The sequence below is a fragment of the Macaca nemestrina genome, chromosome 1, assembly GCF_043159975.1.
Source record: "Macaca nemestrina isolate mMacNem1 chromosome 1, mMacNem.hap1, whole genome shotgun sequence".
In the NCBI taxonomy this organism is placed as follows: domain Eukaryota; kingdom Metazoa; phylum Chordata; class Mammalia; order Primates; family Cercopithecidae; genus Macaca; species Macaca nemestrina.
The window spans coordinates 102937872-103004761 of record NC_092125.1 but is presented as its reverse complement, the minus strand read 5'-3'; the positions used below and the strand labels follow the sequence as shown (position 1 = coordinate 103004761).

The following is a 66890-nucleotide window of genomic DNA, read 5'->3' as shown; positions in this document are numbered from 1 at the left end:
AGCAAATGTTTGTCAAGGGACTACATGCTGCCAGCCTGCCCAAGGCCAGGCTAACAGGCCTGGGTCCTTCTTTGTACGCACCCCAAGTGAATATGAAAACAGTCGTGACACCTGTGCCTGTGTCTTGGGTCTCCTTCTACTCAGGCGCGTCCTGGGATGGGCTGGAATGGACTTAGGGGCTGGTTGGGCGGCTGAGGAATCTTCTGGGTCCCCCCTTCCGGCTGCAACCTGCATCAGGCAAGGTGTCTCCTCCTCCCCATGCAGCTCTCGCTGAGACCTGGGTGCCCTGCTCTCAGGCTCCTCCTGAAACCTTAGTTCATAACCCCTCACCTGAGCCTAGAGGGCCCCACACCTGTTCTGGCCTCATCATCTGCAACAGGGAAGGACAGGAGAGAGGCCTAGCGCGGGGGCAGGGGCTTGCCCACTCCAGGATGAGAGGCGGGAATGTAGGCTGTAGGAAAGACTGACATTTCTTTCCACACTGAAGAACCCAGGCCCCTCGCTGGAGAGGAAGAGGGTGCGGAGGGGTCTAGCTGACACCAGTTGGGACCAAGCTGGTTTGTACTGAACCCAAGCAGCCCCTCTTCTGTGACGAATGATTTCCCTGACACCTGGGTGACCCCCAAGCTGGCCGTGCACCTTTGTGGCCCTCCAGTTCGTTTCCTCTAACACAGAGGAGAGGCAGGATCCCTGAGGTCCCTTCCTTCTGGGACTCTGCTCTCTGGTTCTAGAATTCCCAGCTTCTAAGATTCCACCTTGGGGCGGCGGAAGGGAGGACTCCTTGCTGAGGACCGTGCAGCTGTCAGGTTTGAGTCACCAGCTTGAGTCCCTGCCTGGCCTGACACACCCGCTCACCTCAAGCAGCGGGGGTGGGAGCTGAGGCTCAAGTCTAGACTCCTCCAGACGCCCCCAGATCTGCCCTGACGGCTTCCAGAATTGCCCTCCTCTCCGCCTCTGCCATTGGGTCTCCCCACCACCCCCTGCGAGCGGCTGGATGCATGAGGAAGCTGGAGAGGCTGACCAGTGCTGCAGTGGGCCAGGACAGGAACAAGGAGCAGCCCGCTGTTTCTGGGGTGCAGGGCAGGGACAGAGGGCAGCAGACACGTGATGAGGGGGGAGAAGAACAGAGGAGATGACCTTTTAAAATCCCTTCCCGTTGGAGGAGCGGGGGCTGCATCTCTAAAGGATGAAAAAGGGACCAAATGTCATGGGAAATGAATGATGGGCCAAGAGGAGACCTGGTGCTGGGGTTAAGTGGGGTCAACCCTGTCTCACCCGATGCCAGTGACCCTGCCGTTGACTGCGATTGATGAGAGCAGCCGCAGGGAGCCTGTGGGGAGTGGGAGGGGGCTCAGGAAGGGGAAGTAGGGGGAAAGGAGCAGCCTGGCTTCTGGGACACCCAAGGAAAAAGCAGGGAGGGACCCTGACTCCTACAAGGGTGTTTTGAGGAGCTCTTCTGTTTGAGTGTAAATGGGGATGGGCAAGGCGCTCTAGAGAGCCAAGTGTCATGGGAAGAGAAGGAAGTTACACAGGAGAGGAGGGGAGGGTGCTCCTAGGTCCCATCCTTCCATAAAGAGCCATGGGTCTGACCCCGATGCAGGGGAAACCAAGTGCAGGCAGCAAGGATGTGTCCGCAGGGCTGCAGGAAAGTGGCACTGGCCCCTGGGAAAGATGGCGGGAAGGGGCCGCCTGCAGCTGGGGTGGGCCTGCAATGGGGAGATCTGGCCCTGGCTGGGGGCGGGGGTGCTGTCTTCCTGCCAGGTTTCTGCCGCTGCCTGGGAAAAGCCCAGCCCAGAGATTCTTATCCAGGGCAGGAACAGAACTGGTTTCTCGACTGGCAGCGCCAAGGGGGACAGGGCAGGAGGAAGCCAAAAGGTCGGGAGGGCAGTGCCAGGCCCAAAGGAGAGAGGTGGGGCGCCCTGGCCAGGGGACCTCTTATGGTCACTAGAACAACAGCTTTGACCCCCTCTGCTGGGGCCCCATCGACCTGGCCCATCCAACTTATTTGCCTGTGACTGATTCACTTTCTACAAAGACTCAGGGAGCCCCTCCCAGGCCCCCCACAGCCCCTCAGCCCTGTCCCCCTTTTTCCTCAGGTGCGACTGGCCCAGCCTGGAGAAACACCTGGTTGGACTCAGCTCCTCCCCTCCCCACCTCCCACCACACTTGAAGGCTCGGGAGGTCACTGGGGGAGGGGCAGGGGAGCCTCAGCGGTGGGGAGCTCTGAAGACTGTCCTCAGAGCCTGCTGCCTTTCATCCCCCGCCACAAAGGGGCCAGCGGCCACATGCCCATCCATCTTGCGCCTGTGGCTGTCCTTAAGCAGCTTTTTGTTGGGACTTGGGGTCAGAGGTCCTGGCCAGTACGCCCTGTCTCCTGGGACCACCGCCCCTGGGGCCCTTTCTTCCCCCTCCTCCCCTCCTCCCGAGTCTCAGGATCTCCCCACTTTCTCCTGTGTCACCTCTCCAGTCTCCTCCCTTTCCTCTCCTCCCACCCAGTCTCTCTCTCTTTTTTTTTTTTTTTTTTTGCCTCTCTCTTCTCGTATTTTCTCTCTGTGTGTCTCACTCTGTCTGTGTCTCTCATTCTGCCTCTCTTTGTCTCTGTCAGGGCTTCCATCTCTGGTTCTGCGTCCCTCCTTTGGGGACCCCTGTAACTCGGCCCTTCCTGCCACACGTAGGCATGAAGCTGTCCTCTGGTGCTGGGGTCTCAGAGGCCCCACTGGGCCCTGGGCTCCTTCTGGGCTTTGTCCTCTCTGGTCTCAGCTGTGCCCTGAGCATCACTGGGTTTTGACATCACTGGGCCTTTCTCTCAGCTCCATACTCCCGTCTCTTGTGGGGGAAGAAGAGGGATCGGCCCTGCCTCAGTTTCCCTAAGATGTAGGTGCAGACTCTCCCAGTGCCTGTCAAGATCTGCCACGTATGTCAGCCTCCCAACCCCAAGGGGGAGTCATTCTCTTCCTGCACCCTGCTCCCCTCCCCGCTTGCCTTGCCCTTCCACCCTCTCTGGGGCCCCTTGCTCCAGCTGTGGCAGGACTGGAACCATGTTTTGGCCTCTCCTGTGGTTGGGCTCTGAGAAGCTTGGACTTCAGAGGAAAGAAGCCTCTCTGCCCACAAAGCTCTCATAGAATTTGGGGGCACAGGCAGGAGGTGAGAGCCGCTGTGCCTTTTCTCCCAAACGCATTGCTGAGTAACAAAGGCCCAGGTAACGACTGAGGAGCCCAAGAGGGCCTGGGGTGGGAGGGGAAGCTGGAGGGACTTTCTCATGGATGGGGCCAGGCTGGGCCAGCAGGGTGAGGCAGCCCCTCCCTGATCCAATCTCCCAGTCCATAACTGTAACTGTAACTTGTAACTTCCCTGTCATCTCAGGCTGGCAGGCAGGAAAGTAACTGGAGAAGCAGAGCCAGGAAAGGGAGCAGTGCCCGCTCTGCACTCAGGGAGTCTCCTCATCTCAGGGATGAGACACAGCCTCTGCCTTCAGGGAGCCCCCAGTCTGAGGAATGAGCCCCAGCTCCTGCTCTCAGGGATCTCCTGGGAAAAAGAAAGAGGGCCCCTCTCTCTGCCTTTCTCAATAACTTTGTTCTAGAAAGAGACAAACTAGGGAGAGAAATAAGAGCACGTGCTCCAGACAAACAGAAAGACAGAGCTTCAGCCTCCAGAGCCTAAGGACGTGGGGAGTAGGGAGCCAAGCTGGGGTGGGAAGGGGTAGGGGGAGCTGGGTGACCTGGATGTTGATGAGATGGGGCAAGGAATCTGGAAGGAGGTGAGATGGGAGGCGGTGATGCAGAAAGGAGGAGAGGAAACAAACAAACAAACAGGCCGGGGCCCGGTGGCTCACGCCTGGAATCCCAGCACTTTGGGAGGCTGAGGTGGGCAGATCGCTTGAGGCCAGGAATTTACCAGCCTGGCCAACATGGCAAAACCCCCGTCTCTACTAAAAATACAAAAATTAACTGGGCGTGGTGGTGCACGCTTATATTCCCAGCTACTCAGGAGGCTGAGGCAGGAGAATCGCTTGAACCCGGGAGGCGGAGGTTGCAGTGAGCCCAGATAGCGCCCCTGCACTCCAATCTGGGCAACAGAGGGAGATGCTATCTAGCTATCTAACTTTTTCTTTTTTGAAATGGAGTCTTGCTGTGTCTCCCAGCTGCAGTGCAGTGGCGCGATCTTGGCTCACGGCAACCTCCACCTCCACCTCCCAGTTTCAAGCAATTCTGCTACCTCAGCCTCCTGAGTAGCTAGGATTATAGGCGTGCGCCACCACGCCCAGCTTATTTTTTATTTTTTTATTTTTTTGAGATGGAGTCCCACTCTGTTGCCCAGGCTGGAGTGCAATGGTGCGATCTTGGCTCACCACAACCTCCGCCTCCCAGGTTCAAGCAACTCTCCTGCTTCAGCCTCCCAAGTAGCTGGGACTACAGGCACGTGCCAACATGCCCACCTAATCTTTATATTTTTAGTAGAGGCAGAGTTTCACTGTTAGCCAGGCTGATCTCGAACTCCTGACCTCGTGATGCTCCCGCCTTGGCCTCCCAAAGTGCTGGGGTTCCAGGCGTGAGCCACCGCGCCTGGCATTTTTTTGTATTTTTAGTAGAGACAGGGTTTTCCCATGTTGGCCAGGCTGGTCTCGAACTCCTGGCCTCAGGTGATCCGCCCACCTCATCCTCCCAAAGTGCTGAGATTACAGGTGTGAGCCACCATACCCAGCCCACTTTTTTTTTTAGATGGAGTCTCTCTCTGTCTGCCAGGCTGGAGTGCAATGGTGTGATCTCGGCTCACTGAAACCTCCACCTCCCGGGTTCAAACGATTCTCCTGCCTCAGACTCCGAGTAGCTGGGATTACAGGAGTGTGCCACCACACCCGGCTAATTTTTTTTTTTTTCTTTTGAGACGGTGTCTCGCTCTGTCCACCCAGGCTAGAGTGCAATGGCACGATCTTGGCTCATTGCAACCTCTGCCTCCCAGGTAAAGTGAGTCTCCTGCCTCAGCCTCCAGAGTATCTGGGACTACAGGCACCCGCCATCACACCCAGCCCATTTTTTGTATTTTTAGTAGAGATGGGGCTTTACCATGCTAACCAGGATGGTCTCGATCTCTGGACCTCGTGATCCACCCGCCTTGGCCTCACAAGGTGCTGGGATTACGGGCGTGAGCGACCGCACCCGGTCCTTTTTTCATATTTTTAGTAGAGAGGATTTCACCATGTTGTCCAGGCTGGTCTCGAACTCCTGACCTCAAGTGATCCTCCCGTCTTGGCCTCCCAAAGTGCCAGGATTACAGTTGTGAGTGCCCAGCCCGGGAGAGTCTATCTAAAAACAAACAAACACAAACAAACAAACAAAAAGCAGGCATCCAGAAAGACTCTCAGCAGCCAGCCCAGCGGGCTTCATTTTTTCATTTCTGAAAACAGCCCCGCCAGCCACTCAGCGACCAAAACCAGAAGCCGCAGAACCATTCTTCGTACCTCTCTTTCTTTCTCTCATCCTCTCACCTCCCGGCTACACATCACTGTGCCCTGCACCCGACTCTTTCCACCTTCTGCCTGTACACTTCACCAGCCTCCTGCTGGCTCTTCCTTCACCCATTTCTCTGGTCCCTCTCCACCTCGGTGCCAGAGGGAACTCCTAAAAACACACATGCAATGCTACCCCCTTCAAAAATCCTTTGATGGCTTCTCATTGCTCTTAGAATAAATAAGTACTTGGCGTGGCCTTCAGGTTCTGCTGGCCACCCCTCCAGCCTCCCTGCACTCCAGTCAAGCCTCCGATGCTTGGCTGCCTCCAGGCTTTTAGCCTGTGGTTTCTGCTCCCCAGAGCACCTTCCCCTCTACTTTTACTCCTCTACACACCTCCTCTCTTGCCGCCTCTGCCCACACCCGGTCTACCTGAGGTCTGCTTTATTATTCTCTCCCTCGTCCCGCTTTTTCTTATAGCCCTTACCACAATATGCAATTATGTATTTATTGGTACACTTATTTTTAAATTATCTTTCCCGACTAAAGCTCTGTTTTCCCCTACATGCCCCATGAGGGTGGAGAGCTTGTCTGTTTGATTCGTTTCCGTGTTCCTAGTACCTAGCAGGGTGCCCAGCTCCTAGGAGGCTCTCAGGAAACAATATTAGATGAGTACATGAAAAAGCCCCTCACCTCCCCCATCCCACGGTCAGAGTGGGGACTCACTTCCCCAAGGGCTCTGGACACTGTCTCCCTACTCCCTGACCTGGCCGTCTGCCCTCAGCGGTAGTGTGTGGCTTCTCATGGGGCGGGAGTGGGAGGCCCTGGCCCCAGGGCACCCTGGTACTGCAGGGAGAGGAGGCTCCTAGGCTATGAAGCGTGACCACTGACTGTTAGCACTGATGGAGAGAGAGGCTGCTTAGGGCTACACAAGGAGCTAAGCGTTGGAGAAGCGCTGGGTGCCAATGGGCAGAGGACGACAAACCATGCAGTGGGTCCTTCTCAGAGGAGCAGATGTGGCAAGGGGAGGGGCCATGGCTTAAAGAGCCTCCAGTACTGCTTTGGATTTTATTCTGGGCAAAAGAAAGGGCTGCAGTTAAGGTGAGTTTTTATTTGGTTGTTTTTTAAACAGGGCACTGACATAATGCAAGTTTTGTTTTAGAAGAATCCCCTGGCAGAACTGTAGAGGGTGGGTGAGAGACAGGACCATCACCCTCTGAGGGCTTCCTGTGGCTAAGTGCTATGTGCTGAATGTGACTTATTTTACTTAACTCTTGTAACAACCCAGTGAGGTATTACTTAGAATTGCTATGATATGGATTAGAAACCTGAGACTCATGGTGACCCTCTTCACTGGAAAACTGTCCCTTCCCATTCCTTAGGATTGAGGGATTGTCACAGTGCCCCACCTGTCCCAACAGCACCTAGTCCAAAGGATGGTCATGTGACCAAAGCAGAACAGAGTTGAGTCTTGGAATGTAGAAGATAGGGACCTGGGTCTCTCTCTCTTTTTTTTTTTTTTTGGATCTCAAACTGTAACTATGTAAGGCAATTTCCCATGACTCGGAGAAAACCATGTGACAGGATTGAATGTGACTGATACACAAAAGAAACAGATGAGGTCGGGCGCAGTGGCTCACGCGTGTAATCCCAGCACTTTGGGAGGCCGAGGTGGGTGGATCACCTGAGGTCAAGAGTTCAAGACCAGCCTGACCAACATGGTGAAACCTTGTCTCTACTAAAAATACAAAAATTAGTTGGATGTGGTGGTTCGTGCCTGTAATCCCAGCCACTTGGGAGGCTGAGGCAGAAGAATCACTTGAACCTGGGAGGCAGAGGTTGCAGTGAGCCAAGATTGCACCATTGCACTCCAGCCTGGGTGACAGAGTGAGACTCCATTTCAAAAAAAAAAAAAGGCCGGGTGCGGTGGCTCACACCTGTAATCCCAGCACTTTGGGAGACCGAGGCAGGTGGATCACGAGGTCAGGAAATCGAGACCATCCTGGCTAACAAAGTGAAACCCTGTCTCTACTAAAAATACAAAAAGTAGCTGGGTGTGGTGGCGGGCACCTGTAGTCTCAGCTACTCAGGAGGCTGAGTCAGGAGAATGGCGTGAACCTGGGAGGCGGAGCTTGCAGTGAGCCGAGATCCGGCCACTGCACTCCAGCCTGGGCAACAGAGAGAGACTCCGTCTCAAAAAAAAAAAAAAAAAAAGAGAGAGAGAGAGAAACAGATGAGCAGGATGTATGGACAGGGAGAGGTTGATGACCATCATTGAAACTATGGATCCAACCATACCTGAAGCCAGACCCAGCTGGAGCTTCCTAGTACATAAGCCATTAAATTACATTATTTTGTGTTTTAAAAACACAGAACAACTGGCTGAGTACGGTGGCTTGCAATCCAACCATTTTGAGAGGTTGAGGCAGGAGGATCGCTTGAGCCCAGGAGTTTGAGATCTGGTGCAGACCTGAGTGTGGAGGCTCAGGGAGAGGGTTGGAGGAGGATCCAAGGGACCTGGAAGATTTAGAAGCCAGAGGCAGAAGGGCATGTGGGAGATTGAGGCAGGGAGGAAGGATGGTAGCAGAGATGGCTTGTCTCGGACACAAAGGGCTGACAGGCAGGATGAGACCTCTCACCCAGAGGCCCAGGCAGCTGCAAGGCCAGCTTGTGGGTGTTGATGAGCTCATCTGGAACCATGTGGGAGGCCAAGGCCAGGCCTGGGGTCATCTATGGGCTGAAGTTGGAGAGGCAAGCAACAGTTGGAGGAGGCGGCGGAAACTGTCACCATAATGGAAAACATGGGAGAAGGCGGGAGTCAGCTCCTCAGAGCCCAGTGCCCCAGCTGAGAGGTCAGGAGGAGGAGACCCTGGTGACCTTGGAGGCCAGAGCAGGACACCAAGGAGGGACCTTGGAGGAGGGAATGCAGAGGTGAGGCTGGTGGATTCAGCAGCAAATGAAGGGGTGGTGGTTAGCAGGGTGACCAGAAGGACTGTTCCCTCCTGTCGTGTAACTCAGTTCCATGCTGTAGAAACACAAGTCTTTCCCACACTACATTTCAGAGGCAAGGTTGAACTCAGGTGACTTATCTACCCCCTGCCCAATGAGCCAGAGACAAGTTTTATTTTTTTAAAACATTTTAATAAAATTAACAAATAAATATTCTAAACTGTATAGGCTACGGGGACAAAGGGTAGAAGCCAGAGGGCCAGTCTTTCCTGCTCAGGCCCTCAGGTCTCCTTTAGAGAGACCCTGCTCTGGCCTGGTTTGGGGCTAGGACTGCTGACTTGGGGAGGCAGGGAGTGAACCCGGAATGGGTGATCTGGGCTCTTGCAAGCCATTCCTCTTTGTTGGTGTATATGGGAGGAGAGAAGAGGTCAAAGAAAGCAAGACCTTGCAAGAGGCATCCCAGTGACCCCTAGAAGTGACTGGGGTAAGGGGAGCACTATCCTAGAAGAAGGGAGTGGGAGGGAGGGGGCAGTGAAGCAGGGCGGTGAGCCTGGCCAGTGGTGGGCTCTGGCCGCCATTCTACCCGTGGTCACTCACTCTCGGACGTAGACCCTGGTGCACACAACATCATCTGCCGTCATGGTCTGGAAGGACAGAAGTAGTTGTTAGCCTGAGAGGCCCCTGGGGTCCTGTGGCTTTGGAGGGGAGGGTTGAATGGAGGTACTCTGCTTGGCCTCCAGGTCCAAACCTGCTTCTTGGCTCAAGACCAATAGATAGGAGCTGGTCCCAGAATACCCAGGTATCACGGGAGGGAGGACGGCAATAGAGCCCCCGGGGCCTGTCCTCCTCCTCAAGCCAGGAAGATCTCCCTGGAGAACTGCTGGGACGCCCCAGTACATGCCCTTTGCTTTGCATAAAAGGAACAACAACCATTTCTAATTCACACAGGGCACTGTATGGCATAGGGACACTTTAGTTCTGTCCAAGCAGTCCCATCAGGAGGGTGCGGAGTCAAGCCATGGTTGTTCTTGAGTCTCCCGCACCCTGGGGTCTCCCAGAGAATCTCGGAATTTATCTAGGGCTGGGTTTGCTATTAGTGGGGAGGAGCCAGGACTTACCAGGATCAGCTCCCCATCATTGGTCAGTTCTCTGGTCCACGAGGTCTTGGGGCCCTCTCCCTTCAGGAGCTTCTGCTCACAGACCATTTTATTCTCGCTCTCCCATTTCACCAGGCTCTGCAAGAGACAGGTGGCCAAGTAAGCTGGGCCCATAGCAGGCACAATGCAGTGACAGGGATAAGGGAGAGAGAGCCCCTTTCTAGCCCCCACCACTACTTAAGGATTTTCCCTAGTGGGAACAGAGAGAAGCTAGGAGTTAACTGCTAGCCTGGAAAATGGTAGGTTGAGAGGCAGGGCAATGATGCCATGACCCTGGAGCCCCTCTTGGCACTCACCTTACAGGGCCTCCCATCCACAGTCTGCTCCTCAAACTCCTCCCCAACCTTGAAGTTAATCTCTGTGGTGCGCACGGTGGTGGAGGTTTTGATGTAGAAAGTGTCTCCCTCCTGTTTGATCTCCACTGCTGGCTTGGACGCTGCAGCCACAGCAATCTTCCTCAGCATCACATTCACCCCTGTGGGGAGAGTGGAGAGGCTCACCTTCTGGGGGGCTTTGGGCACCTCTCTCACACCCTCCCCATGAGACAGTTGGAGCAGACTGATTTGTGACTTGCTTGGGGTGGGTGTGTTGGGGGGTGCATCTGCCTGGTGCCTGGGTGTCTAGGAAAGTGCCTTGAAGGAGATGGCAGGCAGTGCAGCCCTGAAAGATGAGGGGGTTTAGGGAGGAGAGGGAGAGAGGCAGTGGCCTGCCCCTGGGGGTCCTGTTCCCAGCTGTGGCCCCACCTTATTGAGTTAGCAGGCCTGGATTGGGCTCCCCATGTCTCAGCTCTTCAGTCCTGGAATGTCCAGGGGCAGCTTCTCCCCAGCCCCCTGCCCAAGAAACATCCTGCTACCGGCTCTGGTTGTCTCTGTTTACTTCACTTTTGGCCTTTTGTCTACCCTGTTGACAGCTCATCGGAGTCACTGGGTCTGTACCCCTGGCCAAGCACAGGCCAGGCCCCATCACTCATGTCCTGGGAAGTAGGAGCCATTTCCCTCTCTGCCCTATCTACCCACCCTATCTAGTGCTAGATAGGTCTTCATTTGCCCAATTTCTGCCCCATTCAAAAATGAGGAGCAGAGATTCCCAGCAACGAAAGAGGGCAGGGGCAGCCACTTCCCTCTACAGAATGGTCAGCAGCCTGGGAAGACAGAGGCTTTGGAGTAAGGTCATTAGGCTGTGATTTCCTCCTGGCTCAGCCCCCTTACAGGCTGGGTGACCCTGAGCAAATGGCTTAACCACCCTGAGCCTTAGAGTCCTCAATTGTAAAATGAAAATAACAGCTTCTTAAAAAGCCAATCAAGGTTGGGTACAGTGGCTCACACCTATAATCCCAGCAGTTTTCGAGGCCAAGGCAGGTGGATTGTTTGAGCGTTGTAGTGAACCGAGATCATGCCACTGCACTCCAGCCTGGGAGACAGAGTAAGACTCTGCCTCAAAAACAAAACAAAACAAAACAAAAAATGTCCAGGAGCAGTGGCTCACGCCTGTAACCCCAACACTTTGGGAGGCCGAGGTGGGTGGATCATCTGAGATTGGGAGTTTGAGACCAGCCTAACCAATGTGGAGAAACCCCATCTCTACTAAAAACACAAAATTAGCTGGGCATGGAGGCACATGCCTGTAATCCCAGCTACTCATGAGGCTGAGGCAAGAGAATCACTTGAATCTAGAGGCAGAGGTTGTGGTGAGTCAAGATCGTGCCATTGCACTCCAGCCTGGGCAAAAAGAGCAAAACTCTGTCTCAAAAAAAAAAAAAAAAAAAAAAGCCAATCGGAATGGTATGTGTTTAGGACTCAGCACACACAGTGCCAGGCATATGCTTAAGTTTTCAGGAAACAGTAGCTATTATTGTTGGTATTATTTTTACTGATAAAAGGAAGGCAAAGGGTCAGGTGCCATGGCTCATGCCTGTAATCCCAGCACTTTGGGAGGCCAAGGCAGGAGGATTGCTTAAGCCTAGAAGTTTGAGACCAGACTGAGCAACATAGTGAGATCCCACCACTAAAAAAAAAAAAAAAGGAAAACAAAAAGCTGGGGTTCAGACAAAGCTCCCTTCATTAGGCACCGTGCTCATCTGCCCTTCTGGAAGACTCCCATATCCCTGTCCCCTCAAGGGAACCCCCTCTGCCGTGAGAAGAAGGGATAGAAAAGGAGCCTGCCCTCCCCGCTCTGTGTGATGTGTCCCCTACTTCAGGACCCCCCACTCCCCTCACAGGGTCTGGCTATCTCATTCAGCCTCTGTGAATTCAGACTCTCTGTGCACCTCCATATCCCAGCCCAGATTGGACCCCTTCTCTCTGCTCCCCAGTTATTAACCAAAGTGGGGGAGATAGGAGACAGCACCCCTCTGAAAGGAAGATGTGCAGAGCAGGGGGCCTCTCTGGATGGGCTCCAGGTCTAAGCTCCACACACCCACCTCACCTGGCCTGATCTGCCGCCCTGTCCTGGAGTACAGCCAGGGATGCACTAGGTGGGGGTGAAAGGGCCCTCCGCCAGGCAGCAGGATTTCCCTGCCCCTGATCCGGCCAACTCCCTGGCCCTCCTCCAGACCTGGGTTCCTAGAGAAACAAATCCTCTTTCCCCTCAGCGCCAAAGCATAGCTACCCTACTCCAAACAGAAGAGAGAGGGAGAGAGGAATTCTTGTCCCTGGGGAGCCCAGGACCCCATGGTTGGCTGCTGAACTCTTGGGTCTAGGGAGAAATGACTGAGGTCCCCAAGTCTTATTGAGATGGACCCTTGACTAGAGCTAAGAGGGCTGTGCCAGGACCGAAGTTCCTGCAGAAGTAAGGCTGAGTTCAGAGGAGACATCCCTTCAGCAAGCCCCTGGTGCCTGTGGAGCTGGGGGCCCAGCTCAGCCGGCCTTGACTGGCTCAGGACTGTGTTTGTCTAATGGATCTGTTTTTAATCTCCCCCCTGCAGGGCCTGAGGAGGGCACGTGGCTCAGAGAGACCCTGCAGAGAGGACAAACAGACTGAAGACAGACAGCAGGATTGGGGCCTTGAATCTTACTCTTCAGCTGGGACCTGGGGGTGCGCCAGGCCACCACCTCATCCACTGGGGACAGGAGCCAGAATCCAGAGAAGATGAGGAGGGAGTGGCATGTAGGCTTTCCAAAGAGAAAACTTCTATCTTTTTGTCTTTAAGTTCAGCAAGGACAGAGCGAGAAAGACTGATATGACTCCAAGAAGTATTGTGGTTAGATCGCAGGAAGAACCAACAGCAAGGAATGATGGAGATTCCTGCTCTCTCTGCAACATTCCAGACCCTTCTTAGATCCAGTCTCACTCCAATAGTCCAGGGTGCCCTCCCTCCCTACCCCCTTGCCCAGCCCAGCCCAACTACCCTCTCTCTGTTCAGTGCAGGAATTGAAGGCAGGAGGCCTGTCCTTACGCTCCCAGTGACTGGGGTCCTTAACTATCGTCCATCTCTCCCCCAGAGCCCCAGATGTCTAGCCCAGTTGGCCCAGAGAGCACACAGAAAGTGGGCTGGGAAAGTGGGAAGGGCAGTCTGGATTGACTTTGTTTTCCCCACCTTTGACCAACACACCCAGTTGGGCTGCAGCTGATCTATGGTGTGTGGAGGGAGGTGGGAACCTAGATTTTTGGAAATGTGGGATTGGGGTTTCACACGAAACCATTTGTTGAAATCCAAGAAAGTGATAATTATCCCTAGCGATTTTAGAACTCTGGAGCTGCTCGTTGTAGTAAAATACTTGTCTCATAGATGGGGGGTAGGGAGAGTAGAGTGGAAAGTGCACACGGGAAGGAAAGGGGAGCTCAGGGGGCGCTGGGGCGGCAGATCACCTGGTAGGCAGAGCTGGGCGCCTAGGGGTAATGAGCCTGCTCCGGGGATTGGGTTACAGAGGGGGGCACCGGGAAGGAGATTGGAATGTGTCTGAGCGGCTGGGCAGGTTAGGGAACCGGGCTCCCAGTCTGGATGCAGGGTTCGTGGCTCCACCAGCCTGCAGCTTCTGAACTGCGGACAGCCAGGTGCCTCGGCTCACCGAGTCCGGCCGCTGAGGCCAGCCTCCCCTTCCCCCAGAGGCCAACCTCGCGCTTCTGGTTTCTACGTGATTCACAGGCTGTGAGTCACCGCAGTGCTGGCACCGGTGGGCCCCCGCAGGAGAAAGCGGGATTTAGGCGTCGTGCCCAGCGCCACGGGACCCGGACGCCTGGCACGTTTTTCAGTGATGCAGGCGCCCAGTGTCTCACGCCCTGTGGTCCCGCTTTCTTTTTCATCCCCACCTTCGAGGACTCCAGAGCCCCCCTTGCCCCACCTGGGCCCTCGAACATTTCCTTACCCAGCACTTTGAGCAAATCCTCGAAGTTTTCCGATCGGATGATTTTCCAATTGCCAGAGAAGTTGGGCATGGTGGCGGCGCGGGTGGTGGTCCCCTTAGACCCCTAGGCTGGAGCACTGGACACTGTCTTTTAGTCAAAAGAGACGTCGCCGTCGCCGAGTCGTGAGGTTCAGGAACCAAGATACGACCAGGGACAACCCCAAAGCTGGCCTGGGCTCCCGCGCGGACAGCTTTTATACCCTGTGCGGAACCTCCCCTGCCCAAGATTGAAGTGGCCCCGCCTTCCGCTCCGCCCCCTCCCCCACTTGGGGGGGCCCTGCCACCAACCTCTGGATCTAGCCGGTGTGTGGGTCCAGGCTTCTCTGGGGACCGAGATAGCCTTCTCCTGCTCTAGGGAGTGGATGGGGAAGCGGATGCAAAGCCTGCACTTGAATTGCGCTGTCCGCCTAGGCGCGGGGAGCCAGCTGCGGGCGCAGATGCTCAGGGCTCGTGTATGGCTGTCCCCCACCAGAGTTCCTCACGTCTCGCCTGTTCGCCACCCATCCCCAACCTGACTCGGTGCATTCAACTCCTTGGCGCTGGACACCTGGCGACCCCACCCGCGGGCGGATCCCAGATCTTGAGCCGTAGCTGACCGGGGGAAATGGGCAACTGAGCCCTGGCTCCACTGAAGCCTGAACTGGATCCAGTGGGACCACTTCGAACTCAGAGAGGGGCAGGGGAGCTCCGGGGTTCTGCGGGATTAGGGATCTAAGTGAGGCAACGGCGCCCCCTGCTGGAACAACTCGGAGAGGCTGGGCGGGGGTGGCACGGTCCCCCCACCCCTCTATCCTGCTTCGGGCTCACGTAGTGCCTGGGGACTCTGGAAGTAGTCGCCAGGCGACTCGCTCCCCTTAATGGGCTGGGCGGACACTGAAGGGTTAAGCAGGAGCCCAGGGCGCGAGGCTGGGAGGGCAGAGGTCACAGCCAATCACTTGACGCGAGGTCTTTATTAAAGCGCTTTCTCTGTCGCTTCACTCCCCAGACCCCGAGGGGGTCTCCGTAGGCGGAAGGGAGGGAGGCGGGGACCGAAGCGCGGAGCCCTGGCGAGCTGCGCCGCCACCAAGATAGAAGGGAGGATGGGTGCCCGGGGAGAAGGCGGAGCAGGGTCTCAGGTGTCACCATCCTGAGCTGTAAAACGGGCGGAAGGAGCTACCTCCCCTCCCTTGGCGAGCGGCTTTGAAACGGGAGATCAAAGAGGGTGGGAGGAGGGCAAGGCTTCCTGCAGAGACCCGAGTGGGAGTGGGCGAGACCCCAGTGGAGATGGCAGGGAGACGGAGAAACAGAAACTGAGGTCAGGCAGGGAGCCTCGGAGACAGGCCTGGGACCTGAGGCCGGAAACCGCAGAGGAGCGGAGCCTGGCGGGATGCAGTGATTGGAGCCAAAGGAACCGTCCCGGCGTGTCCAACGCGGGGGGCCCTTCGGACCGGTGGCCCTGGGCGAACCGACGCTGCATCCCATCCCCCACCCTCCCCGGACTCTCCCTCCCAGCTCCTTCTGAGGCGGGAAGAAAAACCCCACATCTGGTCCCAGCCCTGGGTCCCTGCCCCGGCCCCTCCTCGCCAGCGTGGCCAAGGGTGGAGCAGGCAGTCTCTCTCAGATCTCTGAGCCCTTATGCTTAGAACCTACGAGGGATCTAGGGAGTTGTGGGCTTTGGTGGGAGCTGGGGAGGAGTCCGGAGGAAGATGACCAAAGGAGAGGGGCCAGAGTGACCTCAGCATTGAGAACTGAAGGCTGGAGAATGTACTGGGGGGTCGGGCCTCCGGGTTGCAGAGAGGGAAATCTGCAGAAATGGGTGGGTGAGAAAATAAAGCAGCTGGGCTGACTGGGCAGCAGGAGGGATGGAGATTCCACTGCAGAAAGGACTTCTCTGTGGGGCCCCGCCTGCAGTAGCCAACAGAGATTTGAAGAAGGGAGCTGAATACTTCAGCCTGGGTTTAGGGGTCCAGGTTTGTGTGGGAGAGCTTATTTGGGGGTGTTTGGGGGGCCTGCGCTTCTGGAAGGAAGAGGGCAGCAGGTCAAGGAGCTCTCTGAGGAAGGACAGACAAAAGCAGAGGTGGTGGAAGGAAGTGGGGTTGGGGGGGTCCCTGGGAAGTGCTTAGGGCCTGGGGTTGCAGGCACAGCCTGAGCTCCTCCCCCATCCTCCCTGCTCAGCAATGCTGTAGGTAAAGGAGGGGGATTAGGCTCTGACAGTGAAATCCGGCTCCTGGCCAAAGGGATGAGGAGAGGCTAGAGGAGGGAACGTGGTGGAAACCAGACTCCTGCTGCTCCTCCTTCCCTTCACTGCCCCCTGCCTCCCCCACCCAGGTCATTATGTCCATCTCCACACCACCAGCCCTCTCCAGCCCTCAGCCAGAAGTGCCCAGCCTCCTGCTCAATAGGCATCCCTCCTCCCACACGACAAAAGGACCAGTGCACTGTCCCCCACAGCCTTGTTGGTGACTAAGGATGTTAAAACCTCGCCCAAAAGATGGTCACCAGGATTCAGGAACAGAGTTCATAGGAGGGGGTGATTGGCCCCTCGATGCTAGAGCAGGGGAGCACAGACTGAATGGCTTGGCTGAGGCTGCTGGGGAGGCTAGAGCCAGGGAGTGGGGCTCCCTGGGGTGGGGGCAGGGAGACCTGGGCCCACTCTCCTCTCCTCACTTTCCCACTTCCCCCACCAGCCCACCGGCCATGATTTCCAAAGAGACAGAAGTAAGACAAAGGGAAGTCGGGCTGGGAGAGGAATTCTTTCCAGATGTTAGCATTTGCGGTTTGGCAGCTCTGGGCCTGAGCTCCAGCTCCAGCCCTAGCATCCCAACCCTGGCTGAGGGAGGTGGATAGGGGGTCTAAGCAGGGTACTGAATAGCTGAGGCTGAGGTCTCACCCTCTAGCAGCCCTGTTACCCCAGGGAGCAGCAGGCGCGGAGGGTGCTTAGGAAAGATGCTGGGGAAGGGAACTCGGGGAGGCTGAGGGGTGGGAGATGAGAGAGTGGAGGGGCTTGGGGGAGGGGACTAACCGAGGAGGATGGAGATGCCTAGAGGCAAGGAGCAGGGGCTAGGACCCTGGAAGCAGGCAATGGGGAGGAGCTGCAGCCCTCATCAGCCACTCAGTCACAAACAACTGGCTTTAATTTCCCGCTGGGATCAATAAGGAGAAGGAATTTCCCAGTGCCTCTGGCCTTTTAATTATGACCAAATCTGCTACAGATCTGCCCAGGGTGACCCTTTGCAGGAGCTTTAGTCATAACCCTCTTGGGCCCCCCCCAGGAATTTGGAGACTCAGTGAGGGGAGGGTGCAAAGTTGATGAGAAAAGCTGGGGGTGGGGGCAGAGGTGGGATAGGTAGGGGTGGAGTGAGGAGGAAACAAGCTTAGAGACTTAGGAGAGCAACATTTTGGGGCTTTGTTCCATGGTGGCGTGGCTAAAAGGAAGGTGGCTGGTCTTACACCTGAAGGAATAGAGATGGGCGGGAGAGGGCTCCTGGATGGTGAAGAGTGTGAGTGGGTGTAGATGTGTGTATAACTCAGGGGTCTAGGACTTGGGGAGAGGAGACCCCCCTCCCCTCTCCATTACTTCCTTGAGGCTAGCAGGGAGAAGGAGTGACCACCCAGCCCAGCCGCCGGAGAGGGAAGGGTTGACTGGGGATGGGAAGTGTGGGAGAGTGATTAAGCCCCCACCCTCACCCCCGACCGGGGCCATGAAGATTCTCTAGCCAAATTCAGCATTTGGAGAAGAACCTCACCCTGGGCAGTGTTATTTCATCTGCTGGGTCAGAGAGTTTGTTGGCTGGAACGCATGTAGAAATTAAACCCAGGTGGGGCTAGACACCTGGGTCTCTGCTACTCAGCGTAGGGGCAGCAATGAATTCAGGACTTCTACAGAATGCAGGGAAGTCTGAGAGCAGGAGAGAGGGGCCGGGAGCAGCCGGGGCAAGAGAGTTCTGTCTCCCGGCCACCCCGAGCCCTCAGGATTCCACTTAGCACAGAGCACAGACTTAGGCAGGCTGCCTCCCAGTCTGGCCTGATCCTTGGTACAGAGCAGAGTGCTGCTTTCTGATCTCTCTGGGTTCAGGAGCTCAGCCCTTTTCAAGTCTGAGAAGGCCAGGCTCTGATTTGCCCCAAATGAAATTGTCCTCGCAGCAGGATACATAGGAGTTAGGCCTGAAAAAAGTTTCCAGCAAACTGAAGTGCAAGCAGGGAGAAGGGTCAGAAATCTAGAAAGGAGGCAACTCATTTCCCAGAAACATTTGGATGCAGGAGAGAGATCATGAAAACTAGGGATGGTTAGGGTAGAGAATCCTGAGTGACCTGGGGAAAGGGGTAACTGGACCCAAAGGCAGGGGATGACAGTAACCTCCAGGGCCAGCCCTGAGGCCTGGCAAAGAGAGGCAGATGTGGCCAGGTAGGGTCAGGACCATAGACTGGGAGGAGGGGGCTGACCAGGATTACAGTCTGATAAGGAGAGGGTCTGCGCAGCACCAGGTGGCCAGGTGGTGCCTCTGACTTTGACAAGAGGCATTGTGGGCAGACCAGGGAGGATCTGCACAGCGCCCAGGCGGTGCCTCTGTTGTTCTTGGCTCTGCCACCTCATTCCCAGCTCTAGCTGCCAACGCTCTTCTCAGGGCTGGGCTGGGCTGCTGAGCCGCGGGAAGGGAGAGGGAGGAGGTGGGGATGCACTGGTTGAGGGCTTGTCTAGACTGGGTTTCAGTTCCCTGGATGGAGAAGTCAGTCCGCGCAGTGACTTGACCTGCAGTTAAACTCCTCTTGGCTTTTAAGATCCAGTTTCTAGGGCTGGACCCCTCCACCACTCCCACCCTTCACCCTGCACTGGCCTCTTAACCCCTGGCAGCCCAGGGCAGGAGGCCAAAGGTGTAGCCATGGCAAGTTTGGCAAGCTGAACACATGGGTTCGCGTGGCACCTAGAAGTGGCCAGCCCTAGACAAGGTGCACAACCAGCTTGCAGCCTTTGACCTTGCCAGGGCGCTAGACCTGGGGAACACAGGCCACGTCTCAGATGCCTCCTCTCCTACCCTCTGAGGATGGGAAATAGAAGATCCAGGGTCTGGGCACCTTCACCCTGCCCCCACCCCCTGGCACTGAGATGATCTGGAGTTTCTGGAGGAAGAAGGAAAATGTTGGGTGGGGAGTGTGCTGCAAGCGGGGTGGGCACTGGGCCAGATAACTGGATTCTGGGATTCAAGAGGAAAGAGGCAAGAGGAGAGGAGAAAGGCAAGGTCCCAGAGAAGAGAAGACTGAGAGGGGTGCAGGTCTGGGTTTTGAGGTTCTGTGTGGGGACAGAAAGAGGATATTGGACTCACTGTCCCTAGGAGGCAGGGTAGGAGGAGCTAATGGCTCAGCTTCAGGAAGGTGGTCAGCCAGCTTGTGCAGAACTCCTCTCCAAGGCTCCTTGGGGCTCCCATTTCCCTCCTCTCAAGTCCCCAAATGCAGCTCTTGTCTCCAGACAGTGGGACCCAGCAGCCATCCCCCAGCCTACTTCCCAGGGACCTGTGGAAACCAGCTTTCCTAGGGGTTCCAGGGAGGAGGCTGGGGTCCCAGAAGCTGGGAAATAAGGACCAGCTTCCCCAACCTCTGGGCCCTTCCTGCTGCAGACCAGACCCAGGACTGGCAGCCAGGCAGGCCCTTTCCTTAGGGCCAGTGAGTCAGACTCCCGGGAGATAGTCAGAGGTGTTGGGAGATTTGAGCAGAATAAAGGAGGGCCCCAGGAGCCCAGACTCCTGGTCCCCGCCCCCACCCTCCCATCTTGAACTGGCAGGGAATTAAGAAGGGATACAAGAGTTCAGAGTCTGGCCTCTTAGCCAGGCTAGGGCCTTGTCCTTCCAATGACCCCCCCACCCCCACCCCTCCTTATAGCAGGGCTGAGAGATGGGCGGGCGGGGGAGACCCCAGACTGACCTAGCCCTAATGGTTTTCTCTGGGCAGCATGAACAAAATGGGAAAAAGATGTGTGAGGTGGGAAGCTCTGATTTCCTTTCCCCTGCAGGCGCCAGCTCTGGAAAATGTTAGCTGTCAAAGAAAGAGAGACTGAACAGTCTCCCACCTCCCCCTGCCCAGTACTCCTACCCCATCCCATCCGCCAGGGTCCTGCCTGGATTCCCAAAGGGCACTGAGCTAAGGCCTGTGAATGTCAGAGTTAGCCAGGCTGAGGATGCAAACCCCCCTCAGGAAGCCCCCAACCTCTCCCTGCCTGTGATTCCTCTAACAACCTGGAGCTAGGCATCCAAGTGGGTGCTTTGGAACTTGAGGATCCGCAGGGACACGTCCCTGGGGGATCAAAGGAGCCAGCAGCTCCTGAATTTCACAGCTGCCAAACTCCTGCCACAGTCTCAGCCTCCTAAATCCCAGAGCTCAGGGACTGTCAGTGCCAGGTTTCCAGGTTTCCAGATGATCTGGGTATTTGTTTGTTTGTTTATTTTTTTGAGACAATCTCACTCTGTTGCCCAGGTTGGAATGCAGTGGCACAATCGTAGCTCATTGCAGCCTCGAACTCCTAGGCTCAAGGGATCCTCCCACCTTAGCCTCCTGAGTAGTTGGGACTACAGGCATGCACCACCACGTCCAGCTAACTTAACAATTTTGGTTTTTTGTAGAGATGGGGGTCTCGCTATGTTGCCCAGGCTGGTCTCAAACTCCTGGCCTCAAGCAATCCTCCCACTTCGGCCTCTCAAACCGTTGAGATTACAGGCAGACATGAGCCACTGCACCTGGCCTGATCTGGCTATTTGGTGGATCAGTCTTCCCACTGAGCCCACAGTAACTATCCTAGAGAGGGAGCCCACCAGATCCAGGACACTCACGGGGTGCACCTTTCTCGTTACTTGTGGGCACTTCTGGTCTCTGTGGGCCAAATCTCCTCATAAGCTCTCTGATCCTCAGGTGCTGGTCTCCCAGGAGTCCCAGGGAATTTATTCCAAAGCTGGGAAGGGGCAGTCCCTTCGGTAGAGTGGGGGGGGGGGGGGGGCGGGGGGAGAGAGAGAGAGAGAGAGAGAGAGAGAGAGCATGCTTGTGCACATGTGGCTGAGGAAGCCACCAGAATACTCTGCCCTTACCCCAGTCCTGGCCCCTTCATTCTCACCTGAACTCCACCCTCCTACATTCAGGAAACCTCCCCAAGAACTACCCATTCTGCCAGTCCAACTGGGAGAGCCAGCCACAGCCTTGGGTCTAGAACTGCAGGCTGGATTGTCTGCCTCTGCCTCCCTATCGGCCCTGGTGTGGGCTCCCTCTCCCTCCCCAGCTCCCAGGGCAGGGACAATCAGTTGCCTTCTTCCTCCTTCAGTTATGGTTTGGATCCCTTTCATGAAATCTTTCCAAAGAAGCGACCAAGCAAGATTCCACCGGCTGCAAGGGAGTAAAGGACCTGACTTTTAAGGAAGCTGCCTCTGGCCTCGGGGAACCAGATGATTGATGATTTACATTTCTGGTGCTGCTATGTGCTCTGGCAGGCAGGGTCAGGGTCACAGACTCGGGCCTGGGAAATGAGTGGCACTTACTCTGGGCCCAGCACTGTGCAAGAGTTTCCATGTGGTATCCTGGGTGTGTCTGATTCCAAAGTTTTGCTTTTAAACACTTCAGAATGAATTTTGGTTGAGCCTGGAAGAGGATTAAGGTGTGCTTGTCTTTCCATGCCAAATTCTTAAAAACACCTTCTCTCTCCACACTTCCCCACCTCTCCAAATCCTATGCACTATATGTACCCTTTGAAAGAAAGCATAGAGGCTGCGCACGGTGGCTCACGCCTGTAACCCCAGCACTCTGGGAGGCCGAAGGGGGTGGATCATCTGAGGTCGGGAGTTCGAGACCAGCCTGAGCAACATGGAGAAACCCCGTCTCTACTAAAAAATACAAAATTAGTTGGGCATGGTGGCACATGCCTATAATCCCAGCTACTTGGGAGGCGGAGGCAAGAGAATTGTTTGAACCCAGGAGGTGGAGGTTGCAGTGAGCCCAGATTGCGCCACTGTACTCCAGCCTAGGTGACAGAGTAAAACTCTATCTCAAAATAAATAAATAAGTACCTAAAATAAAATAAAATAAAAATTAAAAGGAGAGGCCGGCTAGGTGCGTTGACTCACGCCTGTAATCCCAGCACTTTGTGAAGCTGAGGTGGGTGAATCACTAGGTCAGGAGTTCAAGACCCGGCTGGCCAACATGGTGAAACCCCGTCTCTACTAAAAATACAAAAATTAGCTGAGTGTGGTGGTGCGTGCCTGTAATTCCAGCAACTCGGGAGGCTGAGGCAGGGGAATCGCTTGAATCTGGGAGGCAGAAGTTGCAGTGAGCCAAGATTGCACCACTGCACTCCAGCCTGGGCAACAAGAGTGAAACTCTGTCTCAAAAAAAAAAAAAAAAAAAAAAAAAAAGCCGTTGTGCGGTAGCTCCCGCCTGTAATCCCAGCACTTTGGGAAGCTGGGGCAGCCCGGCAGATCACCTGAGGTCGGGAGTCTGAGATCAGCCTGGCCAACATAGTGAAACCCTGTCTCTACTAAAAATGCAAAAATTAGCTGGGCGTGGTAGCGGATGCGTGTAATCTCAGCTATTTGGGAGGCTGAAAGCAGAAGAATCACTTGAACCTGGGAGGCTGAGGTTGCAGTGAGCAGAGATCATGCCATTGCACTCTAGCCTGGGCGACAGAGCAAGACTCTGTATCAGAAATAAATAAATAAATACATAAAAAAGAGAGTGACACAGCCCTGGTTGAGGCAATTATCTCTGGCTGGGGGAGCTCAGAACTCTTTAGTCTTCTCAATTCTTCCTATACCTCGGTTGTCCTCTTAGAAATCCCTCCCCAAAATTCCATTTTTTGTTTTTTTTTTGAGATGGAGTCTGACTCTGTTGCCTAGACTGGAGTGTAGTGGTGTGATCTTGGCTCACTGCAACCTCTGCCTCCTGTGGTCAAGCGAATCTCCTGCCTCAACTTCCCAAGTAGCTGAGATCACAGGAGTGTGCCACCATGACCGGCTAATTTTTGTATTTTTAATAGAGACAGGGTTTTGACCTGTTGGCCAGGCTGGTCTCAAACTCCCAACCTCAGGCGATCCACCCGCCTCGGCTTCCTAAAGTTATTGGATTACAGGCAGGAGCCACCAGGCCCGGCCACCTCCCCCAGATTATTTTTTATTTTTTATTTTTTTTGAGATGGAGTCTCACTCCCGTCGCCCAGACTGGAGTACAGTGGCGCGATCTCAGCTCACTGCAACCTCCGCCTCCCAGGTTCAAGCGATTCTCCTGCCTCAGCCTCCCGAGTAGCTGGGATTACAGGCACGCACCACCACACCCAGCTAATTTTTATTTTTATTTTTATTTATTTATTTATTTATTTATTTATTTATTGAGACGGAGTCTCGCTCTGTCGGCCAGGCTGGAGTGCAGTGGCGTGATCTCTGCTCACTGCAAGCTCCACTGCCTCCCGGGTTCACGCCATTCTCCTGCCTCAGCCTCCCAAGAAGCTGGGACTACAGGTGCCCGCCACCATGCCCGGCTAATATTTTTGTATTTTTAGTAGAGATGGGGTTTCACTGTGTTAGCTAGGATGATCTCGATCTCCTGACCTCATGATCTGCCTGCCTCGGCCTCCCAAAGTACTGGGATTACAGGCGTGAGCCACTGTGCCCGGCCTCCCTCAAATTCTTTAAGGGTTATGGCCATGTGCTCATTGTGTCTTCTCCTTTGCTGCATCTGTGCAGCTCAGGTCACTGCGTGTCTACCTCAGCTCCCAATCTTTCTCTGCTTCTAATCCTGCAGCCACCAATGGACCTTCAATGCTTACTCAATATGGATGTCAACTACTTTGTCTCCATCCTGTTTGACGCTGGCCTCTGGACCCACACCCCGTCCTTCCATTATAGCCTACATAGCCCAACCATATAAACTCTCCCTTTCTACATCTGGGCTGCCGAGTGATGCTTAAAAAAAAATCACGATCAACTTGCAGTGCCCCTGCAAATTCAGTTTCTGACAAATCAGGAATTCAATATTGTTCGGCAGCCTTTCCTTAAGTTCTTGGTCAGCTCACTCTCCTGTTCTTGAAGCCCTCTCCAAGCTGTCTTTATTCTTCTCAGTTCATGACCCATTGGCTTTCTCCTCACTCAGCAGACCACTCTGCCTCCAACTGAATGAGGTCAAGGTCACTAGGTGATAATCACTTTATTCCACCACCACCCAGAAATATATTTATCTGCCCTTACCCTTTCCTCTTTCCTTTCTTTCCTAGAAGATAAGGTGTCCTTACTGCTGGCCAAGGCTAAGCCTGGGATCCCTCCTGTCTACCCTTTCAGGATCTACTGTAGTATTCATTCACCTGCCCCTTGCCCAGCCACATTATGATCCACTGGCTCCATCCCTAAGTATCTTCAGGCCTCTGCTCCTATAGCGACCCTCACCTGCTTCCCTCCAGAACCAAGAAAGAGCAGTCCACACCCACTTTTCTCCTTCCCCACTTCCAGTTTATCCTCCAACCCACTGCAATTGACCTTTTGCTACCTTCCCAACTCCCACCCCAGACATTGTACAGAGGAGGGGCTACAACAGACCCCTTTGTTTGTTCTTACCTTACCTTACTGACTTCTCCATGAAGTCTGATCTCCTTCTTCCTGGAAAGTCTCCTTGGTTGTCCTCTTACCTGTCTGCTAGCTCTCTCTTAGGCCTCTCTACCTCCAGAAGCTTGTAAGTCCAGGTGTTCCCCAAAACTCTGATTTTGACCTTCTGCCCTTCTTTTTTTTTTTTTTTTTTTTTTGAGGCGGACGGAGTCTCGCTCTGTCACCCACGCTGGAGTTCAATGGTGCCATCTCGGTTCACTGCAACATCTGCCCCCCGGGTTCAAGTGATCCTTCTGCCTCAGCCTCCTGAATAGCTGGTATTACAGGTGTGCACCACCATGCCCAGCTTATTTGTGTTTTTAGTGGAGACCATGTTAGCCAGGCTGGTCTCGAACTCTTGACTTCAAGTGATCTGCTTGCCTCAGCCTCCCAAAGTGCTGGGATTACAGGTGTAAGCTACTGCACCGGGCCAACCTTCTGGCCTTCTTTATATACCTTTCCTGGAAGTCTTCATCCCAATCCAAGTCTTCCATCCCCCTGCTACCCTGTTGTCTTTGAGCCTTAGTTTCTAGCCCCAGATCTCTTTGCTATGCTAAGCTCCAGTCTAGTTATCCAGCTGCTGACTGGATATCTTCAGACAGCTTAAAGTCAACCTAGTAGAATACCCAACACATCTTCAAAATCTGCAGTTCTCTCCAGCATATTCTCTATGTTGGTGAATGGCACCACTACTGTCTACTCACCCTCATTCAGAACTATCAAGTCAACTTTTTTTTTTTTTTTTTTTTTGAGACGGAGTTGTGCTCTTGTTGCCCAGGCTGGAGTGCAATGATGTGATCTCCACTCACTGCATCCTCCACCTCCCGGATTCAAGTGATTATCCTGCCTCAGCCTCCTGGGTAGCTGAGATTACAGGCATGCGCCACCATGCCCAGCTAATTTTGTATTTTTAGTAGACATGGGGTTTCTCCATGTTGGTCAGGCTGGTCTTGAACTTCCAACCTCAGGTGATCCACCCGCCTTGGTCTCCCAAAGTGCTGGGAGACCATGAGCCACCGTGCTCGGCTCAAGTCAACCTTTTATCTCTTGCCTTGATCTCTGTCTTATTTTTTATTTTTATTTTTTTTTGAGACGGAGTCTCGCTCTGTCACCCAGGCTGGAGTGCAGTGGCGTGATCTTGGCTCACTGGAAGCTCCACCTCCCGGGTTCCCGCCATTCTCCTGCCTCAGTCTCCTGAGTAGCTGGGACTACAGGCGCCCGCCACCACGCCTGGCTAATTTTTTGTAGTTTTTAGTAGAGCCGGGGTTTCACCGTGTTAGCCAGGATGGTCCTGATCTCCTGACCTTGTGATCCACCCGCCTCGGCCTCCGAAAGTGCTGGGATTACAGGTGTGAGCCATCGTGCCCGGCCGATCTCTGTCTTATTGATTCTACCTCCTCAGTGATGCTCAGATGCATCCTCCCGCTTTATTGATTGAGGCCTCCATCATTGCTCATACAAATTATCCCAACAGAATTCATCTCCCGGGCCTTCCTCAATCCAGCTTCCATTTGGTTGCCAGCATCATCTTCCAAAAAAAAAAAACACAGATCTGATCAGATCACTGCCCTGCTTGAAATCCTTCAAAGACTTGGGATGGCACTTGCCACACTGCACTGAAAATAGTTTACTGGTTTCTCTTCTTCAGGTTGCTGTAAGCAACTCAGGGGCAAAGACAATGCCCATTTCCCTAGTGCCTAGCACAATGCCTAACACATAGCAGGTGCTTAATAAATATTTCAGTGGCAAGATTCCAAGTCTTGTGTTAACAGAAGAGCAGGGCAGTGGTTAAGAACAGAGACTTCAGATTGGCAGACCTGGGAAGTCTGAGTGCCAGCATTGCCAACCTCCAGCTATTTGGCCTGGGAAAGATTTCTTATCTTTTGTCAACCTGTTTCCTCAAATGTTAAATTACAATACCACCTACTTTACGGAGACTGAGATAATGCATCTTTTTATTTATTTTATTATTTTTTTTTGAGACAGTCTTGCTCTGTCGCCCAGGCTGGAGTACAGTGGCGTGATCTCGGCTCACTGAGCCTTCACCTCCCGGGTTCAAGTGATTCTCGTGTCTCAGCCTCTCAAGTAGCTGGGTTACAGCATGCATCACCACACCTGACTAATTTTTTTGTATTTTTAGTAGAGATGGGTTTCTCCATGTTGGCCAGGCTGGTCTTGAACTCCTGGTCTCAACCATCCACCTGTCTTGGCCTCTCAAAGTGCTGGGATTACATGTGTGAGCCACCGCACTGGACCGAGATATTGTATCTAAAGGGGTTGGCACAGTGGCTGGCACAGAGAAGCACTCAATAAATGGTTGCCATTATTATTATTATTGATGATAGCAACCATCAGTTAAATAACAAGGTTAGAAAAAAATCCCAGGATTTTGGCACTAGAACCATTAAGACTCCAAAAATCAAAGTGACTTACTCATGTCACAAATTTACTAAGTGGGCAAAATCAAGTTTGGAACCCATTATCAATGCAAAGTAACTTCTTTAAGCTGTCAGCTCTTTGGTGAAAGTGCTTTGTGATCTACATTACACCCAGACTGTGGATTCAGGATATTCATAGAGGTACCTGGCACATTGCATTCTTAGGTGTTTGTCTCTCTAAACTTGAACTTGGGCTAATGTGCCTTGGGGCAAGTTCATAATTACAGTACTATTGATCTTTCCTATTGTTGTCCACTGTAATTATCTATTAAACTAGTAATCAAATGATTCCTCCTTGGAGCCTTCCCTAGATAACTTTTTCTTTTTTTTGAGATGGAGGTTGCCCAGGGAAGAGTGCAGTGGCACGATCGCGGCTCACTGCAACCTTCGCCTCCTGAGTTCAGGCAATTCTCCTACCTCAGCCTCCCGAGTAGCTGGGATTACAGGCGGGTGCCACCATGCCTGGCTAATTTTTGTATTTTTTAGTAGAGACGGGGTTTCACCACGCTGGCCCGGCTGGTCTTGAACTCCTGACCTTGTGATCCGCCGGCCTCAGCCTCCCAAAGTGCTAGGATTACAGGTGTGAGCCACCGCACCTGGCCTTTTTTTTTTTTTTTTTTTTTTTTTTTTTTTTTTTTTGAGACGGAGTCTCACTCTGTTGCCCAGGCTGGAGTGCAGTGGCTCAATCTTGGGTCACCGAAAGGCAATTCTCCTGCCTCAGCCTCCTGAGTAGCTGGGACTACAGGCGCCTGCCACCACGCCTGGCTAATTTTTTGTTTTTCTAGTAAAGACCGTGTTTCACTATGTTGGCCAGGCTGGTCTCAAACTTGAGACCTTGAGATCCACCTGCCTTGGCCTCCCAAAGTACTGGGACTACAGGCGTGAGCCACTGTGCCTGGCCGATCACTGGTTCTTAAGGGTAGAGAGATGAGTAGTGCTAATGCCTAAAATCTCAAAATAATGCTCCCTTCCCCGTTTGAGAACTGCTTTGTTAAGTGACGTTTTAGACAATCACAAGTATGTTCAGCAGGATATGTTCTTACACTCTTGTCTTTTCCTATTCTTACTTGTAGCAGAGGGTCTTTTAGTATTAGAAAACTTCATTATGCCATGAAAAGAATATTACTAGCAAAAGCTTACATGCTGTCATGCATTTGCTCCACGCTGAAAGACCTTAGATTTGTTTTAATTACTTTTTTTTGAGATGGAGTCCTCACTCTGTCACCCAGGCTGCAGTGGAGTGGAGTTCAGTGGCATGATCTTGGCTCACAGCAACCTCTGCCTCCTGGGTTCAAGCTATCCTCCTGCCTCAGCATCCCGAGTAGCTGGGAATACAGGCATGCGCCCCATGTGCCGGGGATTTTTTTGTAGTTTTGTATTTTTAGTAGAGATGGGGTTTCATGTTGTCCAGTCTGGTCTCAATCTCCTGATCTCAAGTGATCTGCCTGTCTTGGTCTCTCAGCGTTGGGATTAGGGGTGTGAGCCACTGCATCCAACAAGACCTTAGATTTAAGGTAAAACAGGCCTTGCTGACTGGGGTTCAGGCAGCAATCTACAATAGGGTTTGTCCACTATCAACTGAAGTCAGGACAGAGACAGAACAGAAAGGGGATTGAGGTACAGGGGATTCCAGGCACCCTTGCTAGGTAAGCTGGGCTCTGACAAGGAATTGTGGTGAGGGTAGAGTTAAGGAGTTGCCTGCAAGGTCTTCTGGTCTCCCAGGTTTCTCTTGGTGAGCAAAAGTAAGAATGAGTTCTTTTCTTTTTTTTTTTTTTGAGATGGAGTCTCGCTCTGTCGCCCAGGCTGGAGTGCAGTGGCACAATCTCAGCTCACTGCAAGCTCCGCCTCTCAGGGTTGACGCCATTCTCCTGCCTTAGCCTCCCGAGTAGCTGGGAGTACAGGTGCCCACCACCACGCCTGGCTAATTTTTTGTATTTTTTTAGTAGAGACGGGGTTTCACCATGTTAGCCAGGATGGTCTTGATCTCCTGACGTCATGATCTGCCTGCCTCAGCTTCCCAAAGTGCTGGGATTACAGGCGTGAGCCACCGCGCCTGGCAGAATGAGCTCTTTTCAACATTAGACTGAGATCAGGTACTTTTGTTTTGAGGCTGTAGCAGAGTCATGTGCCTTTTTAGACATGGGGTGTGGGGGTAGGTGGATCATAAAAGCCAGTTGCTACTTCACCAAGACACATATAAAGCCAGGTGTTTTTTTTTTTTTGGTAGAGATGGGTCTCACTATGTTGCCCAGGTTGGTCTCAAACTCCTGGGCTCAAGCCGTCCTCCTGCCTCAGCCTCCCCAAAGTGCTGGGATTACAGGTGTGAGCCACCACACCCAGCCTGACAAAGCTAGTTTTGTTTCAGCTAAGAAGTACCCTAATGAGAATATCACAGTTATCTTCATTTACTGATTACAATGTAGTTAAGAATCGCTTCCATGTGTGTATTCCTACCAGTTTCTGTTGTGGCCTCCTTGCACTATTCTCACTTCTTGCTGTGCAAGGGTACCTGGCACCCCTTTGTGAAGTCATGGACATTAAATATGTTGGGCCCCACAGGAACCAATTTGCTCAGAGCATAATGGCTGTCTGTGCAACAGACCCCACAGTGCAGGCCACAACAAAACCATGTCTGGGTCTGGTCTGGTTGCAGGAAATTCCCTTCTATAGGCAGCTGTGACTGTGACTCTGGCCCCTGGAACCAGACCAGCCACTCAAGAATGCAAAAGTCCTGGTGCAGACATGGAGTCTGCATTCTCTCAAGAAAGTACAGATAATGATCCTGGACACAAGGTCAGACTGGCGACTCTTTTCCAATATGAGATGTGTACCACCAAGAGCTGGCAGCAGGACCAGGCTGTCATCACCAAGCACCCTTTCTCCCCTGCTCTGCCCCTCCTTCATGCCCACTCTCTCTACCTCACTCTCCTGGTCACATACCCTGTGTGTGTGGGACCAGGAGTTGCATGGCTTGGGGTGTCATTCTAGGTGTGCTTGTTAATTTTTTTTTTTTTTTGAGACAGAGTCTCGCTCTGTGGCCCAGGCTGGAGTGCAGTGGCCAGATCTCAGCTCACTGCAAGCTCCGCCTCCCGAGTTCATGCCATTCCCTTGCCTCAGCCTCCGAGTAGCTGGGACTACAGGCGCCCACCACCTCGCCCGGCTAGTTTTTTGTATTTTTTAGTAGAGACGGGGTTTCGCCATGTTAGCCAGGATGGTCTCGATCTCCTGACCTCGTGATCCACCCGTTTCGGCCTCCCAAAGTGCTGGGATTACAGGCGTGAGCCACCGCGCCCGGCCCCTAATTTTTTAAAAAATTGAGATGGGGTCTATTTTGCCTAGACTGGATTTAAATTCCTGGGCTCAAGAAATCCTCATGCCTCAGCCTGCAGGGGAGCTGGGATTACAGGCGTGAGCTGCCATGCCCAGCTCTGATGTGTGGTAGGGATGAGGACAAGGCACCGTATGTGTCACGTGTTACGCACAAAGGCTTGGTCAGTTCTTCTCAATGACTTCCAGGAAGGGCCCCAGTTAGTGTCATCCAGTGACCCTGGAAATCCCCTAAGAAAACTACAGCCCCACGATACTTTGTGATAGAGCTATTTAACATAAAGAAGAAACCATACATAATTGCTTTTCCATTATAAAAGTTTATCAAGGGAATAATTTGAGTTTTTAGAGGCTTGGTTTAGCAAGGTAAAAAAGACAACCAAATTATTAAAACACTTTATAAATTATTTTAAAACCTACCAATTGGGGCCTAAATGAAATAAACCCCCATTACCTTAGGAAAGAGACAGCTTTCCTAAATCACAAAAGTTGATTTCCAAGCTACACTCTTACTTTTAGTGCCGTGGAACCCTAAGGAGAACTAAAGCTCACCAGCAATGGCTGCTCTGGAAGTCAAGGTGGGAAGAACAGGCAATATCCTGACACAGGCTAGATACAGACTCTGAGCCAAAAGCAGAGTCTGTGACATGGAAAGGGACCACACAATTTTTTTTTTCAGATGGAGTCTTGCTCTGTGGACCAGGCTGGAGTGCAGCGGCACAATCTCAGCTCACTGCAAGCTCCGCCTCCTGGGTTCACGCCATTTTCCTGCCCCAGCCTCCCGAGTAGCTGCAACTACAGGAGCCTGCCACCACGCCTGGCTAATTTTTTGTATTTTTAGTAGAGACGGGGTTTCACTGTGTTAGCGAGGATGGTCTCGATCTCCTGACCTCGTGATCTGCCCACCTCGGCCTCCCAAAGTGCTGGGATTACAGGTGTGAGCCACCGTGCCCAGCAGGGACCACACAATTTATTAGCCAACCAGGACACTTTTTTGTTTTTCTTCGAGAAAGTCTCACTCTTGTCACCCAGGCTGGAGTGCAGTGACGCGATCTCGGCTCGCTGCAATCTCCACCTCCTGGGCTCAAGCAATTCTGCCTCAGCCTCCTGAGTAGCTAGGATTACAGGCGCCTGCCACCACGCCCCACTAATTTTTTGTATTTTTAGTAGAGAACGGGATTTTGCCATGTTGGCCAGGCTGGGCTTGAACTCCTGACCTCAAGTGATCTGCCTGCCTTGGCCTCCCTAAGTGTTGGGATTACAGGCGTGAGCCACCACGCCTGGCCCCAACCAGAACCCTTCTGAGTGTGGAAGAGGATGCTGTTAATTACTCAAACCAAAAGGCATAAAAGGAGACATATGTCCACCCAAGTGATAAGGCAGTTTGGGAAACTACATTTCCCAGTATGCCCTGCCCCTTGAAAGTTAAAAATCTTAACTGGCACAGAGCACGCTGGGACACCTGTGGTTAGCACCATTTAAGAAGTAAACGGTATAGGGCTGGGTTCTGACGTGAAGGCCTCCCCCTTCCATGGGACACTTAACCAGACATAGGACACAACACCTAAGGTGAAATTTCAATGGGTATTAAGTCTGGGGTAGAGTTTTTCTCTCCCCACAAATCTAGCTTCCAAAGATGTGGAGCTGGTGGAGCTGTCCATTGGTCCGCTGCCCTGTTTCTCCTGGGCGCTGCCTCTGCCTCCCCATATCACCAGCATCCCCACTGTCACTAGTCTTTAGGGGGATTCTGGGCTAGGTGCTCTTCCCACTCGACTTCAACCAACTTGTACAGCTCCATGGTGGCCTGGGCATCTTCCACAGAGGAATGTCCGCTCTTCCCAACCTGAGCAAGCAAGGAAGACAAGAGCATGAAGCAACAAGAAACCATTTCTTCCTTTCCAGTGGACTCTGCACTCCTCTTTCCCCTGCCTCCGCTACACAGTTTCTTCTGCAGTCAGCAGGCTACAAAGACAGAACTCTGGTGGGGCCCTACTCCTTATGTAATTTCAGGGGTTCAACTCCTAGGAAGTCTTTGCCACTGTCTACTTCAGTCCTTTCTGTGGCAGCATGTATAAACCATATTAGGTTCTGTAGAGCCAGAACATACCAGGTCAAAGACAGGTCTTCTGAGTCTTCCACTTTCCCTAGTTCCTTAACTGCTCTATATGTGATCTATGTCCACACCTTCCTGCCAGATGGGCCACCTTTTGCTAAATGATAGCATGTAAAATATGAGCGGTCCTTGCATCCACTACATGGTCTCTTAGACCACCACTGCTACCTGCTTTCTTCCTTACTTAGGGTTTTATATCTACTTATGACTTTTTCCCTTTTCCAAAGCACACTTGGAAACATTCTATGAGGTAGACAACAGGAATTATTATCCTGTGTACAGATGGAGAGACACTACTGGGCCCTTCATCCAAAGCTCTTCCCATCATAGCAGCCCATCTGGAGCTCTACAACTACAGGACTTCTGGGATCAGAGTCTGGCTAGGGGCATCAACGAGAGCCATGTCCAAGATGGGGGAGGGGGATGTGGGGAGATGCTACCTGGATATCCCGGTTTAGCAGCTTCTTGGTGAGATGCTTCAGAGACATGGTGGCGTTCTCCGGGCAGTCAGCCTTCCGGTTGAGGGGGGGGATATGGGAGGTGTCACGGGTGAGGGACTTGGGGTGAAAGTACTGAAGGGCTTTGAAGTCGTTGTGGATGGCATGTCCCACCACTATCTTCCCTGTGAGTATCTTCAAGATCTGGAACAAGTGTGGAAGACAGTGGTGAGAAGCAAGACTGCGGTGGAACCCCTGCATTGTGAAAGCCCAACATGACCATCAAACCCTTCTGGATTCTTTCACCAACTGCCCACCTCTCCATCCTCGAAATGCTCCCTCCCACAAGTTTTCTTTCTTCTGCAATCCACTTCCTCTTCCGCAGGTGATTTCCATGGTGTACCCTGTTTGGACTCATACTGCCAGTGGCTCTTTACCTTCTTATTGATCTCCACCCCATGACATTAATTTGCCTTCAGTCCTAAATGACACTCATGTTTAAGATGTCCATGTATTTAGTTTGGTTCTGGCTTGCTACATGAAGTCCTTTAACTATTACCATTATGCTGGCCTTAGACACATGGCTGGGACCATGGCTCCAGGGAGGCTAACAAAAGCCCAAAATTACATGCAATTAGATGTGTATGGGTACTAGTGGAAGAGAATCTGTGGCTTTCATCAAATTCTCAGAGTCTACAAACTATAAAAAATTAAGAATCACGTATAAACTAAAGTTGCAGAAGGAACCTTATTCACACTACTTTTGGAACCAAGTAAAATAACTTCTTAATATTTCAGGAAACTTTTTTTTTTGAGACAGAGTCTTGCTCTGTTGCCCACGCTGGAGTGTACTGGTGTGACCTTGGCTCACTACAACCTCCGCCTCCCAGGTAGCTGAGACTACTGGCATCTATCATCACGCCCGGCTAATTTTTGTATTTTTAGTAGAGACAGAGTTTCACCATATGGGCCAGGCTGGTCTCGAACTCCTGACCTCAGGTGATGTGCCCGCCTGGGCCTCCCAAAGTGCTGGGATTACAGGTGTGAGCCACCACACCTGGTCTTCAGGAAACTACACGTCACCACACCTAGCCATTTTAGGCTCTTAAAGCAGGAGGACATGCTACCAATGAGGACAACCAAAGAACATGCCACAGGCTCTGAAGATCATTCTCAAAATGAGGTTCCAAACAGGTTTTCAACAAAAGTGACAGTCCTGCATAGCCTCCCAAAGGGACCCCCTTTGAAGGGGCTAGGCTCATCTGGACATACCTTAGTCTCATAACCCCAGCTTGGCACTGGGGAAGTGCTTTATGACGAAAACCAGACGTAGTCCCGTGAACTAGATATTTAGTTACTCCTGACTTCACCTACTTACTGTCCACCACTACCTTCATTTCTTATTAACCTCGACATATAGCTCTCATCAAAGCTGGGCAGATTTGCTGTCTCAGACCCGTCCCATCTTCTGCCTCTCCTGTGCCTTTGCTTGGCTGTGCCCCTTTGTGCCCAGGATGTTCAACTCTTCTTTCTGTCTTTTCTAAAATAGTCAGTCACCTCACCTCTAATGAACCTTCTCCAACTGACCGCACATAAGGCATTATGGGAACAGCGTGTCCAGAGAAGGCAGAGTGTGGCCCTGAAACTGCAAAGACGTGGACCAAGGGCGCCCTCTGGTGGCCCCCTGAGACCAGCAGGTGCCCCTCTTGCTCTCCCTTCATTTCCTCCTTTCACCCCTCCTAGCTCACTCTCCTTTCCTGTTCATGCCTTGCGCTCCCAATAACCAGCACAGGGCTAGAAGTTAGATGACAACCCAAAGTGCTGGCCCTCTGCTGTTTATGCCCTTCACTGGTTACCTGTTCCAGTTGGACAAATATACCCCAGCTCCTCCTGTCAACTTTCTGCCCTCTCTTACCACCACCACTTTCTGCACTTGCCCCACGTTACTTTTTGCTTGGGAAGAGCTCTCCACCTTTCCTGTCTAAAGCTTAGGGTCCAATTCACAAGGTTTTTCCAAATCAAGCCCTTTCTCCTGACACTGATGTCTGTAGCTCTGTCCAGTTACATTACTTACTGTTATTTCTCTATGCAGATTCCTAGTTCCCCAGACCCAATTTGGAACCTAAAATTGTTTGTCTGTCTGAGACAGGGTCTCACTCTGTCGCTCAGGCTGGAGTGCAGTGGCAGTGGTGTGATCTAAGCTCACTGCAGCCTCGACCACCTGAGTAGCTGGCACTACAGGCATGCACCATCACACTTAGCTAACTTTTTTGTAGACGAGTCTCGTTTTGTTACCCAGACAGATCTTGAGTTTCTGGGCTTGAGGGACTCTCCTGCCTCAGCCTCTCAAAGTGCTGGGATTATAGGCAAGTGCCACCACGCCTGGCTAAAATAGGTCTTGACCAATGAAGTTTGTGACACCAGCTAATTGTACCTTCCTGACTTTCACGGCTCCTTCCACCGACAGGGGGCCTTCTTCAATAACTGATAGATTCTCCTCCCTCCCTCCACAAACCTCTGGTGTCTTCCCATAGTGATATCCTTTGCTGAATAATGATTTACACCTCTCTCCATCCACCTCCCTGCCACCATCAAGCCTCATGCTTCTTACCTGGCCTCGAGCAATCTTGAAGGGTGTGGCATTCACCATGTGCTGCTTTCGGATACCACTCCATCTGGTTCGGTAGTCCACAATGTGGCAGGGGGGAAGAATGTACTCATCATAAAGCACATCTCCGTTGTAGTTGACAATGCTACATCGAGCTAAGGAACTAACATGCCCCTTTGGTCCTGTGCCCACCATCTCACAGTCAATTGCCACCATCTTCTGTGGCAACTTCTGGGATATTCTGGAGCATTTATTCTCTGAATGAGCTTGGGGGGAGTTCTGTGGGGCATTCTTCTGAGGATGGTTCTTCTTAGAGGATTTCTTCTGGGAGCCCTTCTTCTGAGAGCGGGTTGGGTGGCTATTGATCTTTGGAAGGGCACTCTGGAATTCCCCCAGCAAATCTACTTTAGCAGCAACAGAATCAGCCTTTTTTGAAGGGGCAGGGGTCAGCCAAGACACTGCAGCTTTCTTGTCCAGGGGCTGTCCTGACCCATTGCTGCAGGCAGCTGTCTTCTTCTTTTTTGGGAAGGAAGGGGTCTTCCAAGTGCCATCCACCATAGGAGTTTCCCCTTTCTTTGGAGGTTCAGAGTGCAACTTAGGCGCCTTGCTAGGGGGTTGGTTCTTTTTACTCAGAAAGCCTCTCCGTTCTAAGAGCCTCCGCTTCTTGACAAAATTTCGGTGCTTGGCATTTCCTTCTAATGCCTTTTTGGGAGGAGGTTCCCCAAAATCCAGATTGAGCAGTAAAGTAGACATAGGGACAATGGGAGGTGGAAGAGCAGTTGGGAAGAGTGGCTTATGGATGAAAAGAGGATGTTGGACTCATTCTCTGCTGAATCCTACTGTCCAACATGTGGAGGTCTGTAGTACACCCTGGGGAAGAAAGTGATCCTGGTGATTGAGCTCCTAGGCCTGGGAGAAAAATGAGGCAAGATCGATCTCCGTAGGACTTATGGAAGGAAAGACATCAGAGCAATCTCTCAGACAGAGAGGAAATGAAAACATAACATGAAATGATGGAGGAAGCAACAGTGTTAGCCAGCAAGCCTGGATTCTAGTGAAGCCCAATTCACCAGCCGTTTGGTCTTAGTAAGGTCATTAACGCGCTCTAGGTTTGAATCTCATTTGTAAAATGAAGGGACTGGAGGGGCCCATAGAGCTCGAACCCTCTATGAGTCTAAGAGGCCAGAACACGTGAGCTCTATACTCCGCCTAGGAAGGGAACATCTAGGTACGCTCGAAAACAGTGAGAAGTATGGCGTAGATAACCTCTGGGCTACCCAGGCATCCGCAGCGTGGCCCACGAATAGAGACACAAATCCAGGCATCCCTTTCCCTTGGCTCCAGGCCGGAATTGGGGACAATCTCCACATGCATCTCACCCAAGTCCTCCCAAGCAAGGACCTTGACACCACCTACCAGCGGGGGGGTGGGATCGAGGCTCGAGGCAGCCCACCTGGATAAGCATACTTCGGTCCCCGCGGTACAGATAGCCCTCTCACACTCACGAACCTACCTCCCAGATGGGTTTAGCTAAGGCCGGAAGCGTCCAGAGCCGGATGCGGAAATCGGTGCGCGCCGACGAAGCCCGGGAAGGCAGGCGCGCGGGTTAGAACGCGCCAGAGGTCGGCGCGCGCGCACCCGCACCGCCCCGACCTCAGGTAGCGAGGCCAGTGATTCGGAGTGTGTGAGGAGCGGCAGTGGCGGCGGAGGAGGGGGCGGTGTGGGTGGGGGCGGGGGCGGGATGCGCTCCCCGGCCCCTCTAGCCCCGTGGTGGTACAACGCGAAGGTGTGGGAAGGCCGCGACAAACCGGAACTACAGCCAGCCGGACACCTCCGGCTTCACTTCCGGCAGAGGAGAGGCGTGTACGGGAAGGGGCGGGAACTGGAACTTGGCCCACCTCGTTGTGAGCTGAGCTCCGCGGCACGCTTTTGTGGCGTCATTGCACTGTTACCCAGCCCTACGTGTCTCCGACGCTGACACCTTCGCACTGTGAAACGTCGCAACCTGTGACCTCTTGGGGGCGCCTCAAATCTTCAACTGCAGCATGGGATCCCGGAAAGGCAGCGTCGGAGACTGGACCCAAAACTCTTCCTGTTCTGCCTGCAGAGCTGAGCCCCGTCCGGGTCCTGGACCCGCGCGGTAGTGACCCTGGATCCCTGTTCACTGCGTTCTCGCTTCCCGCGCTGCCTTCTGGACCGCGGGATGCCGGGTATCTCCGCCCGAGGCCTCTCTCATGAGGGGAGGAGGCAGCTAGCTGTTAACCTTACCCGTGTCCTGGCGCTCTACCGTTCCATCCTGGATGCCTACATCATCGTGAGGCCACAGGGGCGTGGGTGGGGTGTCTCTGGTCGTGTGGTTGGCTAGGTGTCCACGTCAGGGAGAGAATCTGGAGAATTAGCCTCTGATCTCTTTCCTTCTATGAGTTTCAGTCTTTTGTCTGTACAAGGAGGGGTTCAGCTGGCATAAATAATATTTCTTTTTTTTTTTTTTTTTTTTTGAGACAGAGTCTCGTTCTGTCCCCCAGGCTAGAGTGCAGTGGCGTGATCTCGGCTCACTGCATAAATAATATTTCTAATACCTACCTAGATTATTTTTGTAATCTTCCCAGATCCAAGGTAATAAAATGCGTGGACATTGGAACCATGCTGCAACTATGTTGAACTCTTCTTGGATCATGTGAGGTGTTCCAAGAACACACATGTTATTCATCCAGGCTTTGAATAAATTCGTGGTTTTGTGGTATAGTAGACAGGCCTGGCTCTGGAATCAAAAAGGCTTGGTCTGGAATCCTGCCTCCCCTATGATGTTAACTTTAGGCCTCCCTAACCCCCAACTTGTCCTAGCCCAGGTTTCCTCAGCTATACAGTGGATCCCAGTCTGAAGGATCATTGTGAAGAATAAATGAGAGAATGTGTAAATGGTACCACCATCCACTGAATTGTTTAGACCGCAAACCCAGAGGCCATCCTTGATTCAGCGCTGTCCTTCATTGATCCACAATCCAGTCCTTCAACAAGTCCTCTTGGCTCTGTTTTCAGAATAGATCCCAAATTCATCCATTTGTCCCCACCTCCATTGCTGCCACCCTAAGCCAAGCCACCATCACCTCTGTTCTGAACTACTTCCTAACCAATCTCGCTGTGTGCTTACCTCTGCCCTGCCATAACCAATTCTTCACTGAGCAGCTAGATCGATAGCATTCAAACGTAAATCTGATCACGACAATCCCTTGCTTCCTAGATACTTTTATGCAATCCTGATTCCTTACTATTACCAATAAAGCCCATGATCTGACTACTACTGTCTCTTCAACTCTATCCCATTTTATTCTCTCACACATTTCACTGTGCTATACCTCTGCTGGCCTGATTTCTGCTCTGCCAATATGGCAGGCATCTGGACCTTTGCACTCACTGATCTTCCTCCACAGAAAGGCAATCGCAGAACGTTAAGAGCAAGGACTCTAGAGTAAAATTGGTTTCAAATCCCAGCTCAGGCTGGGTGTGATGGCTCATGCCTATAATCCTAGCACTCTGGGAGGCCGAGGCGGGTGGATTGCTTGAGCTCAGAGTTCGAGACCAGCCTGGGCAACACGGTGAAACCCCGTCTCTACTAAAATCCAAGAAAAAAAAAAAAAGAAAAAGCTGGGCTTGGCAGCACACACCTGTAGTCCCAGCTACTCAGGAGGCTGAGGCAGGAGAATTGCTAGAACCAGGGAGGTGGAGGTTGCAGTGAGCTGAGATTGCACCACTGCACTCCCGCCTGGGTGGCAGAGTGAGACTCCATCTCTAAAAATAAATAAATAAATAATCCCAGCTCAGCTATTTGCTAGCTTTTGGACGTGGGCAAGTTACTTAAGTGCTGTGCCTGTTTCTACATCTGTAAAATGGGGGATACAAAATAATACCTACCTCAAAGTGTTGTTTAAAGGATCAAATGCGTTAATACCCGTCAAATGTTTACAACGGTGTCTGCCAGAGAAGGTGTTAAATAAGTGTTTGCTATTACCTGTATTTTTCTTTACGTGCCTAGCACCTATTCATCCTTCCAGTCTCAGCTCAAATGTCAACTCGTCAGACAAGTCTTCCCTCATCATCCTATCTAAAGTAGTCCTTGCCCAAACTCTCCATTACATTACTGTTTCATTAGTGTTTTGTCTGTGACATATGACAAACAAATAAACAAAACTTTGTCTGAAGTTTTGTTTGTTTGTTTTGGTTTGGTTTTTTTGAGGCGGAGTCTTGCTCTGTTGACCAGGCTGGAGTGCAGTGGCATGATCTAGGCTTACTCCACCCTCTGCCTCCCAGGTTCCAGTGATTCTCCTGCCTCAGCCTACTGGGCAGCTGGGATTATAGGCGCACGCCAACATGCCGGCAAATTTTTGTAATTTTAGTAGAGATGGGGTTTCACCATATTGACCAGGCTGGTCTCGAACTCCTGATCTCAGGTGATCTGCCTGCCTTGGTCTCCCAAAGTGCTGGGATTACAGGCGTGAGCCACCATGCCCGGCCGAAGTTATTTTTTTAATGTAAACTCTGCAGGAGCCAGAATCTTGTCTCAGGTTCACTGTTGTATTCCCTGAGCCTACAATAGAGCTTGATGTATAACCAAAACACAGCCCCAGAATTTGTGGTGGACAAATGAATGAATAAAAAGACACCAGTGTCTGGCACGTATAATGGCAGGTTACTAAGTGGTAATGTACTGATACTGTGTGTCAGTCACTGTGGTAAGTGTTAGGGATGCAGATGGAAAGATCCCATCCCATCCCTCCTCTTAAGAAATTCAGTTTAATAGAGAAAACAGACATAAATAAGTGCAGAAATTGCTAAAAGAAGTGTGTCCAGAATGCAATCTGGACTCCAAGGAAACAGAGTTAAGCCACCAGAGTTGGGGAGGCTGGAGCAGACTTCAGAGAAGAACTGACTTGGCTGAGTAGGAGGTACCTGCCGGTTACAGTGGCCCTATGTGGCAGCAGTGCTGGGAAGAGGCAGGCAGTGAGGTGTGGAGTTGAGAGTGAGATGGGAAAGAATGGAAGTGGTAGTAGTTTGCTAATTGCTTCTCCCCTTCTTCTGTAGGAATTTTTCACAGACAACCTATGGGACACACTCCCTTGCTCATGGCAGGAAGCACTGGATGGACTGAACCCACCACAGCTGGCCACAATGCTGCTGGGGATGCCTGGGGAAGGGGAGGTCATCAGGTATGGGCTAGAAGGGCCCTGTGCTGGGGAACTCAAGGCTTTGAGCCCTGCAGTGAGCGTATTGCTCAGAGAGTCTCATAAGGTCTTCCCCGGCCTTGGGTTGTAAACTGGTGCACTCAGATGCGATGGGACTATTCACTGGAGGCCTGGGCTGGACTATCTCAGGTACAGGTCAGTGTGGCCACTCACCCTGCTGGCCCTGAAGTCCACAGCCTGTGCCCTGGCCTTTACCCGGACGCCTGGCTTTCAGACCCCCTCAGAGTTCCTGGAGAACCCCAGCCAGAGCTCCCGACTAACAGCTCCATTCCGGAAACATGTCAGGCCCAAGAAGCAGCATGAGATCCGGAGGCTGGGAGAGGTGAGGAGATGGCTGGAGCATGGGTGGTGTCTGGGAACCCAGGGACTCCTTAAGCGTGGCTTACAAAGATATGTGCCCTTTACTTCACACGCAAGGCCAGAGGCCCTAGACATTCCTTTACCTCAGCAGATATAACTATTATCATATTTTGATGCTGGGGTTCTTTTTCATCCTTTTGTGGGGTTAGTTGGTAGCTAGGTCTGAATCACAGTCTCATTCCTGTTCTCAAATCTCCATAATCCGCTCATGGCTTAACGCAGGGTTCTTGTTCTGTGGGGGAGATTGAATCACTGACCTGTAAGGCAAGGAGAGTGGGCCTGAACCTGGATCAGGTCCACTCTCCTTGCTTCCACCCTCACCCCTATATCTTTCTTTCCAAATCTGTCATCACATCCGGGGTACCCTGTGTCCATCTTTCTTTGTCATCTTTGTCTCCTCCACTCTCACTATGGGTGTTTGCCCCAGGAGTCAAGAACCAGTGGCCAGGAGACCTTTGTTCCCTCCTCTTTCAGTTGGTGAAGAAGCTGAGTGATTTCACAGGCTGCACCCAGGTTGTAGACGTGGGCTCAGGCCAGGTGAGCCAGAGTCTTGCTGTACTGTTTTTTTGAGTCATGGGGAGATAGAACACCTGGAAGGCAGGTTATTGGGCCACAGGCCCAGCGAGGCAGGTGTCAAGAAGCGGTGGAACCAAGCAGGGTAGATTTTTTTCTCTTTGCATAATTTGTTTTAAGCCAGTCAGATTTAAATGGGGGAGTTATATACCAACTTAAGCCACACTGATGTTAGTAAGTTCTGTAGGGTAAAATTTAAGCCTTCTGTCGGGCCTGGGACCCAGGTGTCCAGGTTACCCCTGGGGAGGGTGACAATGGATACGGCACTGAACAGGGCTGTTTCCGTCTTCCTCCTCATGACTCCAGGGCCATCTCTCCCGCTTCATGGCTCTTGGCCTGGGGTTGATGGTGAAGAGCATTGAAGGGGATCAGAGACTGGTGGAGAGAGCCCAGCGGCTGGACCAGGAGCTTCTGCAGGCTCTGGAGAAAGAGGAGAAGAGGAACCCGCAGGTAGGCCACCCCTTCCTGCCACCTGGACTGTGGGAGGAGGGGCTGCTTGGCTGGAATTGAGCACAGAGGCTGGATTCCATCTTTCAAATTTCTCAGCTTGAAGTGGTGTGGTCCCTAATTTCTATTACCTCTTTCCCAAGGTCCCCCCTTCCCCAGTGCCTCCCTTTATCTCAAAGTTATTTTCTATTTACAAAGTGCTTTCCACACCAATGTATACTTCTCACAACCTGTGAAGTGGCCACTCAGGTTTTAGACTCATTACAAATCAGAAAACTGGGTCTCAGAGATGAAAAGATGTACATGGTGAATGATAGGTCCAGGATTTATCCCATCTCCTGACTTGTGGTCCAGCCCTCTCCTGCACCCAGCTTATCTCCCACGTTCCTCCTTGGGGAATAACATGGAGGACAGATCCCTTCCTGTGGCCTGAGGTGGCCTAGGGACAGCAAACAGACTTCCCATCTGCCTTTGTCCTTTCCTGCCTCCACAGGTGGTCCAAACCAGCCCTCGTCACTCCCCACACCATGTGGTTAGGTGGGTAGACCCCACAGCCCTGTGTGAGGAGCTTCTGCTTCCACTGGAGAACCCGTGTCAGGGCAGGGCCCGCTTGCTGCTCACAGGCCTCCACGCCTGTGGGGATCTGAGTGTTGCCTTGCTGAGGCACTTCTCCTGCTGTCCTGAGGTGGTGGCCCTGGCCTCAGTGGGCTGCTGCTACATGAAGCTGAGTGACCCTGGCGGCTACCCACTGAGTCAGTGGGTGGCTGGGCTGCCTGGCTATGAACTGCCCTACAGGCTTCGGGAGGGGGCCTGCCATGCCCTGGAGGAATATGCTGAGCGGCTACAGAAAGCTGGCCCTGGCCTCCGAACTCACTGCTACCGTGCAGCACTGGAGACAGTCATCCGACGGGCCCGGCCCGAGCTCCGTCGGCCAGGCGTGCAGGGTATCCCCAGGGTCCACGAGCTCAAGATTGAAGAGTGAGGTTGGGGTACGGGGGTGGGGGGCAGTGGAGGGGAGATTTCTAACTGGAGATCTTCTGCCCTCACTTTCAGCATAGCCTAAAGAAAATCTAAGTATACCCAGAAGAGTGATTTGGAGTTCTCTGACCAGGGTACCTTCTCAAAATTTCTTTAAGAGAGTTGTCCCTCTTTTATCAGGAGACTAACAAAGAAATTTGAAGTTTTGGCCGGGCGTGGTGGCTCATGCCTGTAATCCCAGCACTTTGGGAGGCTGACGTGGCCAGATCACCTGAGGTCAGGAGTTTGAGACCAGCCTGGCCAACATGGCGAAACCCTGTGTCTACTAAAAATACAAAAATTAGCCAGGCGTGGAGGCATGCGCCTGTAATCCCAGCTACTGGGGAGGCTGAGGCAGAATAGTTTGAACCCAGGAGGTGGAGGTTGCAGTGAACCGAGATTGTGCCACTGCACTCTAGCCTGGGCGACAGAGCAAGACTGTCTCAAAAAAAAAAAAAAAAGGGTTTTTAAATGCTAAAAATATGGCTAGTTGGACAGAACTGGCTGAAAATGTTTAAATCAATTTACTATTGGACAGACAGCTCACAGCCAGAGAAACATTCAAAAATACACAGCCAGGTGTGGTGGCTCATGCCTGTAATCCCAGATCTTTGCAATGCCAAGGCAGGAGGATTGCTTGAGGCTGGGAGTTAGAGGCCAGCTTGGGCTACGTAGAGAGATACCTCTGTACAAAAAAACATAGGCAGGCATGGTAGCTCATACCTGTAGACCTAGCTACTTGGGAGGCTGATGTGGGAGGATTGAGGTGTTTGAGACTACAGTGAGCTATGATTGCACTGCTGCTCTCCAGCCTGGGTGACAGCAAGACCCTGTCTTAAAAAATACATATTTGGGAGGCTGAGGCGGGCGGATCACAAGGTCAGGAGATCGAGACCATCCTGGCTAACATGGTGAAACCCCATCTCTACTAAAAAATACAAAAAATTAGCCGGGCGTGGTGACGGGTGCCTGTAGTCCCAGCTACTGTGGAGGCTGAGGCAGGAGAAGGGCGTGAACATGGACGGCGGAGCTTGCAGTGAGCAGAGATCATGCTACTGCACTCCAGCCTGGGTGACAGTGAGACTCCGTCTCAAAAAAAAAAAAAAAAAAAAAAAATATATATATATATATATATTCGTGAAAACGCATATTAGGGTAGAAAATAAAGCAAAGTTGGAATTAGGAACAAAGTTTAAGTGCGAGGTGACAGTTCTTAAAACCAAACTGAGTGCTGAATGTGACTGATCCCACAGATATGTGCAGCGGGGGCTACAGCGAGTGGGGCTGGACCCCCAGCTGCCACTGAATCTGGCTGCCCTTCAGGCCCACCAGGCCCAGGAGAACCGTGTGGTGGCCTTCTTCAGCCTGGCTCTACTGCTTGCCCCACTGGTGGAGACGCTTATTCTACTGGACCGGCTGCTGTACCTTCAGGAGCAGGGTGAGGGTGGCCTACAGCAGGGACCCAAGGACTATGGTGACTGGGGTTCTGGGACTCCTTCTCCAAGTCCCAGCTCCAATGTCTCCTGGGCCCAGCTAATCACTGTTGTGATCCTTGGACCCCACCTTTGAGTCACTAGTGGGTTGGGAGTAGGGGATTTGTTAAAAAATTAAGAATCCAGGCGGGGTGCAGTAGCTCATGCCTATAATCCCAGCACTTTGGGAGGCCAAGGTGGGTAGATCAATTGAGGTCAGGAGTTCAAGACCAGCCATGGTGAAACCCCATCTCTACTAAAAATACAAAAAGTAGCCGGGTATGGTGGTACACACCTGTACTCTGAGCTGTTCGGGTGGCTGAGGCAAAAAAAATTGCTTGAAGCCAGGAGACAGAGGTTGCAGTGAGCCAATATTGCACCGCTGTATTCCAGCCTGGGTGACAGAGACTCCATCTCGAAAAAAAAAAATTAAGATTCCTACCAAATCAGCCTCTGGTGAACCTCCCTAAGGTGCATGTTAAGCAAGCTTCCCAGGCATCGAGAACCTACAATGCAAGAGGACTGCCTCCCAAGTCAGTGCCTTGGGAACCTGTGTTCCTTATGGACAATGGGGTCTCCTTAGCCCGGCTGGATCCTCCCCCATGGGGAAAAGGGACTGTGCCTGTAGGCCTGGGCAGAAGAGGCTGAGTGAGTTTGGTTCATTCTTCCCCTTATGATTAAGCCCTTTCTTCCAGGTTTCCATGCTGAGCTCCTGCCCATCTTCAGTCCTGAACTGTCTCCCAGAAACCTGGTTCTGGTGGCCACCAAGATGCCCCTGGGTCAGGCTCTTTCTATTCTGGAGACTGAAGACAGCTGATGCAGCCTGAGGACACATCTCAGACCCCATCATCTGAAAGTGCCCAGATAGCACAGTGGCAGAGTACACCTCATACAGAGAAGCAGCATCCTGCATCCTCCTGAGTCGTGGTTCCTTCAGTTTCATCCCCTTTCTCTCCCTCCATGGATTATGTAATACAGTGTAAAGTTTTAATTTATTAAAAATTAGAAATCTTTGTTTCCTTCCCATTTCTGTAGGTAGATAAAAGGAGACGCGCACCCTCCCTGTGGCACTGCTGCAAGGGTGCTACAGTTAGGACTCACACGCCACTCCCCACTGGCCTCCCTAGCAGGTGGTGTAGGTGACAGCTTCTGTTACTCACAGATCTCCATGGAGGGGACTTCTTTACCCCGCTTTGGCCTCCAACTCAGAATCTGCAGGCCCTGCCCCTTGGGAGGGCTGCCTTAAGGCCAGCTAACTTCCATCCAGGTTCTGTCATAAACTCAGGGAAGAAGCTCCTTTCCTTCAGTCCCTGAGAGTGTGCTGGGATTAGGGGTGCCATTCTATCTCACAGCAGCTGTACACGGGACTCATAAACTGCTCTTTATTGGCATCTGAAAAACAGGTGCCTCAGCCTTCAAGGCTGGGACAGAAGTTGGGGAGGAGCTGCTGTCCCTGGGCTCAATACCAATAGACCTTCTTGTATTTCCGAGTCTCCTTGATCCCCATGGCCTCCATCACCTCCTCCTGTAGTGTCTTTAGACGGGGCACGTAGGTTCTTTCTAAAGCATCTTCCACTGATGTGTCTTTGGGGCCATCTGTTAAGCAAAGGAGATGGGTGGGAGGGCTTGCCAACTTTCATTAACATCCCCTACTCTCACTCCTAGCACCCACCCCTGACCTTCCTGCCCCTCACTCACCAATCCATGTTTCAGGGACGATGCCATCAGCTCTGGGAAATTCGGGTTTAGGGATAATTCTCCCCGATCGTGTGGAGACTCGTACCCGCTCTCCTGCTTCAGTAAATCTCCACTCAATCTCAGTGGGTTTCCTGGTGGATAGAAGAGGTGAGCCTGGCCTATGAGCCAGTTTCCTGCCACCCTCCAACCCAAAAGCAGAGTCAAGGGTTCAAAACACCAGGGTTACCACCGCGTTTCTCCACCTCTGTGTTGAGGTTACCCGCAGGGAATCATGTCCATGAGATGGTCCCTCTCAATCTCCAGAGCATCCAACCCATCATTCCCATTGGACAGCACTTTGTGGACCCAGAGGGTGAGAAACCCTCTGCCCAGAGCCCTGTCGCTTGCCTGTCCATAGGATCCACAAGTTTGACCTGGCGGTGGAGCAAGGGGGCTTCACTAGGGATCATGGTTCCTCGGTAATCCACGGTCTTGCCAATGTAGCGGTAATACTGTCCAAGAGAGGGGAGTGTCGGAAAACAAGGGGTGTGAAAGGGGTTTGCCCTTGCTACTCAGCACATTCAGCCCAAGTTGAAAAGCAGAAGGTTCAGTAATGCCACCATCCCCTCAGCCAGTCTCCTGCCACCCTGCGCTGCTTGGAATGGAGAGGGACGGATGAGACGGGCTTCCCAAGCTTCCCCATCCTCTCTCCCCACTTACTGTGTTCAGCCCTCCCACGACCACGCAGTTTTGCTGCCGGATAACTTGAACCACTTTGCCCTGCTTTCCGGCATCCTTGCCTTCTAGGATCTCCACCTGTGGGAAGATACGAAGGTTAGGGAGGGGGATCCTTGCCCAGGAGATTCCCCATCACTCTATGCCCTGTATGAGGCTCTCACCGTGTCCCCACAGAACAGATACCAGTCTTCATCAGAGATGGGTTCCACAACCACTGGGCGCCGCCTGCTCCATGGGGCATTCTTCCTCTTGTCTGCCAAGGAGCCTGAGGGGCTCATCCCATAGCAGTAATTGGGGGGCAGAGTGACCTTGGATGCCAAGGCCAGTAGGGCAGAAAGACGCATGCCTGGAGGCTGTACGAAATCCCTTTGCCAGCAAAATGCTCAGAAATCTTCCTTGTCAGCTCTGGGTAGATGGATAGAAACGGGAGCAAAGAGGCAAGGGAAGGAACATTTTTTAAAGCACTTACTCTGTTGCTCAATGGACCTCATCACATTGAATCTTCACAAGAGGTTATCATCTTTATAGATGAGGAAATAGAAAGGTCAAGTAACTTATTTATGATTACAAAGTTACTACATTGGAGAATCAGCATTCAAACCCACATATATCTGACTTCAAAGTCCAAAAAATTCATTAAGGACAAGGGCCATGTTATCTAAAGTTCATGAATCCAGAGCTTGGCACCTAGTAGGTGCTTAAGAAATACTTATTAAATCAATGTATGAACAGCAGGATAGGAAGAAAACAGAGGATGGAATGCTGGCATACGGCCAAAAGGTAGGCAGTTGTAAGTCAGTGAAATGAACAAATAGGTAGCAGAAATAAAAACTGGGGTTAAAATGTCCCTATCCCACTTACAATTCCTGTCCTAAGACAGGAAATAACCACTCCTCCCTAAGATAGCTCCTTTTCTAAAGGAAAAAGACCCAAGGCCAGACTCTAGAATTACTGAGTCCTAAATTTCCCAACTAAGTATGTGCTCTAGACCACTCAATTCTCAATTAATGAGGTAGTGAATGAACTGAAGACATAAATGGTAAGCGCTTCAGTTTACTGAATACTTGCAACTTCCCAGGTGCAATGCTAGGTGCTTTCCTGTATCTCATTTAAGCCTAAGGACAACCAAATGAAGAAGTCACCATTAACCTCATTTTATAGATAAAAATGAACCTTATCTATAAGGTTCTTCAAAGACAAATAAAGATACTACAATGGCATAAAGAGCCCTGGACAGGGAAGTCAGATCACCTGGGTTCTACTCCCTGCTCTACCATCATCTTACTGTATGACACTAGGCAACTTTACTTATTTATTTTTTGAGACGGAGTCTTGTTCTGTCACCCAGGCTGGAGTGCAGTGGCATGATCTCAGCTCACCGCAACCTCTGCCCCTCGGGTTCAAGTGATTCTCCTGCCTCAGCCTCGTTAATAGCTAGGATTACAGGTATGTGCCATCACGACCCGCTAATTTTTTAAAAAATATTTTTAGTAGAGACAGGGTTTTACCATGTTGGCCAGGCTGGTCTCGAACTCCTGAAATCAGGTGATCCATCTACCTTGGCCTCCCAGAGTGCTGGGATTACAGGCATGAGCCACCACGCCCAGCCGGCAATTTAACTTTTGAACTTCAGTTTCATCATCCACAAAATTTACAGGATTGTGGGTGTCATTTAGATTATTTTAAGTATTTTAACAAAGCAAGGTGCAAAGTAATGTGAGTAGTAGTATCCCTTTGGGGTATATGAATATATATTCCAGCACAGTTACATTTATGGAAAGGAAACAAGAAACCAAAGTACTTGTTTTAGGGGAGAGGAACTGCTTGGGAGGACTGTTAATTCCATTTTGCTTCTTCCCATAATAACGTTTGCATTTTCTAACCATGTGCACTTAAAAATATGTATTAACGGGTTATCTGAACAGTGAGATACTGGGTCATTTTTCTTCTTTATACTTCTCAGTATAAAGCCCTGATGTTATTTTCAGAAAAAAAAAAACAAAAACAAACAAACAAAAACCTGTTATTTTCAATTAATGCTGATTGGCCTAGTGTTCCTGAGTATTCAACAAATGCTTAGAGAGGACTACTATATGACAAACCTAATACTGGGAATTTCATTGCTGGCATTTGGTCTTCACATTGCCCAGTGAGGGAGGTGAGGTTGCCAGATGCATCATAAAGTCCCTTTTATAGACAAGGAAATCAAGGCCTGAAAGCCGGAGTGACTACCCTGGTTTATAAAGTTTGACAGGAGCAGGGCCAATCTTAAGACCCAAGCCTCCTCAAAAAAAAAAAAAAAAAGGCCGGGCGCGGTGGCTCAAGCCTGTAATCCCAGCACTTTGGGAGGCCGAGGCGGGTGGATCACGAGGTCAGGAGATCGAGACTATCCTGGCTAACACGGTGAAACCCCGTCTCTACTAAAAATACAAAAAACTAGCCGGGCGTGGTGGCGGGCGCCTGTAGTCTCAGCTACTTGGGAGGCTGAGGCGGGAGAATGGCGTGAACCCGGGAGGCGGAGCTTGCAGTGAGCCGAGATCACGCCACTGCACTCCAGCCTGGGAGACACAGCGAGACTCCGTCTCAAAAAAAAAAAAAAAAAAAAAAAAGACCCAAGCCTCCCGCGTGATTGCTGCAAGGAGTCCCTTCACCTCAGTCATTCCAGGTCTGAACCACCCCAGCCCAGAGCAGCTTGCATGCCCCCGATATCATTCCCTTCTTTCCCTCCACAATCTGGAGATGCTGCTGGTGAGCGTCCCGCAGTGGGGCTTTCCCTGCATGTTCTGGAGGCGCCGTGCAATATAGCGGGGTCGAAGGTCTGCCCTCTCAGGTCACGGTTCCAAAGGTTTCCCCCACCAGCCTCATCCCAGACAACGTCAAGGCCTAGCTATCTTCAGCACCCACCCGCTCCAAACTTTCGGTGCAAAGAAACCCTGGGGAGGCGACTGAGCCATGGGCAGGGAAAAGGTTAGGCTCTTCCCGCACCTGCCTCTCGGATGAGCACCTCTGGGGCGGGCGTCCCTCACCTCCACTTTCCGCGGCACTTCGGCTGCTCAGCACATGGGCCCTCAGCGTCCCCTCCCCTGCCACGCCCGTCGACTTTGTGGGAGATGTAGTCCAAGTGTAAAACGGCAGCTCAACCACGAATCTGATCTCTCAGCATGCTGGGAGTTGCAGTCCGCCGCTAGAAAGCTGGAAACAGGAAGTTTGGCGGGGTAGGAAATCAAGGAAACCAAAACACACCCTGAAGCATGTTGGGAATCGAAAGGCAAGCTGGTTAGGGCGGCCCGCCTGGCACATTCCCGCGCATGCTCTGCGTGGAGGCCGCTGGGAATTGTAGTTTCTAGAGAAGAAGGCTCCATTTTCTAGGTGGTTCTGGCTTCCTGTTCAAGGCGAAGGGCCGCCCTTACCAGACAGGGCTACAGCCAATGCTCTCCCTGACCTTCGCTGCTGGAGTGGGGGAAGAGCAGATTCAAAAACTGCCTGTAGCCTTTCTAGAGGAAGGGATGAAACGTGGGCCCTTCCAATGCTAGTAGCCGATCTAGTTACAAAATGTCAGATCTGGAAGGAAACAGAAATGATCTAAGCCAGTCATTCCACTTAACTCGGGGAGTACTATCGGGATTTCACCCTACCAACCCCCTCCCCCTACCACCCCATCACCAGCTAAGGGTGGCAGGTAGCATTAGCAAGGAGAAAGGGTTATACTATTATTTGACTTGACCTTTGGGGTCAAAGTTGTTTATACAATCAGCCTCCAAACTCCCACTTCATCTTGGGCTGTGGCGGATACTGGCATCCTCCCACACCCCACTTCTTATGCAAACCCTTTTTAAAAAAATAAAAATAAAAAAAAACTCTTCCAGGTGCGTTAAACAGTGGCTGGGCAGGAAAGGTAGAATGAATGGTGTGGTTTATTCTAAGGCTCTGCCCACAAGAAGTTTGGATTTCCAAATGCCTAAGAATGGAGGAGGCTGACACCCTCTACCTCAATCTGAGATGATCTGGAAATCATTTGCATTCCCTTACCCCACTTTCTGTCTTCAGTTAACCAATATGCCCCAAAGAATCAGTCAGAATCCAATATAGTAATCAACGGGTTTTATTTTCCTAGAACTCAAATCATCTACAGTTCTCAGAGCTACACTTCCAAAGCTACAGTCAGCAATTTTTCATCAGAGCCCAAGGGAGAGGGGCCAGGGTAAAAGAGACGAGACTGTAGAGAGGCATAGAGAGACCAGTAGGAAGAGGGCGGGAGAGGGCACTTATATCTCTCTGTCCTCTCAGTGGGTTACAAATCAGATCTGGTGACAACACTGAGGGGGCCAGGTCAGGGTATGTGGATGAGAAATGACACTGGAAGGAACACCAAAGCCCCAGCTACAAAAAGAAAGTCATCAAGCCCCAAATAGAAGGGGAGCCTCCCAGTGCACCTCAGAAATGGGGGCAACGATGGGGAAGGAAGGAGCAGAATGGGGAGCACACAAAGGGTTAGGGGTCTTTAAAATTTTTTTTTTGTAATTTTCTTTTATTAAAAACATTTCCTAAAAAATGTGTCTTTTCTTTTATGTCTGGGTGATATATATGACTATAAGCTGGCCTTGAGCACTGTGCGGAGAGGGAAAAGGACAGCTAGGGGTCTTCCCAAGCATCCCATTTCTGGCTTCAGAGATCTAAAAGGGAACAGATGCTCAATACTCACACCCAAATGGGTAAAGTCAACCCTTCAGGTCTCAGGTCCTTGGCCCAAACAACTAGGAAGCCCCAAAGTCTTTTGATGATTAACTACAACTCCCAAAACTCTTGGGTCGGCAAAAGGAAAAATGGGTGTTGTTAATCATCAAGGATTTATGGAAAGGAGCCCCTCCCCTACAAGCTGTTCCACTTTCCCTGAATCTAGGCAGCTGGGATAATAGGTGTAGCAGGGGACAGGAGCTCAGGAGGAGGCTGCCCTCCTGTGCTGTCCCTATGCCCCATTTGAGGATTGCCCCTCCCAGGCCCCACAAGCCCACCCTGCTGTTTATGCTCCATCTTTTCCATTCCTACCCCTGATCCAAACCCAGAGTTCCAGAATGCCTAGGAAAGTGGGAGAAGGGTGTCAGGAGGTGGGAACAGTTGTCCCAGGCCCCAGCAGAAGCCTGGAAAATAGCTTCAAGCGGAAGGAACACAATGGCCTCATCTCATTCCAGGGAGAAGACATGGCTCTGACTCAGATCATAGGAGAATGGGGACCTAGAGGTGAGGGCCAGGTAGTCCGCCCCATCCAGGTCAATCTCCATGGGCTGGGCTTGGAGTGGGAAAAGTGAGTGGAAGAGGAGAGCAGGTTGGGGTGGGAAAGGGGTTCCCAGTTTGCAGGCCATGGCCAGTTTCCCCAGTAGCACCCAGACAGCAGCAGGAACAGGGTGGGGGCTCCTCTTCAAACATTGGTGGCTACAGGCTGTGAGGGAGGGTTGGAGGGGAGAAGGGTTAATGGTGTGGCCTTGGCCTGGCCTTGCCCCAGCCAGTGCCAGTCTCCTAGGAGAGCCCACCCCGCCTCCCCAGAGGCTGGCCACTGCAGGCCCTTTTCATCCTCCTCTCCGAGAGTGACCAGCCCCCACTAGTCCAGCTGCCAAGGGGTCAGGGGGCTCACTCACCTCTCATGATCTCTGATGCCTGGGGCCTCAGCATCTTCCTTGGCAGCCTCTTCCTCTTCCTCCTCCTCTTCTTCTTCCTCTTGGGGAAGCCCCCGGCCAGAGCCAGGCTCAGAGGGGGTGCTATTCTTTTCCACCTCCATAAGAAGGGGCCTCTCGCCCTCCAAGGTGGCTGCCTCCTTCTCCTCTCCTTCAGGGTTTTCTGCCTCCTTGGGACGTTTAGGAGAGTCCTAGGCAGGATCGACAGAGGAAGCGGGCTGAGGCTGGAGAGGGAGGCCACCAGCCACCCACTCCTCTCCTCCGGGCCTCCTTCCCAGGCTGACACCCAGTCCTTCCCCAGCCCTACTAGCTGAAATGACTTCTGTGTCCCATCTGATCAGCTGGGGACTCCCCAAGCTAGAGGCTGGATCTACCTCTCAGACTGGGCACCTCTGAGGCAAAGCCCTGCTCTTGTGGGATACCCCATGGGGAATGCTGAGGGGGGCCCAGGCCCTAGGCAGGCAGCAGTTACCTCCAGCAAGTCCCCTGCTCTCCTCTTCAGCGCTCCCTTCTCATTCTTCTCCTTGGCTGGCTCATCAATGACCAGCTTCCCTTCCTCGTCGCTGCTGCCCTCTGCATTCCCCTTCTTATCACCGTCACCCTCTGTGGCTTCGGGCTCGGGTTCAGGCTCTTCCACACAGCTCTTTTTCTGGGAGGACTGCAGCAGAGACAGCACAGGCTGAGTGGCACCAGTCGCTGCCATGCTGGGCCCCCTCCCCAGACCCTCCCTCAGCCACTCACTCCTTCCTTTTCCCGCCTCTCCCCCACCCCCACCCAGGTGCCCAGTCTCACGAGTGATTTGAGACCCACCTCTGTCGGATTAGCCCCGGGGTAAACCCACTGGCCGGGCAGGCAGGGCTCTGTGCAGGAGGGGGGAGGGCTGGAGCAGGAGGCAAAACCTCGGGTCAACTTCTCCCAAAGGGAGCTAGGACCCTTTCCCCGCCAACCCCCGCCCCCCACCCTCCCGCCTCGTCCTGCCCGGCTCACAAGCACCTCCTCCTGGAAGCCTTCGTGGAAAGAGTTAAGGCCGTGTCCTATACTCACACTGGGCCCAACAAAGGCCTGTCCCCACTTACCGCCTCCATCCTGTTCTTGCCCCCCAGACTGCTGCCTCACAGTTGTCCCGAACCACAACTACACCACACAGCCCAACCCTATCTCCTCTTGCAGGAAGCCCCCTTCCCACCACCCCGATGAGCTCCTACCCTGAAAGCCCTGGAGTTTCTGAAGACTAAGCATCATCTGTGGGCCAGGGGCTGCCAGAGCCCATGGCCACATCTGCTTTCCAGGGGGTCTTTGGGGCAGGCGGTGGCTCACCTGATAGCCAGAAGCCTTGACGGTAGGGTTGTTCTCGATCTCCCACAGCCCCTCGCTGAACCCTTTCCTCTTGTTGGGCTTGCCAAACTTCTCCTTGGATTCCTCGTAAGGGAAGAGGTCTTTGGGGCCCAGGAATGCCCTGGTGAGAGATGGGAGACTGTGCTCTCAAGCCCCTCACTGCCCCTGAGCTGCACAGCCCAACATGAAAGGGGTACCAACACCACCTCTCCTTCCCCAAAGTAGTCCGCCCGGGGCTCTCCCGACCGATACCCCTTTGGCCTCCACTCACGTCTCGTGGGTCCCGAAAAAAAAGACTTGGTATTTGTTGGCTGTTGATTTCATGGCAGCCTCGGGCATCTCGTCAATCTGGGGTGAGATGAGGGGGTGAGGTCAGCTAGAGTCCTGAGGTTTTGAGTCTGAGGCAGGGGTGCTGACCTCCAAGGCACATTTATATAAAATCAGACTGAGAGGGACCCAGGATAGTCAGCCAGATGGCTTTTGGACCATTTCTAGCAGACACTTTATTCAAATGTCAGACATGAACGCCCAACAGAAACCCAGGAATCCCTCCCTCTCCTTCACCAGCCAGACAGCACCCATTTTGCCTCCCAACGTGTCTCGCCACAAAGCTCCCTGACTTTGCCATCACCTTGGTCCAACTACTGTCATCTCTTGCCTGGACGAAAACCACTGCCTCTAACTCTTCTCACAATCTCCATTTTCCACAATCTATTCTCCACAATGCAGCCAGAGTGGGCCTTTGGGAATGTTGGTCCAAGGATTTTGTCACCTTGCTTCAAAACCCTTCAATACCTTTTAAGGACTCTAGGGCCCACTTGTTCACCCCTTCTGCACAATGGCAGGATCTGAATCCCAACTCTGCCCCCACTTGTATGACTTTGGGCAACTTACTGAACCTCTCTCTGCCTCAGTTTCCTCATCTGTAAAAGGGAAACAGTCATAGTACTAAAGCTATAGGGCTGTGAGGATGAAATGACCATAACTTGGCACACGGTACATCCTACATGTCATCAGCCTCTCCCAGTACACTGTCCTTTCTGCTCTGACCATGGTTCTTGCAGCCTCTTAATACTCACTCACTCCTGATCATCCTTCCAGCCTCAGCTCCGCCATTACTTCCTCCAGAAAGCTTCCCTATCACTCCTGGCCTGGCTGACTCGTTAGGTAAAATTCTTTCCTGAGACCTCCCCTTTACAGTGCTTTCCCAGTTCTAATTTTACACTGATTCATATTATTATTTAACATCTGTGTGCACTACCTGGACTAGACCAGCCCCAGGGTCAGAGACCAGCTCTGCTTTTATCTGCAGCACGGTGCTTAGCATACAGTAGGTATACAATTATTTACTGAATGAATTTATCAAACAGATAAAAAAAGCAAGCTGCTCTCGCTGAAGTGGAGGGGTGAGGTTAAAGGGCTGCCTATCCAACACCTGCCGAAAGGCTTCTAGGGAACTCTGAAAGGCACACAAACTCTCATTTTACAGATGAGGAAACTGAGCCCAGAAAACAAGTGATTTGCCCAAAATAACACAGCAAGTTGTTGAGGACCAGGTTTCGGACTTAGATCACCTGACTAAATCCCCTGCCCCAGGTGTGGTGAGGAGTGCTGTGGTGAAGGTGAGAGGTGCAGAAGTCTGAGGTCAGGGAATCCAGAGGCAGTGGCCTCACCAGCCTCTCCCAGATCAGGCCTGGAAGCTCAGGCCAAGCTGAGCCGGGGGTGGGTAGGGGGAAGGTGGGGCGGGTGGGGACTACAACTCCCAGCAGCACTTGCAGCAGCCCCAGCAGCCAGGCTTCCCGCCGGACAGAAGCCAGGTGGCCATGATGACTGGGGCCCCAGGCGCAAACAGGAGGGACAGAAAGGCCAAGGCAGTGATTAACACACAGAGACAGGGACAGAGGGCCCAACTGGGGGCCTGGGGAGACAGGGTGGATGGGAATGCGCTGAGACACACCCAGGAGAGGGGGTGGGGGCCTGGGCATGAATCTGAGGGGCATCTTGCCCCAGACTTGGAATCTTCAGACTTTTGGGCACCTCCCCGCTTGCCCCGTGGCCTCTGGGGACAGAGGTCCAGCCCTTCCCCCCAGGAAGGCCCAGCACAAACTGGGCCCTTCCCACAACCAGGAGACACCGGGTGTGAGAGCAGGGGGTGGAAAGGCACGCAGCTCCCCCCACAAACACGATCCCCATCGCCATGACAACCCAACCCCGCCCCTGGGGCCACTCAGCAACCAGGAATGTGACTGCCCCTCCCCCTCCGGGCCTTTTCTCCGGATTGGGGAGGAGGGGACACTAACACACACCCCACCCCCAAGCCTGCAGTCTGGCACCTGGGTCCCCGGCTGTGCTGGAAACCACAGCTAGGGCTGGATTACCGCTGCAGGGGGTGCGGAGAGGAGGCAGGCGTCCTTCTCAGGAAGCCAGACCTGGAGCAGGGGCAGAGGAGCCAGTCCTCAGCCAGGACACCTGGGTCCTGTTACCAGCTAGCTCCCACCCTCCTCTTAACAGGGGGAAGCAAAAAACAAAACGAGCGCCCCCAGGGCTTAGAGATCCCACGAGGCAGGCATAGGACAATAATAGCAAACGCCTTTCCTAGGCCTTTCCTCTGTGGATCTGTGTGCACCCAGAACCAGGGGTGGGGGTGGGGACTGAAGGGTCTAAGACTGGGAGTGCAGCAGGGGACTTAGAGCTCTGCATTTTCAGCGCCCACACCTGAGCCAGGGCATTAAGATGCCCACAGTAAATGTGTGATGGAAGAGGAGAAACTGAGGCTTCGCAAGAGGGGGTGGGTGGGTGAAGGGTCAGAAATAAGGAGAAATGAGGTTCTTTGCAGACGCACAGACTGCAAAGCGGCTACCTGGCCATGGTCTCGTGCCACCCCAGCTTCCCATGGAAAGCAAACTCAGAGGCAGATAGCTGAATGGTGTGGCAGGGGACCCAGGAGGCCACCAGCTGCCTAGCCCCAGCGGTGGGGGAGAAACAAAAGAACCAAAGGGATTAAAAATAGCATAAGGCACACCAAATATGCCAGCCCTGCTGACTTCTAGCTACATAAAGGATGGGTCTAGAGGGAAGAAAGAGGAAGACGGGCCGAGCAGATAGGCACCTCCCCGCAAAGCATCATCCCACCTGGCTCCCTCACCTAGAGTGTAGGCACTTGTGAGGGAAGGGCCAGGGGAGGTGTGCTCTTTTCACTTAATGGAATTCCTAACCCTTCAACCAAAAGGGGAGAAATCCCTTCTACAGTGGCACCTCTATTCCTCAAGCTACAAAGGAAATGTCCTTTCTTACATTTGGAAGTGGAGGGCGGTTCTTCCTAGATGTAGAGGATATGAGGTCTTGGGGGAGCCCCGTACCCCAATACAGACATCTCTCTTCCAGGCGGTGCCTTTATAGCCAGGCTGTGACTCAGAACAAGTGAGTCAAGGCTAACTGCGTCAGGGTGGCGCCAAATAGTGCTGGGGACCCCACTGTACCCCCTCCACTAGCCAGTAATAGGGGAACTCGGCTACCTCTTAACCATTCCAGATGCAGGCAAGTTACTTCTTCTCAGGCCTTGCATTTGCCCATTTCCATCAGACAGGCTTGAGCACATGAAATACCAGCCTCCCAAGCCACAGACACTCTCTGAGGTCCAAAGAGGAATCTGAAGTTTTCAGGTAGAGTGGGGAAAGAGAACTGAACACCTCTCCCCCCGCCTCAAACTAAAAACAGACTCAACACTTAGGAAGGCAGCAGGGAGGGCTAAGCACACACTGCCTGCCAACCAGGGTTCTGACCACCACACCCAGGGCTGAGGCCCAACCTGACCCAGGAACCGGAAAATCTGGGGCAGGAGACAGTTGGGGCCAGGAAAGTGTGGCAAGCCCAAGAGGCAGAAAAGAGAAGGTACAGGGGGAAGGGGCACAGGGAGGAAAGACGGGTGAGGTCCTGGCTGCCCAGGTTTTCTGGGACTGTGAAACAGGAATCAGCCAAAGGAAAAAGGGACCAGGGGGGGAAATCTCTGAAGTATTGGAGGTTAATTGTTAAGTACTTGGAGATCCCCCAGGAAGTTAAGCAGGCGGAAGAGGGAAAGGAGAAGGTTAAGATGGAGTCACACCATCCTTCCAGGCAGGTCCTGCCTATCACATGGCCCCTCTGGCTGGGCTCTCTCTCAAGCACTGGGCCCTTCTAGTTTCACCCAGAATCACCCATCCTCCTCAGCAGCGGGGATTGAAGAAGGAAAATCCACTCACGGGCCTTCTTTATGGCTGAAGATTCGGGCTTCCTATGAGATGGGGGAGTCAGTGAGGTTCCCTCTTACTTCTCATCCATCTCAGCAAGGGCCCCTCAGGCTCTGCCTCTCTAGGGACTAAGACACAGTCCAAGGAATGGTGAGGAGACTTGAGGTCTGTTCTTTTGGAGTACAAGGGGACTGTGTCTGGGAGGTAACAGCCTTGGGTGTAGCCCTCCCTGCAAGTATCACAATCAAGAGCCGGAGACAGGCAAAGTGTGGGGTCCTACCGCTTTGAGATCCAGTCTGATCTCCCTACCCCAGTTCTAACTTTATCTAAAAGGTCCAGGTCTGAACAGAGGAAGAAACGCTGCCTCCCCTGTCCCTCCCTTCTGTCCTGGAGGCCCAAAGTGGAGAGGAAATGGATGGGATCCCTAGTCCCAAGGACTGCCCTTACTCCAAAGGCCACCAGAAACTTGAGGTCTTCCTCACAGGGGCCAGTGTGGGTCCTTCTGTGTCCCTACCCCTTTTCTCTCTTACCGGATGCAGAAGGGGTTCCCTGCAACCCACATTCCAGCTAACACCCCCTCCCCAGGGCTTATCCAGCCTCTGGACTTTGTCCCACCCTCAGGAGGTAGGAACAGTAGAGACCTGGGTTCAGTTCTTGTCCTGCCCACCAGGGCCTTGGCATCTGGGCCAAGAAGCCAGTGGGGTCAAAGGGTGCAGGGTAAAGTACACAAGAGTTCGCACACGGAGAGTCCCACTTCTCTTTGTACTTCTCCCATTAGCAGAAGCTGGTCCTCATTTGATCCATCTGAAAGTTTCAGGGAACCAGGAGCTGAAGGCATGTGGGATTAGGCACACTCCTAAGGAGTGGGTACACAGCGAGGAAGGGTCTCTGAGTTTTCTGAGTGGCCCCAAAGTTGGCCTGATACCCTGAATGAGCCTGGGCCAGACAGACACAGACTTACACTGAGAAGAGCACCCCAAAGCCATGCAGTCCTTCTGCCCTTGGATTTCACTCTACAGCAGTCCTGCACTCTAGGATACTGAGTCATGCCCTCTCCCAAAACCAAAGGCCCCTCTACACCAACTTTAAGTGCCAAATGCACTGCCCCCACCCCCACCCCCCTTCCTTTCCTCCAGCAACTGGCAACCTCCCATCCTCCTTACTTAACCTGTCTCAGTCCTTAGGGGAAACATGATGAGCACACCAGGCTCGGCTGCAGGGCCCCACCCTCCCACCTGGCCAGGTGATGGGGTTGTGGGGGAGCTCATACTGGCGGGCTGAATCAACCACATGGCAGAGACTGCGCCGTTCTGGCGGAAGATCTTCATATCTGAGCCAGGGAAGGAACTTGGGCTCCCCCACCCATACTAAGAGGGAGTCTGGGCTGGATTTCCTAATACCACAAGGGAACCTGTCACCTCAATCCTAAATTTGAGTTAGCAGCATATGGAGGAATATTTCTGTGGAGCTGAGGGCTGATGGGTTCTGACGGATAATTTCCAAGCCAGGTAGATCCCCTTACGCCGCCCCCAACGAGCCTTCGACCTTCCCAACTTTAGACCTCTTACAGATGCCCCAAACCAAAGTTTCCTAGAAGCGAACTCCGCCTTCATCTAGCTCTCTCCGGGTTGGGATCCTTCTTAACCATTTATCCAGGAAGAGAAGAGTTTGAACTGGGGGCGACAATCAACGAACAAACTGGGGGTCTCTAAGGGGGTCTTAAGAGGGGTGGCGGCGGCGCCTGGGGTAGGGGGAAGGAATAACACGACTGGCCCAAAGCCAGACTTCGCGCTCGAAACCTCTGGGAGTATGGGGGCTGGGGGCGGAACTGAGCACGCGGAGCCGGGGGCCGGGAAGTGACCGGCGCCCTCGGATCTCCACGCCGTGCACACGCCACTACGCGCGGACACCGTGCCCACCAGGTGTCTACCCCCACCCCCGCCCGCCTCCACCATTATATAACCGGCGGGTGGGCTTGGAAGCTACAGGGAAAGAGTCGGAGACCCACAACCCCCCTGCCCCCACCTCTGCCCGCGCCGCGCGGAGCGTTCGTGCCCTTCCCGGTGTTATGCAACCCAAACCCGCAGGGGGTTGGGGGCGGCGGGCCGCGCTGCTCACCCGGGCCGGCCAGTGTGGGTAGCCCTTCATCTTGGCAAACACCAGGTCCCCGCATTTGTACTCCTTCTGCCGGTTGGATCGCGACATGGCGGGGCTCCGGGCGCCCCGGGCTCCGCGCCGGGCCGGGAAGCGCGAGCCCAAGTTTGCGCGTGCGGCGGTGGCGGCGCCGCTCCGCTCCGGCCCTCGCGCGGCCCCCGCCTCGATGGTGGCCCCCGGCCCGAGCTCCGGCGCTGCCACGGCGTCTCCGCCCGCGCGCCACACGGACGGGGCGGGCGTGGATCAGGTCAAAGCTCCGGCGCGGTGGGTGCGCGCTCGTGCAGTTGTTTGTGTTTGAAATTCAATTGCTCCCTCCTCTGCGCGAGGCCTCTTCCTCCACCCCCCGCCCGGTCCCCACTCCTCCTCCTCCTCCTCCCTCCTCCCGGGCCCACTCCTCCTCCTCCCCCCGCCCCCCCGCCTCGCGCTCCCTCCCGCGGCGGTTTGATGCGTGCAGCTTCTTGACGCCCAGGGCCTGCCACGGCCCAACGCCCAACCTGGAGCCGCCTGACGGCGCGTGGCGGCACAGGCATAAGGAGCCGATCGCCGAGCTCGCCGAGCAGGCTTTGTGTCCCCGCTGTCGGTGGGTGCCCGCCCGCCCGAGAGGAGCTGGCGCCCGGCTGGACGGAGCGGCCCCCGCCCTTCCCCTGCCTCCGCGGAGTGCTCACCACCGCGGCCCCAGCGCAGTTAAGTGTGGACGTCTATACGCGGTTTCCGCCTGCCTTCTGCTCCATCTCAATCCACGAATATTTACTGGGCACCCGCGGTTCTTGGCAGTGTGCTAGGCGCCCAGGGCGAGAGGAGTGGGCACCGTGCCGCTCCGCGCACTGGGGTCCTCCCTGGACCTCGCCGTGCTTACCGTATGTGGGGTGGCCCTGGAAACGTCGGGGATTTGAGCCCTACGTCCGCCTTTGCTAAGGAGGAAACGCTTGAATTTGGTAGCCAGGAGATGGCCAAGGAGTTGAGGCACAAATTGGCCACCTTCCGGGTGCATTCAATCTCGTTTCTCTACGCTACTGTCTTGCCCAGGAGACTTGGACTCAATGGCTAGTTAACCCCGCAAAGATGAACTCAGTTCTAGTGGGTTACAGTAGAATGCCAATAAACCCAACCCTTTCAGTAAACGGTGAAGACTGAGGGGCCAGGTGCTACCTCTTTTAGAAGGTGGGGAGGGGAGTCTGGGAAGGCTTCACAAAGGTGGTGACTGAACTGGGCATTAAAGAATGAGTAGAATTTTGCCAAATTCTGAGACTACATTTTGGCCTAGGTTACAAGCTAAGAAGTGATAGAACCAAAACTTGAACTCAGATCTCTTCTATTACGCTAAATAAGACTTTATTGTAATTACGTCTTTGATTTGCTGTCCCTGTATTTGCCCACATTCCAGACACCTATGTTCCCTTAGAAATAAGATATTTGGGCCGGGCGCGGTGGCTCACGCCTGTAATCCCAGCACTTTGGGAGGCCGAGGCGGGCGGATCACAAGGTCAGGAGATCGAGACCACGGTGAAACCCCGTCTCTACTAAAAATACAAAAAATTAGCCGGGCGCGGTTGTGGGCGCCTGTAGTCCCAGCTACTCGGGAGGCTGAGGCAGGAGAATGGCGTGAACCCGGGAGGCGGAGCTTGCAGTGAGCCGAGATCGCGCCACTGCACTCCAGCCTGGGCTGGGCGACAGAGCGAGACTCCATCTCAAAAAAAAAAAAAAAAAAGAAATAAGATATTTGGATCTTATGTTACAGCATTTACATGTTCTTAAAATTTAGCAACAAAATATGCTAGGTTTGAATAGGTAAAATATGCATTTTTTCTTCTCACGTTTCCTGATCCTATTTCAAAGCATATGCAAAGTCTCCCTGCAAAGAAGTCCAGGATGTAGCCAAAAGTTCCAAATCCACATCCTACCCTACTGTTCATCAGTCCTGAGAACTTGGACAACCTCCTGGACTCTGAGCCTCAGTTTCCTCTGCTGTAAGATGGGATAACATGACTGCCCTGGTAACTAACATCAGAGGCATAGAATGGCTGCTTGTCATTAGGGGATGCCTGCAGTTGTTCCCAGAGTCCTGCATGACACTTGGCTGTCCTTATGTCCATGGCAATATGTTTCATGACTTTTGCCTTTATAACAGTGTGGCCTCTCAACCATAGTTCCCCTTGTGATAAGAGGCACACCAGGCTGCTGGCACAGGAGGGGCATTCTGGAAGGTCCTATTGCAAGAAAACAGCCAAGCAGGCCCTCAGCCACAAGCTTGTCGATTTGTTTTCATAGCAAATTCAAACTTGTTGCAACAGAGCAACTAGGTTCTAGTTGGTGTTTGCTCTACAATGCATTCCATTTTGAAATGCAGTCAGTGTAATAGTCCAGATTCTATCAGGCTAATCTTTTTGTTAGGAGAGAATCTTGTCACAAGTTCTTGAAGGTGTTTCAAGATTAAGTCCAGCATCAGGACAGGTTTCCTTTAACTGTCTAAGTGATTATTTTATTCTATCTATCTATATATCTATCTATCTAGGACAGAATCTCGCTCCGTTGCCCAGGCTGGAGTGCAGTGGCGCGATCTCGGCTCACTGTAACCTCCGCCTCCCGGGGTTCAAGCAATTCTCCTGCCTCAGCCTCCTGAGTAGCTGGGATTACAGGTGTGTGCCACCACGCCCAGCTAATTTTTGTCGTTTTAGTGGACACCGGGTTTCACCATGTTAGTCAGCCTGGTTTCGAACTCCTGACCTCGTGATCTGCCCACCTGGGCCTCCCAGAATGCTGGGATTACAGGCGTGAGCCACCACACCCGGTCTAGGTCATTATTATAAATATGCACAGTTTCAATGCAACAAACATGGTTTGTTTGTTTGTTTGTTTAATTGTTGTTGTTTTGTGTTGTTGAGACGGAGTCTCGTTCTGTTGCCCAAGCTGGAGTGCAATGGTGCAATCTTGGCTCACTGCAACCTCTGCCTCCCAGGTTCAAGCAATTTTCCTGCCTCAGCCTCCTGAGTAGCTGGGATTACAGGCACGCGTCACCACGCCAGGCTAATTTTTGTATTTTTAGTAGAGATGGGGTTTCACCATGTTAGTCAGGCTGGTCTCAAACTCCTGACCTTTTGATCCACCAGCCTTGGCCTCCCAAAGTGCTAGGATTACAGGCGTGAGCAATTGTTGCGCCCAGCCAACAAACATGCTTTTAAACTATTTTCCAATTTGGTACACTCAATTTAGTAAAAAGCAAGAGCTCTTCCAATTTCTCCACTTTGTTGCATTATAATAGCCAGTTTGGAAGTGGAAATAGGCTTCTAAATTCTTGTTGCAGCAAAATCTCTTGGGCCTCTCATTCAGTCCACCATGCAGATGCTGGTTGCAATAATACAACCAGGGTTCCCTTTGTTGCAGTAATCTCCCAGGCCTTGGTTGCAATTTAATATCCAAGTTCTCCTTACAGTAACATCATCAGCCAACTCGCAGCTGCCCCTAACAACTAAGCCAAGAGCTGCAGAGGGTCAGTTACACAGGAGGGCATAAGCCTGCTTCCCCTGGGATTCACATCTAACCTAGTGCTTTGCAGACGTTAACGTGCAATCAAATCACCTGGAAATCTCTTTTTAAAAGAGTAGATTCTAGCCGGGCGCGGTGGCTCAAGCCTGTAATCCCAGCACTTTGGGAGGCCGAGGCGGGCGGATCACAAGGTCAGGAGATCGAGACCACAGTGAAACCCCGTCTCTACTAAAAATACAAAAAATTAGCCGGGCGCGGTGGCAGGCGCCTGTAGTCCTAGCTACTCAGGAGGCTGAGGCAGGAGAATGGCGTGAACCCAGGAGGCGGAGCTTGCAGTGAGCCGAGATCGCGCCACTGCACTCCAGCCTGGGCAACAGCGTGAGACTCCGTCTCAAAAAAAAAAAAAAAGAGTAGATTCTGTGTCGGGCATGGTGGCTCACGCCTGTAATCCCAGCACTTTGGGAGGCCGAGGCAGGTAGATCACCTGAGGTCAGGAGTTCAAGATCAGCCTGGCCAACATGGTAAAACCCCGTCTCTACTAAAAATACAAAATAAAAATTAGCTGGGTGTGGTGGCAGGAGCCTGTAATCCCAGCTACTTGGGAGGCTGAGGCAGGAGAATCACTTGAACCTGGGAGGCAGAGGTTGCAGTGAGCTGAGATGGCACCATTGCACTCCAGCCTGGGCAACAAGAGTGAACCTCCGTCTCAAAAACAAAACAAAAAGTAGATTCTAATTCAGGAGGTTCGGAGTGTGTGCATTTCTAACGCGCTCCAAGGTGCTGTTGCTGCTGCTTAGAACCATCATTTGAGTAGTAAGCGTCTAAAACAACACAACTCACAAGCCCTCAACCCACCAGCCCACGTTGGAACTAGTTTACAAATGTCTCAGTGAAATGATTCCGTTGATGCTGGTGTGCACTTCTACATTTATGTGGGGAAAGAGGTCAGGACAGAAGTTGAGGGACTTGGGGCCCCAAAGCAGATAAGGTTGTGGGGTGCAGATCTGGCTCTAGGATCCTGAAGCGAGTCTCTGGAGGAGGTCAGGCAAAATGGTGGCAAACTTATTTCTGTACGGATCAGGAAGTTGCTGACAGGAGCAGAGAGGTGGAGTTTACTGTATTGGGGGAAGGGGTGGTCTAGTGGAAAGAAGCTGGTTTGTCATGTCAAGGGACTTGGTTTGAATCCTGCTGGCCGTTTACTTGCTTTAGGGCTTTGGGTAAATTACTTAACTAGAATTTCTAAACAAAATTTTCTTCCACTGTGAAAAATGAGAGTACAAAACCTCACCTGCTCATTCATAGGTTCAAAGGAAATGTCCACTTCCTTCCCTTTAACTCCCAACGGAGTCGAGGGGTTTGGCCCTCAACACTGTATGACCTGCTCATATCACGACTTCTTGGCCCAAGTTACACCCTCTGTAAAATGAAGAAGAGAAGAATGGTTAGATTAGACCAGTGGCTTTGAAAACTGTGCCTCCATTGCCTACTTCCACCCACGCCACCCAAAATAACAGAGCAGCCCTGCCTTTGTGCATTCTATGTGGAGTCAGAGTGGTTGAGAGTATGGGCTGTAGAGATAACAGCCTGAGTACTGCCACCACCACAGACACTTTGTGTGTAACTTTAGGAAAGACACTTTTAACTACCCTGAGCCTCAGTTTCATTTCCAGAAAATGGGTTGTAATTAGGATTGAGTGAATGAATACACTGAAGTTCTTTAGGCCAGGGCGAGGTGGCTCACGCTTGTAATCCCAGCGCTTTGAGAGGCCAAGGTGGGTGGATCACTTGAGGTCAGGAGTTTGAGACCAGCCTGGCCAACATGGGGAAACCCCATCTCTACTAAAAAATACAAAAATTAGCTAGGTGTGGTGGTAGGCCACCTGTAATCCCAGCTACTCAGAAGGCTGAGGGGGGAGAATCGCTTGAACCCAGGAGGCGGAGATTGCAGTGAGCTGAGATCGCGCCACTGCACTCCAGCCTGGATGACAGAGTGAGACTAGGTCTCAACACATAAATAAGTAAATAAATAAATAAATAAATAAATAAAGTTACTTGCACAGAGCCTGGGACGTAATGAGTGCTTAATAAAATTGGTTATCACTGTATTTATTGTTATATTAGATTTTGTGTAATATTTGGTTTGAAAAAAATGGATTCCTTCTCAGTAAGCTTCTGAGGTACTGGCATTATGCCCTGACAAAGCTGGCAGTACCACAGTGGGTGAGGGTGTTTAGGATGGAGTTGGGAGTCAGCTTACTTGGGTTTGAATCCCAGCTATACCACTTGCCAGCTGTGTGACCTACAGCAAGTTACTCAACCGTTCTGTTTCTCAGTTTTCTCATCTGTAAAGGGGGATGTTGCTAAACCAGTTAATATATATGATATATGTAAAATGCCTAGAGCAGTGCCTGGCCCATGGCAGGTACTATTACCATGTGTTAGCTATTAGCTGTTAGTATTATAGTATTAGCTATTTTTCTTTAAAATGCCTATGTTTTCTAACTCCTCTGTATATAGATACAACATAATTAAAAGTTATTTTTTTAAAAAGATGGTCCTTTTTTTTTTTTTTTTTTTTTTTTTGCCTGTTGCCCAGGCTAGAGTGCAGTGGCGCAATCTCATCTCATTGCAACCTCCACCTCCTGTGTTTAAGCAATTCTCCCGCCTCAGCCTCCTGAGTAGCTAGGATTACAGTTGTGCGCCACCACGCCCAGCTAATTTTTGTATTTTTAGTAGAGACAGAGTTTTGCCATGTTGGCCAGGCTGGTCTTGAACTCTTGATCTCAGGTGATCCACCTCCCTCAGCCTCCCAAAGTGCTGGGATTACAGGCGTGAGCCACTGTGCCCAGCCGGATTCTGTTTGTTTGTTTTTTTTTAATTATTATCATTATACTTTAAGTTCTAGGATACATGTGCATAACGTGCAGGTTTGTTACATATGTATACTTGTGCCATGTTGCTGTGCTGCAGCCATCAACTCATCAGCACCCATCAACTCGTCATTTACATCAGGTATAACTCCCAATGCAATCCCTCCCCCCTCCCCCCTCCCCATGATAGGCCCCGGTGTGTGATGTTCCCCTGGATTCTGTTTTTTAGAAAAG

General features: G+C 52.3%; 5 protein-coding genes across 25 annotated transcripts; 1 reads left to right on the top strand and 4 right to left on the bottom strand.

The window, feature by feature from the left end:
• Window positions 1-8565: 8565 nt before the first annotated feature.
• Window positions 8566-14085, bottom strand: LOC105498065 (cellular retinoic acid binding protein 2). Its single transcript, XM_011769865.3, has 4 exons — window positions 13857-14085; window positions 9849-10027; window positions 9514-9630; window positions 8566-9039 (listed from the first exon to the last, which is right to left on the bottom strand). Exons 1-4 carry the CDS (start codon window positions 13924-13926, stop codon window positions 8989-8991), a joined length of 417 nt encoding a protein of 138 aa, XP_011768167.1. The 5' UTR covers window positions 13927-14085; the 3' UTR covers window positions 8566-8988.
• A 17722-nt stretch (window positions 14086-31807) lies between these two features.
• LOC105498070 (interferon stimulated exonuclease gene 20 like 2) lies at window positions 31808-37402 on the bottom strand. 5 transcript variants are annotated; one of them, XM_011769878.3, is made up of 4 exons: window positions 37294-37402; window positions 35399-36265; window positions 32791-32991; window positions 31808-32080 (listed from the first exon to the last, which is right to left on the bottom strand). In XM_011769878.3, the coding sequence occupies exons 2-4, from the start codon at window positions 36146-36148 to the stop codon at window positions 31967-31969; spliced, it is 1065 nt and encodes a 354-aa protein (XP_011768180.1). In that variant the 5' UTR covers window positions 36149-36265; window positions 37294-37402; the 3' UTR covers window positions 31808-31966. The 5 variants fall into 5 exon arrangements, with proteins under 5 accessions (XP_011768180.1, XP_011768175.1, XP_011768177.1 ...); XM_011769873.2 differs by lacking the exon at window positions 37294-37402 and adding an exon at window positions 36909-37048 and having other exon boundaries at window positions 35399-36304; XM_011769875.2 differs by lacking the exon at window positions 37294-37402 and adding an exon at window positions 36909-37048.
• A 67-nt stretch (window positions 37403-37469) lies between these two features.
• On the top strand, window positions 37470-45518 carry METTL25B (methyltransferase like 25B). Of its 6 annotated transcripts, none has more exons than XM_011769870.3 (8): window positions 37470-37605; window positions 40475-40599; window positions 40850-40957; window positions 41470-41532; window positions 41875-42018; window positions 42509-42993; window positions 44286-44470; window positions 45200-45518. In XM_011769870.3, the coding sequence occupies exons 1-8, from the start codon at window positions 37599-37601 to the stop codon at window positions 45319-45321; spliced, it is 1239 nt and encodes a 412-aa protein (XP_011768172.1). In that variant the 5' UTR covers window positions 37470-37598; the 3' UTR covers window positions 45322-45518. The 6 variants fall into 6 exon arrangements, with proteins under 6 accessions (XP_011768172.1, XP_070939526.1, XP_070939540.1 ...); XM_071083425.1 differs by having other exon boundaries at window positions 40805-40957; XM_071083439.1 differs by having other exon boundaries at window positions 40765-40957.
• Window positions 45519-45870: 352 nt separating this feature from the next.
• Window positions 45871-50178, bottom strand: LOC105498067 (mitochondrial ribosomal protein L24). 3 transcript variants are annotated; one of them, XM_011769866.3, is made up of 6 exons: window positions 49905-50178; window positions 47081-47324; window positions 46902-46997; window positions 46590-46693; window positions 46203-46333; window positions 45871-46100 (listed from the first exon to the last, which is right to left on the bottom strand). In XM_011769866.3, exons 2-6 carry the CDS (start codon window positions 47261-47263, stop codon window positions 45964-45966), a joined length of 651 nt encoding a protein of 216 aa, XP_011768168.1. In that variant the 5' UTR covers window positions 47264-47324; window positions 49905-50178; the 3' UTR covers window positions 45871-45963. The 3 variants fall into 3 exon arrangements, with proteins under 3 accessions (XP_011768168.1, XP_011768169.1, XP_070939609.1); XM_011769867.3 differs by having other exon boundaries at window positions 49946-50178; XM_071083508.1 differs by lacking the exon at window positions 49905-50178 and adding an exon at window positions 49824-49842.
• Window positions 50179-51005: 827 nt separating this feature from the next.
• Window positions 51006-65387, bottom strand: LOC105498071 (heparin binding growth factor). Of its 10 annotated transcripts, none has more exons than XM_011769882.3 (6): window positions 65075-65387; window positions 54195-54271; window positions 53906-54044; window positions 53061-53246; window positions 52553-52779; window positions 51006-52356 (listed from the first exon to the last, which is right to left on the bottom strand). In XM_011769882.3, exons 1-6 carry the CDS (start codon window positions 65084-65086, stop codon window positions 52350-52352), a joined length of 648 nt encoding a protein of 215 aa, XP_011768184.1. In that variant the 5' UTR covers window positions 65087-65387; the 3' UTR covers window positions 51006-52349. The 10 variants fall into 10 exon arrangements, with proteins under 10 accessions (XP_011768184.1, XP_011768181.1, XP_024653807.1 ...); XM_011769879.3 differs by lacking the exon at window positions 65075-65387 and adding an exon at window positions 61160-61600; XM_024798039.2 differs by lacking the exon at window positions 65075-65387 and adding an exon at window positions 60969-60988.
• Between the last annotated feature and the right edge of the window lie 1503 nt (window positions 65388-66890).

What these genes read in the sequence shown, in the direction of transcription:
- LOC105498071 (XM_011769883.2), bottom strand. Translation starts at nt 60,354, where the DNA reads ATGTCGCGATCCAACCGGCAGAAGGAGTACAAATGCGGGGACCTGGTG. An exon ending in TCCGCGCGGCGCGGGCAGAG is followed by an intron (nt 54,272 to 60,174) that starts GTGGGGGCAGGG and finishes ATCTCACCCCAG; the next exon opens with ATTGACGAGATGCCCGAGGC. An exon ending in TCAAGGCTTCTGGCTATCAG is followed by an intron (nt 53,247 to 53,905) that starts GTGAGCCACCGC and finishes TCTCTGCTGCAG; the next exon opens with TCCTCCCAGAAAAAGAGCTG.
- LOC105498065 (XM_011769865.3), bottom strand. Translation starts at nt 13,926, where the DNA reads ATGCCCAACTTCTCTGGCAATTGGAAAATCATCCGATCGGAAAACTTC. An exon ending in GGATTTGCTCAAAGTGCTGG is followed by an intron (nt 10,028 to 13,856) that starts GTAAGGAAATGT and finishes CTCTCCCCACAG; the next exon opens with GGGTGAATGTGATGCTGAGG. An exon ending in TGGATGGGAGGCCCTGTAAG is followed by an intron (nt 9,631 to 9,848) that starts GTGAGTGCCAAG and finishes TGTCTCTTGCAG; the next exon opens with AGCCTGGTGAAATGGGAGAG.
- METTL25B (XM_011769868.2), top strand. Translation starts at nt 37,599, where the DNA reads ATGCCGGGTATCTCCGCCCGAGGCCTCTCTCATGAGGGGAGGAGGCAG. An exon ending in GGGGAAGGGGAGGTCATCAG is followed by an intron (nt 40,600 to 40,764) that starts GTATGGGCTAGA and finishes GGACTATCTCAG; the next exon opens with GTACAGGTCAGTGTGGCCAC. An exon ending in TAGACGTGGGCTCAGGCCAG is followed by an intron (nt 41,533 to 41,874) that starts GTGAGCCAGAGT and finishes TCATGACTCCAG; the next exon opens with GGCCATCTCTCCCGCTTCAT.
- LOC105498067 (XM_011769866.3), bottom strand. Translation starts at nt 47,263, where the DNA reads ATGCGTCTTTCTGCCCTACTGGCCTTGGCATCCAAGGTCACTCTGCCC. An exon ending in ATCTGTTCTGTGGGGACACG is followed by an intron (nt 46,998 to 47,080) that starts GTGAGAGCCTCA and finishes ATCTTCCCACAG; the next exon opens with GTGGAGATCCTAGAAGGCAA. An exon ending in CGTCCCTGAAACATGGATTG is followed by an intron (nt 46,101 to 46,202) that starts GTGAGTGAGGGG and finishes TTTGCTTAACAG; the next exon opens with ATGGCCCCAAAGACACATCA.
- LOC105498070 (XM_011769878.3), bottom strand. Translation starts at nt 36,148, where the DNA reads ATGTCTACTTTACTGCTCAATCTGGATTTTGGGGAACCTCCTCCCAAA. An exon ending in TCAAGATTGCTCGAGGCCAG is followed by an intron (nt 32,992 to 35,398) that starts GTAAGAAGCATG and finishes CACTTGTTCCAG; the next exon opens with ATCTTGAAGATACTCACAGG. An exon ending in TGCTAAACCGGGATATCCAG is followed by an intron (nt 32,081 to 32,790) that starts GTAGCATCTCCC and finishes TTGCTTGCTCAG; the next exon opens with GTTGGGAAGAGCGGACATTC.